At 45.7% G+C, this 71276-nt stretch overlaps 2 protein-coding genes across 2 annotated transcripts; one reads left to right on the forward strand and one right to left on the reverse strand.

Annotated features, from left to right (window-relative positions):
• Positions 1-4715: 4715 nt before the first annotated feature.
• NSDHL (NAD(P) dependent steroid dehydrogenase-like) lies at positions 4716-21096 on the reverse strand. Its single transcript, XM_040999796.1, has 8 exons — positions 20988-21096; positions 16235-16346; positions 14420-14578; positions 11557-11703; positions 9939-10067; positions 7059-7201; positions 5816-5918; positions 4716-5132 (listed from the first exon to the last, which is right to left on the reverse strand). Exons 2-8 carry the CDS (start codon positions 16304-16306, stop codon positions 4791-4793), a joined length of 1095 nt encoding a protein of 364 aa, XP_040855730.1. The 5' UTR covers positions 16307-16346; positions 20988-21096; the 3' UTR covers positions 4716-4790.
• A 207-nt stretch (positions 21097-21303) lies between these two features.
• CETN2 (centrin 2) lies at positions 21304-26193 on the forward strand. Its single transcript, XM_040999896.1, has 5 exons — positions 21304-21393; positions 22269-22427; positions 22745-22873; positions 25026-25163; positions 25588-26193. Exons 1-5 carry the CDS (start codon positions 21391-21393, stop codon positions 25675-25677), a joined length of 519 nt encoding a protein of 172 aa, XP_040855830.1. The 5' UTR covers positions 21304-21390; the 3' UTR covers positions 25678-26193.
• Positions 26194-71276: the final 45083 nt, after the last annotated feature.

Genomic DNA, 71276 nt, shown 5'->3' on the forward strand with positions numbered 1-71276 from the left:
CCACCATTACTTAGTCTCCCATAATCAATGAGCAGGCAATGCTGGTAAAATTCTATTTATTTTTATTTTTTATTTATTTTTATTTTTTTGAAATTCTATTTTGGAACGGAAGTTCCTAATGTCTTCCAACATGCCTCTCTCCTTTCTCAAACTTCCTAAGTATTTATTTTTTGAATCCCTCATTTTAGAATACCTCAGCTTGTAGCCTGCTTCTAACCAGATTGGTATCCTGGTGACTGCCTTGCTTCCCACAGGGGCCCTTTTGATACATTAGGATGCCAGAATGTGAATGGGTAATGTGGGAACTTGTGGGTCCAGCCCTCAGAACTGCTAAACTGACCTTGAGCATCCCCAGCCAAGGCTTCTTTTGCAGGAGCTCCCCCAGCTGACTGATTTTGGAGTTGCTGCCTTTCTCCTGTACAAGTTCTTCCCATCTCAGCTACTGGACACCTTCGCTGGAACTCAAGTCATTGGGCCTTGAGAAGTGCACACTGGCTCACAGATCTGGGCAGCTGAGCTGACAGTATCTCTAGGGTTCAGGAGGTACTTTCACAAACAAGTTGAAAGCCCAAGGAGACCTTTGTGGCAAAGCTGCAAAGATGCAATGGCATTGGAGATGGGACTTGAAAGAAGAGCAAAAGGCTGCTGGGTCCAGCAGGACTACAGACGCAGAGGGAGCTGGCGTAGGAGGAATCCTTCTGAGGAAGCGGGAGTTTCTGCTGGAGTTGGAGAGCTTGCTCTAGTTTAAGATGCATTTGATGGGCTTAGGTTGAGGGAGAGGAAGAAGGGCAAGGGAATTGTCATGTAGTGGTATGTATCTTTCACTTCAGCAGAAGGAACGATTTTCTACCTGCAAGGGCTGTCTCACATGGCAAGTCATGAACTTTTGAGGGGTGGGAAGCCTGGGGTTCTTTATCAGTGGTAGAAATATGTAGCCCCTGCTGGACTGTAGCCAGAGGCCTTAATCATGTCTATCTTGTCTGCTGAGCCTGTCCTAATGCCTCCGACTTTTGAGCCACAAACCTCACAGGAACAGATGTCTACAGATGCTCTCTTAGTCTGAATCCACACCCAGCTAGGGATGCTGATGAGGTCAAGGAGGCCTTGAGCTTGTCTCTCTTGAACTCTCCCCTCCAAAGAGTGCTTCTCCACAGCTGCTGGCCCCACCCACAAGGTTCACAGTCCTCTTTTCAAAACCTACTGTAAGCTATCAACCCTCTCCCACCGAAAGATGCACATGGACACCCTGAAGGCTATATCCAATTCATGGGGGTCACAGAGCTCCTGGGTCCACACAGGAATACTGGACCTGCAATCTCTGCTCCACCCCATCCCACTGGGTGCTCTCCACCCCATTCCTTGGGCTGCTGTTATTCTAAGATTCCAAGGCAGGGAGGTGATTGCCTGCTTTCCCAGTGCTCTGTGCAGTGGGAACCTGGTTGGCTCTGCCCTCAAGGAGAGCCTGGTCTGGTGAGGGTGGGAAAACACACAGAGCACAGAAAATGAGGTAGAGACCAAAGGCCACAGGCTTAAAATCCAGAGAGAGAGGAGGTGGCTTTTGATTGTAAGGATCACAGCAGGCTTTTTGGAGGATAGGAGCTGGCCTGTTCCTGGGCGCTCAGGGAAGACAGTGGGGAAAGGGATTCTGCAGGCACCAGGACAACTTGTATAATGGCATGCATGGCGGGACATGAGTAGCAAACTGTGGCTCAATTTGGCTGGGATGTAACAGGGGCAAAGCCTAGCGCAAGGAGATTAAGGTGGGCTGGGAAAGAGGTCCTGAAGGACTTTTGGCAGAAGAGGGGCAGGAACTACATCATCTTTTGGGCAGCACAGCCTGGATTAGCAGAAGCCTCATTGGAGGAGAGGCGAGAGAGGCAGACAGACCAACTTGACAGTTCCAGCACGTCTGACCAGTGCAGACCAGAGCAGACAGGAGCAGCTTAGCTCTGCTGGGAAAGGCAACTGAAATGGCAGCTTATCTGCACCAACATGCAGAACTTTGCAACGCACTTTGGCTGTCCCCAAGCTGGGGGAGAAAAATCCCTTTCCTGGGCCCTAATTCTCCATATGGAATATGCCATGGGGGAGGTCCAGGCAAATGTGCTCCAGGAAGCCATTAGCTGCCAGGAAGTCAGAAATGCAATGGGTGTAATAACATCCAGTACTTTGGCCTGCGAGCAGGGCAAGTTTCATCTTGCTGTGACCATGGTGAGGCTCAGGTGGCCTGGAACCATCCACAGGGTTTGTGAACAGAATGCCAGGCCTACTCCCAGTGTCTTGAGTCAGTAGGTCTGGGAAGAGGCCTAATAGTTTCCATTTCTGATGAGCTCTGAGGGGGAGGCTGCGGTTTTCTAGCAGTTGGGCTTTGTCCGAATGGAATGGGGTGGGAGGTGACGCAGGTCTAGGTCAGAAATGCAGGGACTAGACAGAGGGGTCTAAGCATCCTCCAGGCAGGGAGGGCATCTACCTGCTTGGTTCACTAGGACTCTGGAGGCTCCCCAGCCTTTGTCTAATGAACCAAGTCTCTTCTTTGGGACCTGAGTGGACACCGTTTCTGTGACTGTTCTGCTTGTCTACATGTACTAGGCCATAGTACTCTAAACCCTCCATTCTGGGAAGTTCTGGATGTTTTGATATTTGGGGTCCCATGAGCATGTCTGCATCAGGTGAGCAGGGGCTGTGTCTGAGTCACTGCTGAAGCTCAGGAGGTTACCCAGAAAGTACATGTGGATTGCATGAGCGAGCGAAATGGGACTGAAGAAGGAGAAGGCAGAAGGACAGGACAATCTGGAGTTCAACAAAAGAACACCTTTGGCCAAATAGCTGCTAGCAGTTTTTCCCTCGGAAAACCATAAGGACAGTCAAGGGACCAAACTGCCCTCAGCTCTTTCCAGCTTTCTTAGAAAAGTACTCTTGCCTAGTCCCTAAGCACACATCTTTCTGGGCTGAGATCTCTTTGCAGGTACTTTCATTTACAGCTTCATTTCTGTTCCACTGTTGTGTCACTGCTTGGGCCTCTGATACTTCCGGTCTGCTCTCCAAGGCTACAGGTAGGATGGCCAGGATTTCCTTGTCCTCCAGTACTTGAGTCATCACTCATTTCCCATGTCTACAAGAGAACTCTTAGGAGCTGGGCATTCATGCCTCCCATACCTTCATCCGTCTGCCTGACTTCCCATTCCTGCTTGCCGCTTTCCAGCACTCCAAATCAAGCAGGGTGCTCCTTTTTCCCACAAGCCTAGGCCCTAACAGTGGCTGTGAAGCATACCATTATTTTACATAGCAGTAAAAATGCAACACGTTACTGCCCAAGGTACTACAGGCAATTCACCAGGAGGCTGACTCCTGAGCTTGAACTGCCAACTAGGGGCCTGTGCTTCCTCAGTGTCACCTGTCCTCAAGAAGCCATGCCTCTTCCTTTTGACATGTATCATTTCTGCCTGCTACTTCAGGGACTTAAGGGCTAACTCCATTACCGAGTGCCTTTGGGACAAGGATCACCTCCTTCTCACCCCTCACGCAGAGGTAAGAGTGAGTACTACTTCAAAGTGTTTGTGAAAAATGAAATGCAAAGGTAAATTTAAAAAGAAAAGGTAAGTTTATTTCGGTGTAAGACATTTTGAGATTCATGAAATTTTTTTAGAACATGTATTTCCTAAAATATTTTTAAAAATTCCTCATACATGGGGCTGGTGTCATGGTATAGCAGCAGGTAAAGCTGCTGCCTTTGACACGAGTATCCCACGAGGTGCTAGTTCATGTCCTGGCTGCTCCACATCCAACCCAGCTCCCTGTGAATGGCCTGGCTAAAGCAGCAGATATTTTGGCCCTTGCTACCCCTGTGGAAGACCTGGATCAAATTCTTTGCTTCAGCCTGACTCAATGCTGGCCATTGCGGCTATCCAGGGAGCGAACCAATGGATGGAAGAGCTCTCTCTGCAACTCTGATTCTAATTCTTTAAAAAACAAAACAGGGCTCAGCTCAGTGGCCTAGCGGCTTAAGTGCTCACCTTGAACGTGCCGGGATCCCATATGGGTGCTGGTTCTAATCCCGGCAACTCCACTTCCCATCCACCTCCCTGCTTGTGGCCTGGGAAAGCAGTCGAGGATGGCCCAAAGCCTTGGGACCCTGCACCCGCGTGGGAGACCCAGAAGAAGCTCCTGGCTCCTGGCTTCGGATTGACATAGCTCCGGCCATTGCGGTCACTGTCAACCGGCTCGAGTTCCCACATTGGGGAGGGAACTAAATGTCTAACAGAGTATGTCACTGGGCCACATCCTTACCTTGTCACTGATAAAGGGAAACTGGTGTGGGGATGGGCATACCAACAGGAAAGTTTAGTATACTTTCAGGATCCAGTTCCTTCAATAGTCTAGTGGTTTCTAAGCTAGCACTGGTTCGCATGGAAATAAACTGGGTTACCTAACCTCAAATGGCATGAGTTGTCTCTACCCTATGTAGGGCTTCCTTGACTAGGTAAAAGACACTGAAATGAAATGGGTGACTTTACAGTGGTCTCTGTGCTAAGAAACCCAGAAAAGAGAAAGAATGAGAAGAAAACAGTAGGCTGTGAAACTGCCTGTTTAGGAAATTGAAAACCAGGAAGGAGGCATGTGTTTGGCTTTGGCCGCCCTCATAGTCAGTTTTTTCCCCCAGAAGGGGCTCATGGGCTTTTGTCAAACCACCGCAAGGAGTCACACACACGCAACACTGATTTGGAAGACGTTAGTTCATTGGCCTGCCTGGGAGAGTTACTGGGCAGGGGGCGCTATGTGAGAGCTCAGTCTTAGGCCCTTCCCTTGCTCCTGCGCAGGTGCTGGAAGCTCTCCACGGTCTTCTGCATAGCGTCGTCCATGGTGACCAAGGGCTGATAGCCCAGAGCCTTTTTGGCTTTCTCACAGCTGTAGTAGTGGAATGTGCCAGCCAGTGCAACACGCATCGGGGTGAATGTGGGCTGCAGTCGGACAATCGGACTGATGAGCATCACGAGCAGTGACATGAGTAGGGCCAAGTAGTAGGCCACCCAGTAGGGAATGTGGTACTTGGGGGCCTCATAATTGAGGCCTATCAGGATGCGGGACAGGAAAGTCCAGAAAGGGATGGGTTCGTCGTTGGTAATGTGAAAGGCCTGGTAAGAGAATAAGATGTTAGGAACACTTCACCAGCTGTGGGGTAGGGGTCGGGGTGTGGCGGGCATGTAGCACTCGGAACTTGGAACTCAACCCCAGGCAGCTTGTGCAGTGTAGGACTGGGGAAATCACTGGCCACTCTGTGCCTCCTTACCTACCAAAGCCAAGCTCTTTTGCAGGCCAGCCCAACCCAACCCTGAGGTGTACATTAAGCCCATGCAGACTACATCCTCACATGTTCAACTGTCACAGTGTTTCCTGGGATGTGATTCCAGCCCTGGCAAGTGAGCTGCATTAAGGGGCAGAGAGGGAGGGTGATGACAGCTGTACCCATGGGCCAGAGCTTTAAGTGAAGCTAACACTGCACTCAGGAAGTCGCATTTGTTAATTTATGAATTGACAATCATGACAGATAAAACTAATTTTATCTTGGATGCAATGGGGGTCTGGCAGAATAAAAGACAACCAAGCTAATCAGCTCCCCAATTTGGGTTGCTCAAATCATGTGATCTGGCATGATACATATTTGCTCCAAGAGGACATTAACCTCTGCCCAAGGAGGCCCTAAAGTGGACCTACCATGACACCAGGGCACCAGGACAAAAGCCAATCCCATGCCAGGGAGAAAAAAAACAAGATTATTAAGCAAACATGAAGGGGCTGGATGAGGCAGGCACCTTACCTGCCCACCAAGGGGCGCATCGTTCGAGAGCTGTTCTGCAGCCACAATGTGTCCATGGACCACATTCTCAACAAAGGTGAAGTCCACCAAGTTCTTCCCATTTCTGCACATGCACAAGGAATGGGTTAGTTTATGCTACAAGCCAATGAATGTTGGGCCAAGGGCACCCTCAAGCCTTTGTATCTGAGACTGCTCCCTGCATGGTGGTTACCACCTGCCTTGGCTGTGCCTCTGGCACACTTGGATGACTGCAATAGCTAAAAACATGCACTAGCTGCAACTCTTGGGGCATTCAAGGTAGTGGAGTACTTTAAGGACCAATGGATCTGAAGGCCTGGTGCTCTGGCCCACCCCTATCACGTGAGTGTGGCCCACAAGGACACAGATAGTTTCCCAGTTTAGCTGAGAGGGTGTAGTGTGGTTGACAGTGTCTTCCCCAAACTCCTGTGCCTTTGGAACTAATGAGTGTGACCATATTTGGAAATGGGATCATTGCAGGTGGAATTAAATTGGAATGTTACTGTAGTGGGTTGGGCCCTTAATGTAACCTGACTGGTATCCTTTCATAAATACAGTTTGTGAACCTAGAGGCAGAGATAGGAGCAATGCATCAATAAGCAACCCCAGAGGCATGGGACAGACTCTCCTTCACAGCCTAGAAGACACAAACACTGCCAACAGCTTCATTCTGGCTTCCTGAACAACTTGTTATTTTTAGGCACTAAGTTTGTGTTGAGTTTTTATGACAACCCTGGGAAATAAATTCAGAGGGCAGCAGAGGTCACTGCTATAGTTTACATTGTTTGTACCTCTCTGGCCTCCATTTGTACATTACAATCCTAATTCTTAATTTGTTGGAATTAAGAAGTAGGGGGCTTTGCATCATCAACAGGTGATTCATGAGCCCCTCAATAAGATTAACATCATTGTATCAGAGACTCGCAGGAATGTTTACCCCTTGCACTACTTGAGGACACATGCAGGCAGGATCTAAAAGGAGTGGGCCCTCACTAGACACCAAATGCACTGGCACCATGACCCAGAACTGTAAGAGATACATTTCTGTTGTTTATGAATGACCTCATCTCAGGTATTTCATTACAGTAGCTGGATGTACAAAATAGTCACGTAAGAAACAAGGAAAAACGCTGCTTGGCTGCTGACAAAGTGCTCCATGAATATGAATGATTCTGTTCTCCACCAATCAGGGAGGTATGGAGAAGAGCAGATGGGATGAACCTACCCAATCATAAACTTCATCTTGCCATTCCTGGCTGCATCAACGAGGATGGGGACCAACTGGGGATCCCTGGGGCCGAAAATGCCATGAGGGCGGATGGCTATGGTTAAGAAATTCCTCTCAGGATCATTGGCATCCAAAACTGCCTGTAGAAGAGAAACAGAAGGAGTGTGCTCAATGCAGATTCCTGGATCTGAGGCACGACATTCCCTCACTGGCAGCGTACCCCTCCTGGGGACAGAGTGATGCACTCTGTTGACTTGCAAGCCACTGGACAGCACAATGCTTTGGGCTGCAACTCACATTAGCCACTGGCATAATTCTGAGCCACCTCTTTATCTCACCCATCCTCCACAATCTGCAAATGCAGGAGACAGTTGGGTGAAAACCAGACAGCTCAAGTAGAAAGCCTAGAGCTTGGCTGCAAAAGCTAAATACGTAAGTGCAGCCAGAAGTTGTGCCTTGGCTGAAGTCTGTGTGAAAGAGGTGAAGTTCGCAAGCTGGTCAGTCATGAGCCTTCGGTGGGGCTGCCACTGCCAAAGTGTATGCCACAGTAGTACTCAGGAACTCCAAGCATAGCTACAAGCTGCACAACATGGACCACAGTGGTCCCATACGTAATGTTACATCACCAAGCTATGTTGTAGCTGCCTTGATTTGTGCAACAGTTCTCTATGATGTATGTATGGTGACAAAATTGCCAATGATGCATCTTTTAGAATGTCTCCTGATCAGTAAGTGACATGTAACTTTAAAGAAAAACAGTCATTGTCTCTACAGTAAAACAAAATAAACAAAAGCACAACTTCCTGAAGCACTGGTTATATTTTCACTAAAGACAAGAAACATAAATCAGAATGGTACCTAACCTGACAGTGTAATACACTGATTAGACAAGATGACTCAAGTTGACTGCTTCAGTACCTGTACATGGATCATTAACTACTGTATCATATGACCAGGGACTTCTTTTCCAGGGTGTCAAAATGCTTGTGCATGTTTCGTTCTAGCAATTTTTTTTTTAAAAGATTTATTTTTATTATTTTTTTCATTGGAAAGGCGGATATACAGAGAGGAGAGACAGAGAGGAAGATCTTCCATCCGATGATTCACTCCCCAAGTGAGCGCAATGGCCGATACTATGTCGATCCGAAGCCAGGAGCCTCTTCAGGGTCTCCCACGCGGGTGCAGGGTCCCAAAGCTTTGGGCTGTCCTCGACTGCTTTCCCGGGCCACAGGCAGGGAGCTGGAAGGGAAGCGGGGCTGCCGGGATTAGAACCGGCGCCCATATGGGATCCCGGGCGTGCAAGGCGAGGACCTTTAACCACTTGCGCCACCGCGCCGGGCCCTCGATCTAGCAATTTTAAGCTACTGGTCAATTCCTAGATCAGTGTCACCTTTGGCTCATTATCAGTAAGGATGTCAATGATCAGAATGAAGCCAAAAGCAGCTGCTGATCCTGGCTGAAAGGAGACTCCTGGTGAATTACTGTTGGAGTCTGCAGTCATTTATAGGCACTGTCAATTTCCAGTTGTGCACTTACAAGTCATTAAAACTGAGATACATATAGTCTGACTTCACCTGGAACCTCTGGGTCTAAGGGATTCACAGGCACCTTGGATGAGGTTGCACAGGGTCTTCAGGTGACAAAAATTCTTGCAGGGCCCAGAGAAGGCTCTCCTGTTCCTTGGGACTAATCTGAGTAAGTGGGAGCTCCGAGAAGTAGGATAGCATAGCAGGAAACTCAATTCTAGCTTGTAAAGGTCAGGCCTCCACTCCCTGGTATTCAGAGGCCCTCACGCCCTATGGAGCAGTTCTGCTGGACCTTCTGAGTTGAAGACACAGGCAACAACACAGGCAGCCAGTTGGGTGCTAAGCTCCAGTCTACTTTGAACTGGCCGAGACCTAAGTGGGCACAGTGTGCTGCAAACACCTGGGTGCGGAAAGCTCACAGCAGCCTAGGTAAGGCAAGTTGTCTGTAGCTCAGGTAGACCCTGGGGCATTAACAGTCTGTTCTTGGAGCCAGCAGCCAGCAGGGTCACCAGAACTCCGACAGCCTGGACGCACAGTGGCTACTACTCCACCCAGACTGCTGGTGAATCCAAAGCCACCCAAAACTCAGGTGCCCCTTGAGGATGCTGGTTTGCTAAGTGGAAAAGGATTTTTCCTTGAAGCAAAGCCAAATCCTTCTGTTGTTTATTTTTCAAAATTAGAGAAGGCAAGAATACTGTTAGGAAGGTATGTTCAGCCAGAGTAGTGTCTACATGCTGGGAACCATCAGAAATTGCCCCTAGTTTCTGATGTCCACAGCCTGCAAGTGAGTCCGTATGGCAGGCTGTTTAGACACACAGGCCATGAAGACAAACTTCAGTATCCTCATCTGCAGTAACTACTAGCGCCTACCTTCCAGGACCACTGTGAAGCTTAGACAGGGCAGTTCCTGGGAAACATTCAAAGTAGTATTTGGCCTCACTGAGTTCTTATTTTCTTACAAATAGTTTTCTTAAAAATATATACCCTAGGTAGGGCATGGTAGCCTAGTGGCTAAAGTCCTTGTCTTTCAACCACTGGGATCCCATACGGGCACCAGTTCATGTCCTGGCTGCTCCACTTGCCTTCCAGCTCCCTGTTTGTGGCCTGGGAAAGCAGCAGAGAAGAACCCAAAGCCTTGGGACCCTGCACCTGCATGGAAGACCTGGAAGAAGCTCCTGGCTCCTGGCTTCACCTACTTGGGGAGTAAACCAGCAGATGGAAGAGCTTTCTCTTTGTCTCTCCTTCTCTCTATAAATCTGACTTTCCAATGAAAATAAATTTTAAAAATATTTAAAAAAAGAATATATACCCTTAGGATGGCCACCCAATCGATTAGCTGTAAGATACGTACTCTCTCCTGTAAGATCTTAGTCTCGGTGTAGTAATCTATGGGTTTCATGGCATAAGGCAGGTCTTCAGTTCCATTCTTTATGTCGGTACCTTCAAAGACGACGCTGGCACTGCTGGTTAAGATGAGTTTCTGGTAGGGGAAGACAAAATCCGGAATTACTGCTATCCCAGTTGACCAACAATCATCGATGAAAGAGAATGAGACGGCATCTCGCCAGTAGCTTCCCATATAAGGCACTGTACAAATCACTTGGTGACACATCTTCTTAAAATAATCCCAAGATCACCACCTTCTGTAGCTATGCGACCTCCAGACACATTATATTCTCACATTCTAAAACACTTTAAAAATCTCATTACATTCAGGGGCAGGAGAACCTTTCACAGTATTTCACTATGGTGGTGATTCTCCAAGGAGAAAGAACAGCTCACATAGCATGTGCTGGCAGAGTATTTATGAGAGTAGAATAATTCTTCTTTTTAAGGATTTATTTCTTTTTATTGGAAAAGGAGATTTACAGAGAAAAGGAGAGACAGAGACAGTTTGCTGGTTCACTCCTCAAGTGGCCACAACAGCTGGAGCTGAGCCAATCTGAAGCCAGGAGCCAGAAACCTCTTCCGGGTCTCCCATGCAGGTGCAGGGGCCCAAGGCTTTGGGCCATCATCGACTGCCTTCCCAGGCCACAGGCAGGGAGCTGGATGGGAAGTGGAGCAGTTGGGACACAAACCAGCACCCATTTGAGATCCCAGTGCATGCAAGGTGAGGATTTAGCCACCGAGCCTTCACACTGGGCCCGTAGTAGAATAATTCTGAAGAAATGTTGTCCTCATGAAAGCAGTCAAATTCAATGAGATAGAGAGGGAAGGTGGGTACCAGGGGCAGAGGGAGGTTGTTTACTAGGGATAGAGTTTCAGTTTGGGATGAAGAAAAAGATCTTGACACAGGCGGTGGTGATGGCTGCAAAACGATGCGAATAGTTTAGTGTCACTGAGCCATACACTAGCAATGAGTAAATAGGGGCCTAGTGAGGTGGCCTAGTTGCTGGGGTCCTTGCCTTTCATATGCTGGGACCTCAAATGGGACCTGGTTCATGTCCTGGCAGCTCCACTTCCCATCCAGCTCCCTGCTTGTGGCCTGGGAAAGCAGAAGAAGACAGCTCAAAGCCTTGGGCCCCTGCACCTGTGCGGGAGACCCGGAAGAAGCTGCTAGCTCATGGCTTCAGATTGACTCAGCTCTGCTCATTGTGGCCATTTGGGGAGTGGATCAGCGGATGGAAGTTCTTCCTCTCTCCTCTCTATAAATCTGCTTTTCCAATAAAAATAAATAAATCTTTAAAAAATGAGTAAAATAGTAAATTTTGTGTGATATATAACTTTATCATAATAATAAACATAAGGAATATCTGAACCCTGCAACTTTTTAATCAGACTAATAAACCCTTCAGAGCCTCCTGTGATCCATGTGCACAGAGAACAGGACAAGCCCAGGGTCCCAGCAAGTGGCCCTTCAGGAACTCAGAGAAGCAACCCTAGCCACCCAGGAAGGCAAGAAGGAGCACCCCTGCCTGCTCCCCACCCGGCCATGTTCCTGACAGCACTCACTCCAGTTTTCTCCCTACCTGAACTCCAGCCTCTCTGCAAGCTTCAATGACATTTTTGGTGCCAAGGTAATTCACCATATAAAAGAGTTCCTTGTTGTTACTGGATGGCGGGGGTGATGCACAGTGGAAAACGGTGTTTACACCTTTCAGAGCCGGGTACAGGTCCTGGAAAAGCAAAGACAAAATAACCACTCTGGCTTTGAACAGGATGCTGGTCCTCTCACATTCTCACTTTCTGACAAAGTGTGGCTTGCAGGCCTGCTTGCCTTTCCATAATTCTTCAAGTGACATGGAAACACATTCCTGCAAAAGACGCAAGTAACACAGAGGTACACAGACTAGAAACTAAGTTGTTCCTTTAATTGCTGCCCCGCTCTCTTAATAAGTCCCCAATAAAAAGGGAGTTTGGGGGTCTGACAAATCTGTGGGATCTGGACAGACCGCTGGCCGTAGGTATTTGGGATACCTGGGGCAGGGATGAGGGTGAAATTCTCTGGCAAGCTTACAGATACAGGTTACAAATTGTGTGACCCAAGTGCCACAATCCTGAAAGACACTGGAAATGGCCAGGTAGAGCTGTATTCTCGCTATTAACTTAGGTATGGCACAGCAGCCTGAAGATTTAAGAACAGGCATATTTAACTTACTGCCAAAAGGAAGCGGACCTCCTGTCAAAATTGCGGACTGCAGTTTTTGGCCACAGAGGACGCAGGACCAGAGGAAGGAAGGAAGCTCCCCTAGACTACTGCGGTCCTGTTCAAGTGACTCAGTCAGCATAAGCAAGCTCCCACTGGAGAAAAAGGGAACACTTTGATCACGAGTGAGGACACAGAGCTTTTTAAAGAAACTGGTCAACAGAGAAAGAATCATATAAAATGTACATATGGTACAAACATTTGAGGTACTAAATGAAGAGAATGACAGCATGTCACCATTTTGCTAAATATTAATGCAGTAATAGGATCTAGTTATAATTCATGGTTGTCACTGGAAGTAAGACGACCATGACTGACTTGCCTAGATTTGCCAACTGACATCTCACCTGTGTCCCTGTCTCTCTCTCCACAGGTGATTCCGTTTAGAAGCCACTTTGGTTCTAAACTCTTTATCAGGCATTTCCTAAGAACAAATATATTATCATGAATAACCAGGAAACAATGTTCACACTCAAGAATTCTAAAAGAATAATTATTGGATGAGAGCATCCTATTTTCAAATTTCCTCAATTATCCACATTACATCATTTAGAGCCATTTTAAGTTTCAAATTTTTCTAAATTTTGTGAGGCAAAGAGGGATACAGGGTGGAATAGGGGAAGAGAGACTGACTCCCTAGATGCCTGCAAGCTTGGTTTGGTTCACTTCCCAGATGATGGCTGGAGCTAAACTGATCTGAAGCCATGAGCTAGGAGCTAGAAGCCAGGAGCCTGGAGTCTCTTCGGGTCCCACTGCTGATGTGAATGTAAGACTGACAGAGCAGTTGGGTCGAAAAATTTGGCAACATGTAATACAATTCCAAATAGTAAAACCTTTACAACATGCATGACACTTGCAAATGTTGTGCAAAGTGAAAGAAATTAGATTATGTGTAACCTATTATATGATTCTATTGTTACGAAATGTCACTAACAGGCAAATTCAGAGACAGAAAGCAGTTGAGTAGTTTCCAGGGCTTTGGGGTAAGAGGGACAGGGAATTGAAACAGGATTTCCTTTATAGGCAATGACAATCGTCTGGAATTAAACAATGTGGAATAATTATACAACTTTGAGGTTATCTGAACTGTACATTTTAAACATATGAAATGTATGGCACATGAATTCTGGCTCAATTAAGAAAAAAAAAAAAGAAGAGGGGCCCGGCGTGGTAGCTTAGTGGCTAAAGTGCTAGCCTTGCATGCGCCAGGATCCCATATGGGCACCAGTCTGTATCCTGGCTGCTCCACTTCCCACCCAGCTCCCTGCCTGTGGCCTGGGAAAGCAGTGGAGGACGGCCCAAAGCCTTGGGACTCTGCACCCACGTGGGAGACCTGGAGGCTTTGGATTGGCAGTCAGCCAGAGGACAGAAGAGCTCGCTCTCTCAGTGTCTCCTTCTCTCTCTCTTTAATTCTGCTTTTCAAATAAAAACAAATAAATCTTTTTAAAAACGAATGCCTTGTGGTCCAGCCCTTGTCTTTTTGAGTAAATGTCCTGGCACAGCAGTTGGAACACTGCATCCCCCAAAACCTGCTTGTTAAAACTTCTGTGGTAAGTTTGAGTGACATATAGCCGCATCTGTTCCTTTAAGCACTTACCATGGCTGCTTCTACATTACCGCAGCAGAACTGAGCAGCTGCAACACTGAACTTAAAGCTTTCCGAGGAGGAATGAGGATGTGGAGGCTGTTGTTCAGTTCTTTACCACAATGTCTTTAAAAAACATACTTTTTTAATCATTTGAAAGGCAGAGTTACAGAGAAGAGAGGGAGGGAGAGACAGAGAGCACTTTCATCTGTCAGCCTATTCACCAATGGCTGCAACAGCTGGGGATGAGCCAGGCTGAAGCCAGGAGCCAGGAGCCTCGTCCAGGTCTTCTGGATGGGTGCAAGACCCCAGGGACCTGGGCCATATACAGCTGCTTTCGTGGGCACAGCAGCTTGGAGCCAGAAAGAAAGAGTGGAACAGCTGGGTGTTACACTGGGGCCCGTATGTGATGCCAGCACAGCATGTAGATGCTCAAGCTGCTACATCACAATGCCAGTCCCGCTTTGCTATAACATTAAAAATTTTCAAGATAAAGCATTGTGTTTTTTTCAAACAACTTAGCTGACTTCTGAACATAAGAAGTATCATGGTTTCTCTTCTGGGGTCTTTCGGTAATCAGCAAGGCTGCACGATCCATTACCTGTTGGCTGCAGAGGTCACCCAGAAAAAATTGCACCTGGGGATTATCAAATCCTTGGCGGATATCAAAAACATTGACAGTGTAGCCCCTTGTCAGTAGCTGTTCCACCATGTGCTGCCCCAGGAATCCAGAGCCTCCAATCACTGTGCATTTCTTGGCCTGCAGAAAGAGAGGAATGGTGGACAAGACCAGAAACATGAGAACTGGAAGCTGTGAAGATCCCAGACTTAACATGTCAAGAGTCCCTGCACTGGCAGGCACTGATTTTTGCTGAAAACTTTCCGAGCCATGTTGGCAATATAACACTTCCATTTCTATAAAAGAATCCTAGTATTCAGTCACCAGTGCAACCTTCTTCCCTGGGATCAGGCTGGGAGAGAGAGAGCAAACTACCTTGGGATTGACTGATTGGATTCCAGGACAAGAGCCATGCTTTGAGTTATTTGGTGAAAGGAAATGAAATGGTCTGTGATCAAAACTGTCCAGTCTTCAAAAGCACAGGAATGTGGTGCTTTCCCACTTTCAACATCAACATCTAATTCTTGGGCACTTCTCTAAGTCAAAACAAAAACAGCACCATTTGAAAGCCCGTGCCTGACGTCACCAGCAGTCTCGGACTTACTGGACAATGTCAATGCTGTTTCCTCTCTGACATGATGGGACTGATGCCATGTATTCCGGGCTCACCAACAAAGCCCTTCTTGCCTCAACCTGGCCATCTAAGACTGTCTTGATGGAGTCAGTCTTCCTCATACCAGCCTCTTTCTAATGTACACCCTGGGAAACAGAAGGTAAGGGCCCAAATAGTTGGGTCTCTGCCATCTGTGTCGGAGATCCAGACTCACATCCCATCTCCTGCCTGGCCTGCACAGGCCCACTGTTGCTGGTACTTGGGGAAGAGAATAAAGGGATGGGAACTCTTTTCTTCCCTCCCTGTCTTTTGGTCACTATTTTTGTTCCCAACATTTGGCTTTGGTAATAAGTGCCTTTGTCAGGAGCATTCTTATGCAGAATGCAGATATGCAACTTAAGACAAAAGTATCCACTTACTTGAATAGCTTAAATTTAGTACTTCCTATAAAGTCAATCCTTGAGAAGAGCAACGGGCAATATTACCAGAGGAGTAAGGCTTTAGTGGCAGCCCTTAACATGTGTCTTGAAAAAAAATCCATAATACTGAATTCTTAGTTTGAAGAATCCAAAGTATAAAACTAGATGACAATGGCTGTTTGTTATAACCACTAGGATCTAGATTTGGGGGGAGGTGCTGTTGAGTGTCATTAAGAGCCTAATTTATAAAAATTGTGAACCACAGATGACAAGGAGCTTCAACCACAGAGCTCTACTCCTGAAACAGATGAGGTAACAGCCCATGGGAGCCTCTTGAGGGTCTTTATTAAGATTCCTTACAAACACATTTTGCCTTGTTATGATTATGGTTTTGAAGGGTGACGTTCATTAGCAGTGAATCAGAACCTTCTGGAGGCCTGACCGTGGCTGGGCGCAAGAATTCCTTCAAGTTCCCTTTGAGACTCACCACACTACGTAGGGCTCATGGGCGTTGCAGTTGCCACAATTACTCTCTGAGAGATTAGTGCCCTCTGGAAGCCACATGAGGGCAAAGCAAAGCCCCAGTAGACAGGTACTGCCAGATGGGTGAGTGAGGTGACCTATGGACATGCATCTCAGAGATCCCTTAATGACAGTAGCTGCATGTGCTAGAACATTAGGCTTTAGTGCACAGGTAAATGGCAGTGAGCAGCTGACACTGTCCTACCTGATTTTGGACAGACGTCTTTTTATGTCAGTACTTACTTGGGAAACATCCTCTGTCAACTGTGTCTGGGTGTCCAGGTCTTTCAAGGGGTCACTGGCTTCTTGCTCCATTTTAGCTGAAAATATGGTGGTGCTGGCAACCAAATTTTCTCTTGGGAAATACATGTATAGAGAGAAACATGAATGAGGTATAACCCAACACGTGTTTAGCTGGTAGCGATCTAGGTGGATGCCATTCCCCACTCAAACAGCACACAGCTACTTCAGTGATGTAGGCTGCTCCCTTAGAAAGAGGCACTGCTGGGCCTACAACTTACCAGATTCTTGGATTAGAGGTAGAAAGGGAAGTCAGGCAAATAACCTTATTCATCCATTTCAACATGTATACCCTTTGTTGCACTCCGTTATCCCCACTCTCTCAACTACTATCAATTTTTCTTGTGGTCCCACATACATGGTGGCAGGGCAGGCCTGTGAAGTCCTGAACTCCACTTCCAGTCACTTTCCTTTGCAGCAGTGAAATGCATGTGATGCTCATCCCCAGGATAATGATGTGGGATGAGCAGAGCATAACAGAACATAGCACTCCCCTGCTGAGTTAAGTGAGAGCCATCCTGCACTCCCTCTCCGACTACAGCTCTGATTTTAAAATAAATTCAATATAGACTTACCCTATAATCGAGCAATTTCACTTTCAGTTTTTGGGTATATATCTCTCTCTTCCCCCTCCAAATTGAAAGCAATTTCTTAAATAGATATTTGTGCATTCATGTACATAGCAGTTTCCTTTGCTTTAGCCAACAAGGTAATACAACCTAAATGCCCAATGATAGATGACTAGATAGATAAAAACAGGGTCCATTTGTACAGTGGAGTATTATTCAACTTAGGAAGAATATTTTGACATGTGTGACAATATGGATGACCCTTACAGATATTTGTAAAAAAAAATCTGTTATCACTTCATTTGAAAGTAAGAAATGCAGAGAAGAGAGAGAGAGAGAAATCAATCTTTCATGGTTCATTCTCTAAATGTCCACAACAGGCAGGGAAGGGCCAGGCTGAAGTCAGGAGCCTTGCACTCAATCCAAGTCTATCACAGAGGGGACATGGACCCAAGTATTTGAGCCATCACCCGTTGCCTCCCAGGGTGTGTGCACTGGCAAGAAGCTGCAACTGAGGGTGCAGTCAATGTTGGTGCTGTGGCTAAGTTTAGCCACTAACTGCGGTATAGGCAGCCCACAGGGGTACCAGTTCAACTCCCAGCTGCTGTGCGTTTGATCCAGCTCCCTGCTAATGACCCTGGGAGAGCAGTGCGAGATGATCCAATCCTCAGGCTCCTTCCTGCCACCCATGTGACGGATCCTAAAGAAGTTTCTGGTTCCTGGCTTCAGCTTGGCCCAGACCTGGCTTCTGTGATCACCTGAGGAGTGAATCAGCAGATTGAAAAACTCTGTCTCTCCTTCCCTATCTCTGTAACTCTACCTTTCAAATAAACAGATCTTTACAACAAAAGAAAGGAGTAGAGCCAGGACTCAAACGCAGGCACTGTGACACGGGATGTGGTTCTCTGCTGCACCAACCCCCTGCCCCTCCAGAGGGAGTTACATTCAGTGAAATAAACCAGGCACAGAGGGACTGAACTCACCACGGAGGCAAATTCATAGAAACAACTGAACGGTGGGTGTTATGGCTAGGCGAGGGGTGGGGAGTTACTGCTTCATGGGGACAGAGTTTCAGTTGGGAATGATGATGCTTTCTGGAGACAGATGGCTGTGAAACAGTGTCAATGTGCTTAATGCCACTGAACTACCCACCTAAAAAGAGTTAAGATGGTACATTTTCTAGTACAGAAGACTACCTTTGAACTACTGAAACGACGACTACAAAGAACAATACTGTAGGGGCTGGTGGACTGTTAAGATTCACACATCCAAAGCCTCTTCAAGTCATTTTCTTTTAGCATGATAAGCTGCAGTAAAAATTCATATCTGTACCTACTGTGTACACTGGAATATTATGCCATGCTCTACTGGTGAAACCCAAGCTCCTGTTCCATGCCTGATGGGAGGAAGAGGCTTGCTAACAGGATTTGATGAACAGAGAACTGGGTGAGCCCTGTTTCCTCTTTCTTTCACCTGGGGCAAGTTTGCACCTACTCAGTACCAGCGAACCAAAGCAGACCCTGAGGAACAAGGGCGCTCCCTCCTTCTTTATAGAGGAAGAGGTTGTGCAACCCCAGTTTCCATGTAGTGCTATGCTGGAAGCCAGGATGTAGCCATCAAAAGCTTATCATTTTGGGCTGTGAACAGACAACTTGGACCTAACCAGGGAAAAGCTGACAGATACCAAGCAAGATATGCTTCCCCCAAATCACCCAAGCTGTAGTGTTTGGCTAAGCATGGAAAGCAAAGTAACATTTCTCAGATGTTTTGTTGGGTTCCTGGTGTCAGGAACTAAGCCTGCAGAAGACGGGGGCTGGAAATCTAGTAGAAAGAGTAGGAATTGCCTGATACAGACACATAGTTCCATCATGGATACATTTCTTTGAGAAAACACTGCAAAGCAGGTGTCCTATAGAAACCTAAGTAAGCTATCTCTTTGAGAAGTCACAGATGCAATAATGGAGATAAAACACACAGGTTCGAATCACTGAGGCCTCAGTCTAGCCGTTACCATGCCAGGGCAATGCAGCTCCACCTTGTCCTTTCAGACCAGCCATGTGCTTGTGTGAACTGGCGGCAGGCCACCTGGAAGCTCCTCGGCATGCCTGTGAGGTTAGCACATACTGCTCCCTCCACCTGGCACACCTCCTGGCCCTTGTCCACAGTGAGCTCCTCCTCCCTCGAGGCCTGGCTCCCCTGTCCGTCAGTGAAGCCTTTTGCCTCTTCCCAGGAATGTTGAGCTGCTGCCCTAACACTGAGCACACGAGGATGCTTGTCCTCACTCCCAGCTTGGCCCACTAGGCCATGAGCCTGCAGATGCTCAGAACAGCATCCGTCCTGTGTCTCTGTCACAGCTGCTGCGAGGCTCAAACAAGTCACTGGGCCAGGGCAGGGGAAGGAAAATGGTAAAGGAACATCCGAGTGTCACCTCATTCATCCATTCATTTGCTCATTTCCTTGTTTAGCACCCCAGATTTCAGCCACTGCCAGGCAGAAGCTGCAGGAGATACAGCAGCGAGAAGCCAGCACGCATTTCGGTGTTCAAAAGGAGTCCTGAGCGCCAGTGCAGGCCGCCACGTCAGGTGAGTGAGACAGGGTGCAGGTGTGTGACACTCCACGGCAAGGGCTGGGGAGCAAGCAGCACCACAGAGCCAGCACGTTCTGCTAACTGTGACAAAACTGTGCTACAGCAAATCTGAAGCAAGACTGGAAGCAAAGTCCAAAACAGGCAGAGACTGTGTGCCACCGGAAGTGGTAGGCAGAAGTGGGCGTTCCGATCAAAAAGGTTGCTCGAGCTGAGATGTGGACAGCCTCTGCAGGTTTAAGGGCAGTGGTTGAGCTGATCAGAGCTGTTTATGGCAGCTTTTCACTTGGGGGCACAGGAGCCTTCTCACCAGTCACTCAAGCACGCTGCTCTGTGCTCCAGCTCTGAAGCAGGCCCTGAAGCACCCGCAGTGATGAGGACACCGACGCCTGCCCTCGGGAAGCATGCTTTCTAGTGAAGTGGCAACGAACATGGTAGATGAGAGCACAGTGTGTACTGAGAGGGCAGTACCAAATGGGGTGCTTCAGGTGGCCTCACCGGAAAAGCAGAACAAAGACTAGCAAGAGGAAGTGATGTAGGATCAGCAGAAAGAGGATACAGCAGGTGCAAAAGTTCGAGGCACATCCTGGTGGGAGCCAGGGGAAAGGGGAACATTTTGGGGAACAGAGAGGGCATACCATGGCAGGGTGTGAGACCATGGTGGGATGTCCTCCCAGGACTACACGGGAGGTGAATAATGAATGCCAGAATTGGAGGAGCAACTGGGCGGGCAAAGACAAAAGGAATGGTTTGTAATGGGCGGAACTGATCAGACTTGGAGGCTAGAGAGGGAGGCAGGGAAAGACTGAAATCTGAACATAAAGTTTTGAACCCAGTTCCCTACTTTCAAAGAGCAAGAGGGTAAAGGGCGGCTGTTCAACTTCAGGTGTCCTAGGGAGTTTCTGCCCTGTTCTCTGCCTCCTTAAACCAGTGTCAATGGTGGAGAAGAGGTGGGGAAGACTGAGCCACGCACAGTCCGCCAGGAGGGTCCATCTCGATCCTCCAGCTCTGCTCCCACACTTCCACTTCAGCCATCATCCTGGGAATCCTTCTTCCACAACTCCTGTGACTTTTCACACAAGGATGTTTTGGCTCGAAGTGCTCCTCTCTGGCTGCCTGGCTGTTTAGGTACCAAATAAGGAAAGAAGGCTATGAGACGAGTATCGCGTCTTTCAAAGTCCGTTGTCAAAGGACCCTGACTCACCGTCCCGGGCTGCTCCTGCGGTGTGCTGCATTCATCTGCTTCAAGCCCAGGGATACTCTCAAACAGCCAGTCTATGTGCCAGCTGTCACACGCTTTGTGACGTCCTTCAGCATGCCCCTGCCCTTGCCGTGGTCTCAACTATCCAATGAGTACAGTCCCTGCTGCCACAGGCAGGTCACACAGTCTCCTAGGGTCTCTGACAACGCTGTTCCTAGCCCAGTCCTAGGCTAGCTCAGAAACCGTCCCCACCCAGTCCTCCTGCTTTACTCTCTCGCTCACCCGCCCTGCCAGTCGCAGACATAGGTGGCTAGCCTCCAAAGGCAAGGCGACAATTCTTACCTTGCTTTCCGTTGGCGTCCCGCGGTCGACCTCTTAACCCACCACCAGCACCAAACTCAGCCTGAGAAAGTCCGCCCCCTCTTCCCCCCGCCTCTGTGAGCCGAGGATCAGCAGAGCTTCCTCCACCAAGGGGATTGGCTAGGCCTGGCGGCGCCTCAGCCAATAGGTGCTCGCGGTGTGATATCGCCCTATGAGGCGAGGTCTCATCCTTCAACGTACCGCGCGCGTCCAGGCCCGGGCTTGGCGAGGTTAGCCCTACCCACTCCAGCCCTAAGCCAATAGGGAGTGCCGGAGGCGAGCCGGCGGCCAACTGGGAGCAGGGCCGCGCGCGCGGGGAGGTGGGAATGGCGCCGAGTCTGAGTACGTAGGTTGCCGTAACAACGGGCAGCGGAGTGCGTCGGCTATGGTGAGTGCTGGCCACCCTGTCCCGCCTTGAGCCCCAGGACTAAGCCTTCGTGGGCCCCAACCCCGCTACGCCACCTCTCTTGCGCCTTGCTTAGCTTTTCTGACGCACTGCTCCTACCTTTATGTTCGTTCCCGAAAGGATAGGGCACACACGGCAGCCGCCCTGTCGGGCCTATGTTTTCTCGCTGCCTCCCCGACACCCACGGCGGGCCTCGACCCGTCACTGGAGCACTGCCTTTTTCTACTCCCCTTGAGGGCCCCGTAGGCAAAACAAAAACAAAACAAAACAAAACAAAAAACCCCAAAAAAACCCAAAAAACAAAAAAGCAAAGCAAAACAAAAAAAGTGTTCCAGCCCCTTCCAGGTCTTGGCTTTCTCGGATCCCGGTCTGGGAAGAGCTTTGCTGTTTTGATTATTAAGACGTGTTTTGCAATTTAAATATAGGGCATTCCAGAGATGCTTTGCGCATGTTGCAGAAGAAATAAATGTACCAAATATGTTTGAGTTTAATTATTTGATGCAGACAAGGTAGTTATCTAACCAAGCTAATAATCTTCATGCAAATTAGAAGCAAAGTGAGAGTCTGGTGGCTGTTGCTGCACTCAGGGAGGCTGCCTACCTGCAGTCAGTTACCTATCCAACGCGGGCTGCTGCGCGAGAACTGCAAGGGATCTCTGCTTGTAAAAACAGTACTAAAAGGAAGGGACAGTGTTTCATGGAAAGATTCTGTTCTTAAAAGCAATAAGCTCCATTATGTCTCTTGCTAAGCAGAAATTCGGGATAGGTTAGTACAGATTTGCTTTGAAGGAGATGCAGGTGGCTGTCACCGTGGGTATTACATAACAGTGTGTTCATGTATTCATATAATGTCTACAGGCCTCTAACTTTAAGAAGGCAAACGTAGCATCCAGTGCCCAGAGAAAAAGGATGAGTCCTAAGCCCGAGCTTACAGAAGAGCAGAAGCAGGAAATCCGGGAAGCTTTTGACCTCTTTGACGCTGATGGAACTGGGACCATAGACGTTAAAGAACTCAAGGTAAGGCTGCATGTTGTTGCCATGCTGCTTGGCCTCTGTCCTGCTTCTTTCTTGTTCTCCCATTGACACTGTTCTACCACTTTTGCTCTCCTTCCTGCAGAAAGTAACAGGGAAGGGTATTTTGTGATCTGTTGTCCTGTGTTTAGTTACACCACTATTACAAAATGAAACTGATTGTAAATATCAGCTAGATCAGTGTTTGTTCCCCAGTCATTTTACCATTATTGTAAACAGATGCTAGCTTAATTTTCTGAACACTTATTTTTGCTCCTGCCAGGTTTAAGTCTGCATATTGACACATTCCTGTTTCCTTGCAGGTGGCAATGAGGGCCCTGGGTTTTGAACCCAAGAAAGAAGAAATCAAGAAAATGATAAGTGAAATTGATAAAGAAGGCTCAGGAAAAATGAACTTCAGTGACTTTTTGACGGTGATGACGCAGAAAATGGTGAGATAGCAGGCAGCAGATTTTTTTTCTCCCAGTGATGAATCATGTCAGTATAGATGGAAAAGCGAAGTCTTTGGAGTCAAGTTAGTGAAAATAGGAGAGCTCGCCTGATAGAAGATAGCATTTTTGACTGAGATTTAGCCTATCTGAATTTTCTGTGGCTTTCTTCAAGGCCACAGACAAGTGCTATCACCGTTGTCATTTATTTTGCTACAGTCCTGTTCCAGCTGATAAGTCTTTGTCATAACCACAAGCAGGAAACACAAATGATTTTTAATTGCTTCTTATTCTGACAATACAAGGTCTGTATACTTTAAAGTTAGAAATGATTCTCTTCAGTTTTTATTCTGGGCAGCTCAACCTGAGGAGCAGTGCCTTCAGCCATGCTTTCTGCTGCAGTGTAGACATGGTTCTTTCGTGTTTGCAAGGTTGCATTGACCCATTTCCCTGTCGCTCAAGTGTTACCCTGGTAAAGGATCCAAAGAAGGAGAGAATCTAAGCTTGCACCCCGCCAAGCTAGCCAACAATACTTAAGCAAAGCTGTGAGCTTTCATTGGCCTCCTGGCTCATCAGTGTGGCTCATGTTCCTTCTTCCCCTCGCCCATAGCAACGGCAACCCATGAATGCCCTAGGTATGTTTCTCAGGACACAGGTCACTCCTCCATACCTCTGTCCCTGTTTTAAAATGATCTAAACGCAACGCACGGAGTTCTTTTGGAACTGATTTAAGAGATGAGGAGACTCAGCATTCTTTCACACCTGGTCAGGCTGTGCTACATTTGAAGTTGGTTCATACATTGTTTTAATTAAGCCTCTATCTTGTGCTATTGGCACATGTGTTTTAGGAATTCTTGGGATTTAATTGTTTCGGTTATGTTGCTCTTCTGTTAAAGTACTTGGGACCCCAGTAACTCCCTGTGAACTAATCACTAAAATAGTCCTGTCTTTTCTCTCATTGAGGATGCCTGTCACACCAGCTTAAGCATTTTGATAATTTTATCGATTGATTCAACTTATTTGAAAAGCAGAGAAAGAGGAAGAGAATGTGAGAATGAGAGAGAGAGACTGAGTATGTGCATTGCTTGGACAGTCTACAGCAGTTGTGGTGGAGCCATGTCAAAGTCCAGAGTCCAGAACTCCTCCTGGCTCTCTCACATGGGTAAAGAGGACAGAACTACTTGAGCCATCATCTTTTACATTCAGAATACACATCATCAAGAAGCTGAAATTGGGACCCGGCATGGTGGCCTAGTGGCTAAGGACCTCACCTTGAACATGCCGGGATCCCATATGGGCGCCGGTTCTAATCCCGGCAGCTCCACTTCCCATCCAGCTCCCTGCTTGTGGCCTAGGAAAGCAGCTGGGGATGGCCCAAGGCCTTGGGACCCTGCACCCATGCGGGAGACCTGGAGAAAGTTCCTGGCTCCTGGCTCCGGATCGGCACAGCACCGGCCGTTGCATTCACTTGGGGAGTGAATCATCGGACAGATTTCCTTCTCTGTCTCTCCTTCTCTCTGTATATCCGACTTTGTAATAAATAAATAAATAAATGAATCTTAAAAAAAAAAAAGAAGTTGAAATTGAAAGCAGAGCCATTACTAGAAACCAGGCGCTCGTTGCAGGATGCAAGCATGTCAAGTGGTGACTTTAAATGCTGCACCAAATGCTGCATCATTCTCTAATTTTAACTCTACCCATAGCTCCCATATTTTGAAGACTGATCAAGCTTCTCTATGGTTTGTGTAGAGTGTTTAGAGTGGGTTCCTTTCTATTTTCTTGTTTAAGTTTTTGTGTTTGTAATAACAATCTTACTCAATTTATCTTCTTTCTAACTTGAGTGATAGTTGACCTGTGGTATAAAGGTCATCACCCAGAAGAGGTGGGTACAGGATGGAGTGTTGAGTCCCCTGGTTTCTTTAGTGTTGGAACTGGGGGAAACTCTGAACAAAGCCACTCAGCAGTATCTTGGGTTAGTATTTCAATTTGCAGTGTCAGGTTCCTGGCTGTCTACAGCAGTTGCCACGAATTGTGTTCTTTCTCTTGTTGACTTGCACCATTGTAAGGGAAGGAGTGACTGGGCAGTGGTGCGGCTGTGAAACTCGAGTCACCATGGTGTTTCCCTGCTAATGAGTTTTGTGTTCTGCCTCTTCAGTCTGAGAAGGATAGCAAAGAAGAAATCCTGAAAGCTTTCAAGCTCTTTGATGATGATGAAACCGGGAAGATATCGTTCACAAATCTGAAACGTGTGGCCAGGGAGCTGGGTGAGAACCTGACTGATGAGGAGCTGCAGGTTTGTCATCTGTTACACTGGAACTCTGATTTTGCACTTTTGGTTCCTTTGTGACTTTTTCCGTATTTCATTTTCTCTGCTAGGAAAACTTCTTTTAAAGAAAGCTATTATACTCTTGTCCATTTGCTGGCGACATAGTATTTCCTTGATAGTCTGACAAACATATGACCTTGTTTCCAAGTTTTACTTACTGTTTTAGGGTTTGGGGTGGGGCCTCTTGCCAAGCTCTTGAAGCTTCCTTGTAGGTGACACATATGACAAAATATGACTTGGCTTTCAAATAACTTTGTGGGAGCTAAGTCATTGTAATGTTTTGGATGGACTGCAGTTGTCTGTTTGCTTAGCAGTGGTAAAATCCTATTATATAGTCTCCTTTTTGTGTATTTTATTAGTTGATGCTTTCTGAATCCTTCATGTCATGCAGGAAATGATTGATGAAGCTGATCGGGATGGAGATGGAGAAGTCAATGAGCAGGAGTTTCTTCGCATCATGAAGAAGACCAGTCTTTACTGAGCTACGTGGCGTCTTTTCTACTGCAAGCACACCTAACTGGTTTAGTGCCTGTCATTGTGTAAAATCTGGCTTTTGGAGAATGCAAACTATTTTCTCCCCACTGAACTCCATGTGTAGCTTTAGTTATGACCTCTAATCTGTTCCAGGCTTTGAAAGTGTTCTTTGATTTTCATACTCTTTACAAAGTGACCTGCTGATTTGTTTAGTTCTCAAAAGCAGAACAAGCGCACACTGCAGGGGAGAGAAGGGTCTTAAAGCATTGCCTGCCTGCCGTTTTTGACGTGCTCTGCTCTTGTCATGTATTTCACGTAGATGCACACCGCACAACTTCTTAGACAAGCACACGCTGCACCATGTTACCAGAAGCACTGGTCATTTTTTCAGTGGCTCTAGTTTCTACTTAATGCTGGAGAGTAGTTTTCTCTTTTATAAAACCCAGTGAAGTCTTGCATTGGCATTTGGATGTATGTTAATGCTACTTGTTTTGTCTTAAAAATAAAACCTTTCTTAGTCTGAGCTTTTGTTCTCTAAGGATGCATTCTTTAGCCTTGACTGTGAGTTCATCTTGTAAGGGATTATTAAAGATGGCCTGGTGCATACAAAAGTCCAGAATAACCCTTTGCTAATTTCCTGGCATGAATGGTTCTTGCTTGGGAAACCCAAGGGTTTATAAAACTGTTAGAATTCCTATTTCATGCCCTGCAGATAATTTTGGCAAAGTGTTAAGTCTGAAAAACAGTCTTGTTGGGGAGAGCCAGGCTGCTCTGACAGGAGGTCAGATGCAGGCAGCCAGCCGAGTTTCTTTGCTTGTGCCATCTCCTGGAGCTGGGTTCAGCTACGTGCCCTTATAGTTGTCCTCTTGCCAACTCAGGCTTTCCTGCAGGAGGAGCCTGTGGATGATGTTAAAGTCAGCTCTAGGTGGGGACCAAGAAGGAGAGTGGAAAACGATATGACTGATGAGGTGTTTAGTCATGCACATGTTGAAAGAGACAGAAAGGGTTTTCAAACCTGGGAGCATCTTAGTGTCCTGTGGATTTAACTAATGGAGTGAAAATACCTGTGCAAATCTGAATTTCAGATCAACATTTTTTTTAGTGTAAGTATGTTAAATTTGGGCTTTTTAAAAACGATTTATTTTAAAGATTTATTTATTTTTATTGCAAAGTCAGATATACAGAGAGGAGGAGAGACAGAGAGGATGATTTTCCATCCGATGATTCATTCCCCAAGTGACTGCAACGGCCGGTGCTGCGCCGATCTGAAGCCGGGAGCCAGGAGCCTCTTCCGGGTTTCCCATGTGGGTGCAGGAACCCAAGGCTTTGGGCCATCCTCCACTGCCTTGCCAGGCCACAAGCAGGGAGCTGGATGGGAAGTGGAGCTGCCAGGACTAGAACCGGCAGCAATATGGGATCCCAAGGTGAGGACCCTAGCCACTAGGCCACCATGCCATGCCCGGTTTATTTTTTTGTGGGAAAGGCAGATATACAGAAAGGAGGAGAGACAGAGAGGAAGATCTTCTGTCCTATGATTCACTTCCCGAGCAGCCGCAATGAGCTGATTCGGGTTCTCCCACTTAGGTGCAGGGTCCCAAGGCTTTGGGACATCCTCTACTGCTTTCCCAGGCCACAGGCAGGGAGCTGGATGGGAAGTGGGACCGCCAAGATTAGAACCAGCACCCATATGGGATCCGGGCGTGTGCAAGGCGAGGTATTTAGCCACTGTGCTACCATGCCAGGCCTGCATTTGGACTTTCTATTGTTTATTCATTGTTGATCTGAAATTGTGAATTACTTGAGGATGCTGTATGAATTTTAATTGCCAATTCTGCCTGGAGAGTACCCTTATGCCCTGGCATCCTGAGGCCTTAAAGGCCTGAGATTGTGGGCTTTGTCAAGTCTCCAGCAGAGGGTCTGTGCATTTACAAATACTTGGGGACGGAACCTAGACCAGACTCGCACGTGGATTCTACACAGAGTCCAGCATCTCCCGGAGGCTAGCCATTTGGACCCAACTACTTTCCTCGGTGCCGTGGAGAGAACTGTTGCTTGACTCAGAATCCCTGCAGTGTAGTAGAAGCTTCAGGGCCTGGCTGTAGAGTGGGTGATGAGTAGGTGTTGGAGAGGTGCCTTGTTGCTGGTGAAGACTGGTTTGCCCCTCATTTCGCTCTAAACAGCAACCTTGCAAAGCAATCTTTGAAACAATAGTCTTAATTTGCAAGCATAAATTGTGTAGGTTTATGGTATTCAACATGCTGTTTTACAATATGTGTGCATTGTGGGAAGTTAGGTGGAGTTAACTAGTCTGGAAACATTCTTACCTCCTCCTGTTTAATGTTCCCAGACTTGAAATAGAGTATCTTAGGAATTTCTTGAGGGAAGAGGGAGAGTGACAGGTGCCGTACTATCCTTAAGAACATGGCGCGATGGCGCAGTGGTTAAGGTCCTTGCCTTGCACGCCCCGGGATCCCATATGGGCGCCAGTTCTACCCCGTCAGCTCCACTTCCCATCCAGCTCCCTGCCTGTGGCCCGGGAAAGCAGTCGAGGACGGCCCAAAGCCTTGGGACCCTGCACCCGCGTGGGAGACCCGGAAGAGGCTCCTGGCTTCGGATCGGCATAGTATCGGCCTTTGCGCTCACTTGGGGAGTGAATCATCGGACGGAAGATCTTCCTCTCTGTCTCTCCTCTCTGTATATCCGCCTTTCCAATAAAAAAATAATAAAAATAATTCTTAAAAAAAAAGGAACAAGAAGGCACTCACCATGTCTGTGCCTGGCAGCCTTTCAGACATGGGCCTGCAGTTGTTCAGGGCGCGAGAATGGTGACAAGGATGGAGCTTGAGTCAGCGCACGTGGAGCTGGAGCAGAGAGTTATAAGCTAGATCAGAAAGAGAAGGCAGGGCAACAAAGCTACCAATATGTGGAGATGCAGAAAAGAGCACTGTTAACAGGGTGGGAGATGTGGCTCAAGTGAGGAAGACCAAGAGAGTTCAGTTGGAACTGGGGGTGGGGGAGTGGAGAGAAGGGATGCAACAGAGGTTTTTGCTTGTGGGCCTTGGAGGTGTGAGAGATGGTGATGAAGAGCACAGAAGTCAGTTTTATGCAAATGGACCAGTGAGCTGTGCTGGGAGAGCAGCTGAGAGAATGGAGAGAGAATGCAGGGCAGTTCTCATTGTGCTCTAGGTGAGAGTCACCAGGAAGCCAAGGGAGAACATGCGTTTTACCGTTTTTCTTGGTTAATAAACTCTTCAGGAAGCCTCATAGTTAGAACATGATGTTTCAGTATGGACACGGAGAACCGTATCCCGACTGCCTAGGAGATCACAGGGAATATGAATGCCCTCCGAGGCTGAGAACTCTGGAGTCAGGCATTTCCTATTGGATTTCCTACACAGTATGGTAGCAGCCCCAAATCCTCTTATAGGGTCTGGTGACATCAGAACTGCAGCCAGGAGCCCCGGGTGGTACTCAGAGATAAAAGGATTGTATATCTCCTATTGGGCTCAGGAGAGGAGCTTTCTCTGATTCTTATCTATTCTAGCCTTGGCTCCCAGGCCTCTCTTACACCGACCATCAGGGTTGCTTGTGAGCCCCAAAATTAGTTCAGATAGAGACTAATAAAGGTCAGCTAGTTGATAATCACGCAGCTTGGACCTCACTGATCAGGCTTCCCATCTGGCTTTTCAGATAGACAGAGACATAGATAAAGATATAGGAAGGCTGGAACAGCCAGGGAAAAGGCCAACTAGCCTATAAATGCTCAGCCTGTACTTACTGGTCAGGCTCCTTATTTGCCTCTGCTGGACTTTACTAGGAAAACCTTGACTTTACTAGGTAGGATGTAGAGTTAAATTCTTCCTCACTCACTGGGCTGTTGGGGACTTCCCTGCTCACCTGCCTAAAACTTTTCTATTCTTCAATTGTTAAAATGCAAAGTTCTGTAAAGCCATGCTTAATCACTATATACTGCAAAGTTTAAATTGTGGCTTAATTTTCTTCCCCCCTCAAAAATTCTATCAATTTATGACTATTAATGCTAAACAAGATGTAACAGTATAAAAACTTTGATGTTAAGTTTGTACTTAGCTGTTATATATATGATGGATGTTAATGTAGATGCTTGCACTGTTCTGTGCCACTCTGATTTAAGTTAAACTCAAAAACATGTTAGCTTGGGAGAAAAAAAATGGTTTATAGCAGCTGGTTGTGTATATACTAAAATTGAGATGTCAAGGAAGTAGTTACAGGATGTGGTTAAGAACTTGCATTTTCTAACATGTTAGTCACTCAATACCATGTTGATTGACTTCATGATGTGGTTAATTTCTATGTTTCTTCCTGTTGTTGAAGTTGTGTAGTGACATCTCATTGGAGGAGATGATATTCTACCAGCTCTACTTTCAGACCAGGGATGGCCTCCCAATAAAACTGTTGAATTTATCTGGACAATAAGATGCTAGTCTCTCTGCATGGTCCATGCCCACAATGAAGGAATCATGACAGGATATGATCTGTACCACTGTAACAATATGGAGGAATTCAACATGGGGTTGGGCTTGGAAAGGGGCTGGGGGAATCCCAGTGCCTATGAAACTCTGTCATAAAATGATATAAAATTAAAAAGTAATAATGTTAAAAAAAAAGAACATGATGTCATATCCAGGGCTTCCAGGGCTCTCAGCTGGGGTTATCGACCCTCCATGAGGAGAAAGTTCTCTAAATTTAAATCTGGCTCTTGAGAGCGCTAGCCTATAAAATGCTGAAACTTTGCAACCCTGAGTGTCAGAATCACTGACTCTTGACTAAGTTGAAAACTCAATCCAAAGTGAGCTCTTGCCTTCAGCTGGCTCCTGCTTGAGGGAACTGCTGCTATAAAGACATGTGTATGCCAGGGCTGCTCAGCCTCACGTTTTTACCAAATTTTCTTTTTTTCTTTTCCTCCCTCCCTTGCCTTCTTCCTTCCTTTCCTCTCTCCCACTCTGCCTCCTTCCCTCCCCCTCCCTTCTTTTTCCTTCCTTCCTTAAAGAAAATTATTTATTTTGAAAGGTGGGTTTACAGAGGGAAAGGGAGAGGCAGAGACACCTTCCATTTGCTGCTTCACCCCCCAGATGACAGCAATGGATGCACCTGAGCCCATCTGAAGCCACAAGCTTCTTCAGGGACTTCCACATAAGTGCAGGGTCCCAAGGCTTTGGACCATTTTCTGCTTTCCCAGGCCATAAACAGGGAGTTAGATTAGAAGTGGAGCAGCTGGGACTCAAACTAGCGCCCATATGAGATGCCAGCACTGAAGGTGGAGGCTTAATGTATTATGTTGTGGTGCTGGCCCCATTACTTTTTCAAATACTGAAAATTTGTCAGTATACTCAAAGAAGTACTATATTTAAAATGATAGTTTTACAACAACTTACTCAGCTATGCTGTACAAACAGCCTAGATGATGCCCTGACAGTTTTCCCACAGTCTAGAAAGCACCCTTTTGAGCCATCCATCATCACGAGGATAACTTACAGCAAGCTGCTCCCCGCTGCTTGCCAAGTCTCAGGTCTCCACTCAGTTCACCCTCCTAGATCCTGACCTGCATCTTCTTGTAGCAAGCTGATTGATCTTTCTGGATTGCAGAGATGCCATCCTCATGGGCCCTGCTGAGACATGATGGACTCGTCAACATCATAAGCAACAGCAGCTGCCACCTTCCCAGGGGCTCTGAGCCCATTTCTGAGAACATCAGCAGCAGCGCTTGCTGTGTTTGCAACTCAAGTCACCTTCTTTTTTAGCTTTTCCCCACTGACTCCACTCTGGCCTTTCTTATCTTCCAAGCATTTCACACTATCTTTTTCATGCTCCAGTTTTACAGTTTGATGCTATTTCATTTCATGCATCTTCTAGGGTGTCACCAAAACTTCCCCTCGGGTGCAAACTCTGATCTGTTTTCCTTTTACGTTTCTGAAGCCTATTGCCTCAGTCCCCCTACCTGACTTCCCTGTCCCAGCTTTCTCCCAAAAAACTGGTGTGTCATGTTTCTCACAGGGAAGGGGCATGGGCTCTGGACTCAGTCACACCTCACTCTACTCAGCAGCTGTGGAGCTTTGTGGGTGGGTGGGCTTTGTTGACTTTTTTTTTCTAATCTTGTTTTTGATAATGTTTACATAACTGAAAAGAATGCATGCCCTTGTGGACCCACTGATGAGGGTGGGAAGGGTCGAGGATTAAAGGAAAGTAGATGAGACCGTTGTTTCCAAGTTTCATTTTCTTTCTATAACTGGGGGAAGGGGAGATAAAAGGGGAGAAGCTATACCCAGCATTCTAACCACATCAGTACCTGAGGATGGGGAACGGCCACCTGGTGTCATCCCAGGGTCCCTGATGTAGAGTATGCTCCAGTGGTTCTGCTCAGGTAGTTTCCATAGTTCTGAAATGCTGTTGACTTTGTTGCCGCAAGGATGAGGAGATGCTTCCAAGGTCCATTGACTGATGTAGTCCACCTTAGAGTCCCCATTCACCCAGATATTTGCTGTCAAAGCTTATCTGAAGTAGTTGTCAAATTTATTCTGCCCTCTAACCTCTACTATGGTGCTAGGTGTATTCTGTAGGCCTCAATGGACTGCTATATCCTCCATGGGCATGCTGTCCATTGCTCCTTAGCATCTGAGGAGTCCCAGTTAAGACACATGCATTCCATGGTCAGACCACAAACCCTGCGATTCTCCTCATGGTTGGAGTTCTGAGTTCAGCAGTTCACTTGGGTGGGGGGATCCCCAAATAAGCCTGGTCTGAGGTGACCCCAGACCTGACTCTTGCATGTGCCAGCCATGGCAGAATTCAGCTCAGTCTACCACCCACATCAGCCTATGCACACATGGTGGTTGTAGCTGCTGGTCAGTTCTGTCCCCAGTCCCATCTCTTATGCAAACCAACGGATGCTGTGGCCAAGCACAAACCTGTCCACTGCACACTGAACCCTCACATACACCAACAGTAACTGTATCATAGTTGGAGAGACCCCAAATAACCCCTACCAGGCTCACCCAGAGCCTCAGTTCCTGTGCATGCTGGTATGAACAGCAGACTGGTCTAGGCTGTCCTGCATTCCATTCAACTCTCATAAATATCAATGGGCATTGTAGCCTAGCTCAGCCCAACTGACCCCACTGAACAGGCCACATTCATACTGGCAGGTGCTACTGCCTGTCCAGCCAGGCCCGCCTCCAGCTCTGGTTCTCATGCTCACCAGTGGGAGCTGCAGCGCATAAGAGAGGTGCTCACAGTTACCCTGTTATAAGGCCCACTCCCAGCCCTGGATCTTGCACTTTCCAGGTGGTTCTACAGTCTAGCTTGACAGAACTTGCCCCCAATCCCAGCACTTGCCAGCTGATGCTGCAGCAAAGCCCAACCAGCCTGCCCTTACTCTGGTTCATGCACGCACCAGAGTGGATATAATCACTTAGCCCAGCCTGGCTCTTCCCGTAAATCAGCTCACATACAGGCCAACAGGTGTTGTAGCCCTGCCTAGCCTGGTCTGCCCCAGCCCCAGTTCTCATGCTCATCAGCAGGACCAGTGGCCAGCAGGGGAACCTCCCATGGCTTCCCCTTTTAGGCTTGCCATCCATCCCAGGTCTTACTTGTGTTGGTGGGAGCTGCGGCTCAGTTTGGCATGACTTGTCTCACCTTGGTGTTCACCAGAAGGTGCTGCATCCCGGTCTGCCCCCAGTTCCAGCTCGCGCTGGTGGGTGCTACAGCCCAGCCCAGCCCAGCCCAGCCCAGCCCAGCTCAGCCCAGTCTAGCCCTTCCCAGCCCAGCCCAGCCTGTCCCCAGTCCTGGCCCTAATGTGAACTGGCTGGTGTTTTGGCCTAACCCAGCCTGACCTGGATCCCATCCTGGTTCTCAGATCTGCCAGTGGGTGCTGTGTACTGGCCTGGTCTGGTCTACTCCCAGATTCTTGTGCTCAACTTGCAGGGACTGTGTCCTGACAGGAGTTCCCAAAGCCCCTCTGTCAGGTCACCTCCCATGGCAGCTCTTGCGCACACAGGTGGGTGCTTTACTTAGCCTACCTCCTGTCCCGGCAGGAACAGTGGCCTTGCCCGACCAGCCTACACCCATTCTGGCTCTTATTGTTGGGTAGTATAGCACAGTCCTGGTCCATCCGCAGACCCAGCGCTGGCATGGCTCAGCAGGTGCCAAGACCTGACCCAGCCTGTCCTACATGCACTCTGCTCTTGTGAGCACCAGCAGGTGCTGAAGCCTAGCCCATTCTGTCACATCACAGATCCCGTTCCCACCCATGCCAAGGGATACTGTAGTCATGTCCAGCCCAGTTCACCACTCCCATTCTGGCTCTCATGCTCACCAATGGGAACCACAGCGCAGTTGGGATGTTCCCTTAGCACCCTGACCAGGCTTGCTCCCAGCCACAGATTTTGTGCATGCTGGTGGTTGCTCTGACCCAGCCTGGCATAGCCCATCCCCCATCTTGAATGTTACCATCAGATGCTGCGGTCTGACCTAACTTGGTCTTCCCTACTCCCAACTCTCTCTGGTGGGTGCTACAGCCTGGCCCTAGCAAACCTGCTCCCATCCCTGCCTTTCATGAAAACCAGTAGGTATGATAGCCTAGCCTGGCTGGTCTGCACTCCATCCTTGCTCCTGTGCATGTCAGTGTGCTACAATTTGGCCTGGCCTTGCCCAGTCTGTCCTCCCATCCAGAGCCAACAAAACACACCTGCTGGCCAAGGGAAGCAACCCTGCCAGGCCTGACCAACACCCAGCATTGACTCATGTGTTCACCAGCAGGAGCAACAGCCTATCAGGGGAGTTCCTTACATTCCCCCACCAGGCCCGTTCACCAGGCTCAGATCTCATATGTGGCAGTGAGTGCTAGTACTTTAACTGGCATGGTCTGCCCCCTCTGACTCAGCCTTTGCATGAGCTGGTAGATGTTGTAGTCTGGCCAGCCCCACACCCTATTCTTGAGTGTGGCTGTGGTACTGCATCCTGGACCATTCTGGTCTGTTTCCAAGCCCAGTACCCATGAGTGTCAGAAGGTTCCATGATTATGGCCAACTCAGTCCATCTCTATCACCAGCTTTTGAGCAAACCAGTAGATATTGCAGTTCCACAGTAGTGAGTTCACATATTCCCCACAGAATCTGTCCTCGGTCCTGGTGTTCTTGCATGCTGGTTAGTGTCATGGCCAAGCCTAACATTACTAATCCCCTGTTCCAACTCTCACTTGCAGGTACTATGATCTAGGCCTGCTAGCTAGGCCCCAGCCCTAGCTTTAGTGTGCACTGGTGAGTGGTGGTCAGAGGTGACCCATGCTAACTAGCCCAGCTTAGCTCTCTGACATGAGCAAGTGAATTGGTCTGAGCCAAAAAGGTCATAGCTTCCCCTCTTGAAACCGTTCAGTCAGCCCCCTCGCTTACATGCAAGTACAGTGGACTTGTCAATGGGAATGCCTCAGAAGTCATTCCTCACTTGCAATAAACTCCCTCAGTGGCCATCCCTCCTGTACTTCCCCTTGCTCCCTCCCTGAGCAATGTGCACCTTGGAGCACATGTGTTTCCCAGACACGCCTTACAAAGCCTGATCTGGTGGAGTGGTGTGCTGGCCTGGAGCTGAGCCTGCCCACTAGGGTCCCAAGCTCCTGACATGCATGCTGGCCTGAAACCTTACCCTTCTGCCCACCCAAGGTCCAAGGAAATTCAGAGTTCCCCCAGCCCGGTCCACCATCACATCATGTCAGCATGCTAACGTAGGATTCTCCCCTCCCTACCGGTCTCCTCTTCCCCACTCCGTGAAAGACCGTGCACTTGGGGAAATCCCTAGGCTTACTCTGCCTGGGTGTGAGCCCCAGGTCCCTGCATGGCTCCACCGGTGCCATCCTCCAGGCCATCTGCAAGCCTGTACCCCTAGGCTCCCATTAGCTCACCCATGCCTATGCAAGACAGGCGCTTATGCTGACCGACTTTCTAGAGTCTTAGTTTGTTCATCTAAGAAATGGGTACAAGAGCATTCAAAATTAGCTAAAAAATATTAGCCTAGGGTAAAGCATGGTACCTATTAGGTGCACTGATAATCACTGTACATTGATGAGCCTGTGTTTCTTCTTTCTTTTTCCCCCCGTACCTGGGCACATTGCTCTTTGATAAGTGCCTATGTGTGTTACCTTGGACATAGATTGGATTTTCGTATTAGGTTTGTTCACCATTGTCTCTCTTGAAATACTGTCTTCCTATCATTCCCCTAAACCGTTTTCCCCTTCTCAAGAAACGTCTCAGAGCTCTCTCTTTCCAGAAAACCTTTGTTGAAAGTAGAGGACTTCCCACCTGGAATACTGGGAGATGGCAGTTTTGTAGGTATGTATGAATGAATCTTTTAAAAAAAGATTTATTTGTTTTTATTGTAAATATTGACATACAGAAAGGAGATACAGAGAGAAAAAAGATCTATCCGCTGGTTTGCGCCTCAAGTGGCCACAATGGCCAGAGCTGAACCGATCTGAAGCCAAGAGCTGGGAGCTTCTTTCAGGTCTCCCATTGGGTGTAAGGGCCCAAGGACTTGAGCCATCCTGCATTGCTTTCCTAGGCCATTAACAGTGAGGTGGATGGGAAGTGGAACAGCTAAGACTTGAACTGGTGCCCAAATGGAATCCTGGCACTTGCAAGCGGAGGATTAGTCAATTGAGCCATTGCACCACACCTCTAAATAAATCTTTTCACTAGGTGGGGTTACTGTGAGTACAACAATACTTTTTCAAAAATTATTTTTTAAAATAAAGATTTATTTCCATATAGTTTTAATTTGAAAGTCTTATTTACAGAAAGAAGCAGACACAGAGGGAAAGATTTTCCACCTGCTGGTTCCTTGCTAAATAGCCTCAATGGCCAGGAATGAGCCAATCCCAAAGCCAGGAGCCAGGAGCCTCTTCCAGGTCTCCCACGCAGGTGCAGGGTCCCAAGGCTTTGGGCCGTCCTCCACTGCTTTCCCAGGCCACAGGCAGGGAGCTGGATGGGAAGTGGAATACTCAGGATTATAACCGGCATCCATATGGGATGCCTACACTGCAAACAGCGGATTAGTCTGATATACCACCATGCTGGCCCTTAGCAGTGGCTTAAAGCTTTATTTATTTGAAAGGCAGATTTACCGGGGGTGGGGTGGGGGGGTACGTCTTCTGTCCACTGGTTCACTCCCCAAGAGGCTGCAACAGTCAGTCATGGATTGTCCTCCAAAATCCCTAATTAGGAGTTCTAATCTCCTGTATCTCAGAATGTGCCTGCATTTGGAAACAGTCTTTAGAGAGTTGGTCAAGATAGAGTTAATTCAGACCAATATCTTTATAAAAAGGGAAAATCTGGACACAGAGACTGAAAACAAGAAGGAGGCTAGTATGAAAGCAATGAAAAAAAATGGCTATTGGGGTTGGTGACATGGCATAGTAGGTTAAGCCTTTGCCTACAGCACTGACATGCAATATGGGTTCAATTCCAGCTGTGGTACTTCCCATCCAGCTCCCTAACGGCCTGAGAAAGCATGGGGGACGGCCCAAAGTCTTGGGATCCTGCACCCATGTGAGAGACCCAGAAGCAGGTCCTTTCTCCTGGCTTTGAACTGGCCCGTCTCTGGTCCTCGTTGCTATTTGGGGAATGATTCAATAGGTGGTCGGTTTCTCTACCTCAATCCCTCTTCCTTTCCTTGTGCTTCTCCCTTTCTCTGTTGTAAGTCTGTCTTTCAAATAAAAATAAACAACTCCTAACTTTTTTAAGGTGAGGGCCTCAACAAGATATTTCTACCCTTGAAGCCTTCACTTCGGGGTGTGTTGTTACAGTAGCTCTAGGAAAGTGATACATTTCTTTTACAGAAAAACTTCCTTTGTTCCTACATGCGCCTGACCAGAAGTGCACACTGCAATGCCAAGGAAACAAAAATCTGAACTTGAAACTCACTGTTCTGTGGACACTGGACGTGACTTCTGGGAAATGAGCTGTCACATTTGGGAGCAGCTGTAGACACACCACACCAAGGCCTGAACACTTCTATTTCCCCCCCTCAATTTGGAGTCTGCACTTGACATGTGAGATGACACATCTTTCTGAGATGTTGGATGTTGGAAACCATAATGCCCTCACACAAACAGGTCCAGAAGGAATGCTGAAAGTAATGGAGTCATCAAATGTCGGAAAGCTGAAGGAGGAAATGGCCAGGGACACCCTCGGAGGAGGCAGCTGCTGTCTATCGCGCTAGATGTTGCAGGGTTGAAGAGACATGTTTTCAGGATGAGCCTGGCTGTGTGATGCATCTCATAGTGGCTGTAGCATGTCTCTGGACCAGATGTTTTGGAGTTTGCTACTGACTCCACCTGTAGTAGTAAGTGGCCTGCAGCGAGATACCCAAAGCCTGGGTGGCACGTCAAGGAAGAGAGGATGCTAAGGCAATCTATCTCATGAGCAATTGTGAGGATTAAGCAAACTTAGACAGGGTTGGTACATGAACGATAGTTATTCAATAGCTATTTGTTGAATGAATTCAGAATTTGGGCGCCATCTTCAAGGTTAAGGAGTGATATCATTAATTCCAGTATTGGAACTCTGGGGCTATGCCTTTAAAAGAGTGGTTTCAGACTCCATGAATCAACCTGAACAGGTTCTTAGAGTTCCTGAAACAGCATATACCATTTGTAGGTGGTATACACAAATATATATAGACAAGCATACACACATGCACATACAGCATCTACAGGTGGACATCTGTTTTTCAGAGTTGTCTGAAGAATTCATGAACCAAAAACTTCAAATTCATTGTCCCAGAATTGAACTTTGCCAATTGTGGCAAAGAGAGAAATATGCAAAGCTGTAGTATTATGCCATAGCAATGTGTGTACGTGTGTTTGTGCAAGTGCCTGTGCGCAGTGTTCCTGAGATTCTCTTGGTCTGGTCCTGCCCAGCTTGCTCCAGGAGCTCAGCGCTAGTACTATTTCCATGCTAAGTGTGGGGGCATAGCCCTGCTGCCTGCTTGCTACTCTGTGGCCTTGGTTCTCCATGGTGCCATCTCTGTCCCAACCCAGGCACTCCCTGTAACCACACATTACTTGGTGCCTTTGTTTACATTTTCTGTCGTCTCTCTTCCCTGCCTCCAAATTTCATTGCTTGAAAACCAGTCTTCTTGAAAATAAAATGCCAACAAAGGAGAATTTATTTTCTTCCAAGAAATTGCTCTCTTCTTTCCTTACTCTGAGGCACTTTACTCATCTGTCTTTACTTTGATTAATTTTCAGCCTTAGCCTTCCTGAATTTAATTATTCTTTAAGACTCACACTATTGTGCGTGTGTTTCTAAATCCAGCATTAGGTTTCTTCTTGCCTCCCATCTTTTGCCTACATTCATTTATTCTTTCACTCAGCAAGTGTTTGAGCATTATTCTGACACGGGCTCTGCAGTGAAAAAATTAAAGCCCCAGGCTTCACGACATTTACAGCCCAGTGAAGCAAGGAGAAAACCAGTTGAAGGGCAGTGAAGAGGCAGGAGACAACAGAGGGGTGCAGTTTCGGGTGTGATGAGCAGAAAAGGCCTTGCTATGGAGATGCCGTTTAAAGAAGGCCCTGAAGCCCTGTGGTGCTCTGCGGGAAAAGTGCCTGGGCAGTTCCGCATGGCAACCACAAGTGCGAAGACTCCGAGACGCTGCAGGGCTTGGCATGGTGAGCAACAATGGACAAGCCTATGTGAGAGTGGTCCACATCTGATATACCCCATACGCAAAGGTCATGTTTTGTGGCTGATAGGGATATGGGATTGAATGGGAAATTTATACATTTAGTCATTTCCGTTGCATTCTTTTCCTCTTCAACTTGTATGCCATGTTTTCTCATTTTCTTTTGCTTAAAAGTTTGAATGCCTATCACAGCAATTGCATTGCAGCCGGACAGGCACTGTAGTGGTTTCTTTTCTTTGTCAGCCTAACTGGGTCATAGGGTGACCATATATTTGCTCAAAAACTCCTGAGTGTATCTCTAAGAGTTCTTTTTTTCTGAGTCTAACACATCAGTAGGCTGAGTAAATTTGATTGCGTCCTTCAGTGTGGATGAGTCTCTTTCAATAAGCCGAAGGCTGATTCAGTGAAAAAAACTGACCCTGCCCTGAGTGACTGAGATTTTTGAACTTGCCTTCAAGACTGAGCCACAGCACCAGCTTTTCCCAGATCTCAAGTCTGCTAGGCTTCAGACTAGAACTAGACCTTTAACTTGCATGACTCTTAGGCCTTTTCAACTCTGACTCGAACGCTAGTGTTGGCTTTCATGGGTCTCTACCTTGCTGACTCACTCTGTGCGTCTTGGGACTTGTCAGGCTCCATAATTGTTTTAGTCAGTTCCTACTAACAAATCTCTTTTCGTATCTCTATAAAACTCTTCATATATTTATATAACATTATAGATGCATAATATATTTAGAGTCAAGTAATATGTGTATTTAAATATAATTTAAAAATAACTTGATTTTTTTTCTTTCTGAAGTGTTCTGACTGATTTGGACAGCAGGGGGCAGTGTCTAACCAAACACCACTCGCCTGTGTTTTCTCCAGAGAGGAGAAAATCTAGTTCTTTTGTATCTAGACAAAAGGAGGTAATTTCAGAAAAATAAAAGAGCATAATAAGTGGTTGGTATATGATAGGAGAAGGGAGATGTAGAACAAGCTTGAGACAACCAACTCAAAACAACTTCCTTTGCCTGACAATCGAAGGCCACATTGTAACCAGTAGGATAAGCAGAAGCTTTCAGAAATGGTACTTCTTCTAACAGAGACAACACAGGAATGGATAGAAAAAAGGAGGGAAACTAACATTATGTCCCTTACATTTGCATTTGTGTAAGAATACAGACACTGAGAGTTAAGGTCAGGAAAGAAGCACATGTAAGTTGTAACAGTGACTGTCTCTGAGGAGTGGAAAGGGTTTGGAGGTGGATATGCTAACATGGACTTTCTCCTTTGATTCTGTCCTGGTGTTGAGTGTTTTAGGACAAGGTTGTATTCACGGGGGCTTCTGCTATAGCATGGTAGCCTCTGCCTGTGTGACCGGAGTCCTATAAGGGCCTCAGAATGAGTCCCAGACGCTGCACTTACAATCCAGCTAGTTGTTAATGTGCCTGCGAAAGCGGCAGAGGACTGCCTAAGTGCCTGGGTTCCTAAACCTACATAGCAGACTTAGAAGAAGCTCTGGGGTCCTGGCTTTGCCTCTCCCCAGCCCTGGCTGACGTTATTTGGGAAATGAACTAGCAGATGGAAGATCACTGTCTCTCCCCGATTTTCAAATAAATAAAAATAAATCTTAAAAGATGATATTTATGTATGATTTTATTTATTAAAATTATTCCAAGATACTACTTTCTACATGCTAGGTTGGCTATACTTTTCAAAAGAATTATTGTTATTTTTTTTTTTTTTGAGAGGTAGAGTGACAGAGAGAGGAGGCAAGATACATTCACAGAGAGATCGATCTTCCTTCTGCTGCTTGACTCCCTACATGGCCACACCAGTTACAGCTGGGCCGGGCTGAAGCCAGGACCCAGGGCTCCATCCAGGAGTTTTATTTCGGTGACAGATGCTCAAACAGTTGAACCATCTTCTGCTGGCTTCTTGCAGGGAGCTGGAGCTGAAGCTCAACAGCCAAGACTCGAACTGGTGCTCTGAGATATGCTGGATGCATGCATAAGAAGTGGTTGCTCAACCCGTTGTGTGACAGCGCTGGTTGCAGTGTGGCTATATTTACTTTTTTTAAAAAAAAATTTAATTAATTACATATTGCATTATGTGACACAGTTTTGTAGGCACTGGGATTCCCCCCACCCCTCCCTTATATTCACTTTAAAGGAAAAGGCTGTGGAGTGCCGGTCTACTGATGATATAAGTGTGGCTGTTCCACGCTGGTTCTTCTGAAGCCACGCACCCAAAGAGTTGAAAGCAAGGATTTGAAAAAGATGTTTGTATATCAATGTTCATAGCAACATTTTTAACAGCCAAAATGTGGAAATCTAGGTGCTCACCAACCAATGAAAGGAGGAACAAAATGTGGCCTATGTGTACAAACAAAAGTTTTTCAGGGATTAATTATTTGAAAGGCAGAATGATAGGTGTGTGTGTGTGTGTGTGTATGAGAGAGAGAGAGAGAGAGAGAGAGAGAGAGAGAGAGTTTTTCCACCCACTGACTTATTTCCCAAATGGCTGTAATGGCCCTGTGTTGGTCCAGGCTGAAGCCAGAATTCTGCAAGCCCATCTGGGTCTCCCACATGCATGGCAGGGGATCAGACATTTGGGCCATTGTCTACTGCCTTTTCAGGCATATTAACAGGGAGCTGATAGGAAACAAGGCAGCTGGGACTCAAACTGCTGCTGGAATCACAGGTGCCAGCTTAACCAACTGTGCTTCAATACCAGTCCCTTATGCAGAATATATTATTTATTCATAAAATGTATGACATTCTGACACATACACTACAGCATGGATGGACCATGAAAGCAGTCTTAGTGAATAATGTCAGATACAGAGGCTAAATATTGTATGACTACTCATCTGACATATCTAAAACAGGCAAATGAAGAGAGATGAAAAAGGAGAGATTACCACGAACTAGGGAAACTGGAAAGGCAAGTTTCTAAAACTTGGAGACAATGAAAAGTTTTTGGAAATAGATGCAGTTATGATGTAACATTATACAACATCATGTAATGCTAGTAAGTGATACACTTGCAAGTGGTTAAAATGATAAAGGTTATGTATGATACATACAGAGAGAGACACACCCATAACCACAATAAAACGAACATGGAAAAAATCTTAAGAGAAAGGATTTTTCACCTTTAGAAAGGCAGTCTCAATTTTGTGGCTGATGTGTTCATATGAAGCAGCAACTGCTGTGGGAATTGACAGCAGTGAGAATGTAATAAAAAGACGTATCAGTTTGATGTAGTTTGCAGCCAGCCCTCTCTGCTTATCACTGTCAACATATGACTGGCACAGTGTCTGGTTAGACACTTAATGCAGCATTGTTGGATGGATAAATGAGTGAACAAATGAATCTGTGATTTCTAGTAAGCTACTTAATCAGTACCCTGTCATTTTTGGGCATCATTTTCAATTACTTGATGCCTAGTTAAACACAAAAGCCTGGAATCCAAATATTTGATTATCATTAGCAGAGGGATAATGTATTAGTTGAGCCAGGCTAATTGCTACATCAAACAGTTTCTGTATCACAGTGAGCTGACTCAACAAAGGATTATTTTTTACTCAGTTCAAAATCTGCAGGAGTGGGTTGGGGGAAGGCTTGTGCTCCATGCACACTGTTAGAGACCCAGTTTCCTCTTGTCCAGTAGCTCTAAGAATTTCTATAACTTACAGATCTCTGTTTTTTTCTTTTTCCCCACCTGTCTGCTATTGGCCTAGAAAAGCAGCAGAGGATAGCTCAAGTCCTTGGACCTCTGCACCCACATGGGAGACCTAGAAGAAGCTCTGGGCTCTAGGCCTTTAGCCTGGCCTAGCTCTGGTTATTGTTGCCATTTGGGGAGTAAGCAGCAGATGGAAGCAATGGAAATGTTTTCTCTCTCTGCATTTCAATAAACAAACAAACAAACAAGCAAATATGGAAAAAAGAAATGTGAAGAGGCTGGGAGGAAGAGAATGGAGAGACTGAATATAAAGAACATAACTTCAGGAGACCCAACAGACTGGAATATCACAGAATCAAAGGGAGAACGTGTCAAAAAGAGGAAAAGTGGTCAACTGCATCAGGTTAGCAAAAGCTGGAATTTTCCTTTGATTTACAAACATAAAGACCAAGCCCTAACTGTAGCAAGAGCTCTTTTGTGGCCTTGTTGGGGCCATAAATGATATTTCAGTATGGGACAGGTACTTGGCTCAGTGGTTAAGATTCTCTCATTGCACGCTGGAGTACCTGGATTTGAGTCTTGACTCTGGCTCTAAATTCCAGTTACCTGTTAATGAAGACCCTGAGAAGCAGCAGTCATAGCTCAAGGGGTTAGGTCTCTGCCACCTATATGGGGCACCTGGACTGGGTTCATTCTCAGCTTTGCTATGGCCCGCTGCCATCGGTGGCATCTATCTGGGGGGTGATCCAGCACATGAGACCTATCTGCTGTTGACTGTCTGGGTCTCAGAAGAAAAAAAGAAAGTGAAGATGGCAGGTGTTGTGGTGTAGTGGTTTGCAATGCTGTCACCTGTGATGCTGGCATCCTGTGTGGACATTGGTTCATGTTTAGGCTGCTCCAATCCAGCTTCCTGCTAATGCCCTGGGAAAAGGGTCCAGGGTCCAAAGGTTTGGACCCATACCAGTTACATGGGAGACTGGGAAGAAACTCCTAGATCCTGGCTTCAACATTGCCCAGGACTGGCCATCGCAACAATCTGGGGAGTGAATTGGTGGATGGAAGATCTCGATTTAATTCTGTTTTTTCAGTAAATAAATAATATTTTAAAAAGAGAAACCATTCTGGCCCAGGTGCGGTAGCCTAGAGGCTAAAGTCCTCTCCTTGCACACACTGGGAATCCATTGGGCGCTGGTTCTAATCCTGGTGGCCCCATTTCTGATCCAGCTCTCTGCTTGTGGCCTGGGAAATCAGTTGAGGACAGCCCAAAGTCCCCTGTACCTGCTTGGGAGACCCGGAAGAGACTCCTTGCTCCTGGCTTCAGATCTGACCGTTCAGGCCGCTTGGGGAGTGAATCAGTGGATGGAAGATCTTCCTTTCTGTTTCTCTACCTCTCTGTATATCTGACTTTCCAATAAAAATAAATAAATATTAAACAGAGAAGTATTTCTATATGACAGGATAAAGTAGTGTTTGAGGTAGAAATGACAGGTTGGGACAATGAAGTGAAAAATGCATTTAAATTTTATAACTTTGGGGCCTGGCGGCATGGGCTAGAGGCTAAAGTCCTCACCTTGAACGCCCCAGGATCCCATATGGGCGCCGGCTCTAATCCTGGAAGTTCCACTTCCCATCCAGCTCCCTGCTTGTGGCCTGGGAAAGCAGCTGGGGACGGCCCAAAGCTTTGGGACCCTGCACCTGTGTGGGAGACCCAGAAGAAGCTCCTGGCTCCTGGCTTCGGATCAGCATAGTACTGGCCGTTGTGCTCACTTGGGGAATGAGTCATCGGACGGAAGATCTTCCTCTCTGTTTCTCCTCCTCTCTGTATATCTGACTTTCCAATAAATAAATAAATCTTTTAAAAAAATTTTATAACTTTAAGTATCTGACACACACTAGCTGATTTATGTATCTTGATTAGTTACTTCTGATTCTGGTTATGTAATTCGCTTTGCAATGTCACTTCAGGCTGAGATTCGCATTTTTTTTCCTGGACATTAGTCTGAAACATCTTGTAATTTCTGCTCTTTGTTCTATGTATTGTGCAACAGCCTTTAACCGCAAGCAATAAAACCTGACATGAACATTAGGGCAGCAAGCACTGTTCTGGCTCAGAAAGCACTTCTAAGTCGGACAGCAAGCTCAGTTTTGTTTCTGTATAATTGTATCTTGTTCCTGACCCCCCGTGGCACCCTATGAGCTGTCCTTTGAAGGATTTAGTCAAACATCTCAGAAATGAGATGCTTGAATGCTCTAAAATGATGCCGCCTGATTTTCCCTCTCTTCTCGCAGACTCCTTATAGTACAGGATGTAGCCTAGGGGAGTCTTGCTGTACTCCCTTGGCCAGTTCTGCACTTCTCTTGTGTTACTCTAGCCTCCTTCTACTTTTGCTCCCGTCTTACTGGGTGAGAAGGTTCATGGAACCCTTGAAGCAGAGGACTGGGGCTTTCTATCTACGCATACAATTGCTAGACGGTAACATGGAGCACACCTTTGCAGTGTTCCCATTTAGGTGAGCATTTAAGATCCGTGACATTGTTTGTATATTACACCCTCATATAGCACGGCTAACCTAAAAAGCTTTAAAAAATGTTTCAGATTTGTTCTAATGTCCACATAATATTTGCACATGCATGTGGAGTATGGAGTGATATTCCAATACTTGTGTATACATTGTGTCATAGTCAAATCAAGATATTTAGCCTTTACATCACTTCATACATTCATCATTCCTTAAACCATCCTTTTAGAAAGAAAAAAAAGAAATGTGCATAGTTATCTGCAATTGCTTGTGCTTGCGCGCGCGTGTGTGTGTGGGTGTGTGAATGTTTTCTGGGTAAGCATTGCATAGAGTAAGACACCTGGCGGCCTGAGGGATGAAAGGGGTCCAAGGGAGAACTGAGTGGCTGCTCTTGTGAAGACAACAGGGTCTGGGATCTCGGCACAACTGCTCTGACACTGAAGGGAAGATAGTCCTTAGGTACTAGGAGTTGGGGATCCATGTAGCTGGCACTTTTCAAAGATCTCTAATATCATCTCTTTTAGTTGGTCTTCAGGGCAGGAAATACCAATGTGGTTCCATAGTCCTTCTGTCAAAGGCTGTAGCTGGGGCACTAATCTCAGCTTGGGTCATTTAGGCAAGCTTTGAGAAGCTAGAACTTGAGGCAGAAATGGATTAGTGGTGTGCTGGGGACCAGAGGCCTGTGCCAAGAAGTCCTTAAGTCCACAGGACAGCAGAGCAAGTGATGCTGGGAAAAGGCCCTGGGTGATTTGGGATGTAACCTCACCTAGACTGAGCAAGTTGTAAACTCAGGCTTAGGCATTAGAGCACGGTGGCTGCAGACTTTGCCATGGTTGCCTTCTGCGATTCTGAGCAAGAGCTCTACTCCCTCAGAGATTCAAACCTTTCCTCTGTAGATTTAGTCACCGTCCTTGCCTCATCTGAGTAGGCCTGAATGTTATTCTGCTTGTCTGCTATGGCTGCAGTAACAAAGTGCTGTAGACTGGGTGGCTTACATTGCAAAATGTCCGAAACGCAGGTGTGGGCAGCCCTGCTTCCCCTGGAGGCCTCTCTCCTTGATTTTCAGATGGCCCTCCTCCCTTGGTTCCTTGTACGGTATTCTCTGTGTGTCCATCTTCATCTCCCCTTTTCCTAGGACCACAGGTCCAAACTAACAGTCTCATTTTTAACTTAATGACCTTTTTAAAGGCCATGCCTCCAAACACAATCACATCCTGAAACACAGGATGTTAGGACTTACGTTTTTGGAGGAGTGCACAATCAGGTCATACCTGTTGTACTAGAGTTAGGAACTCATGCGGAACATTAGCAGTAACTGTGACTCGGACACCAAGAGAAATTCATTATATTTTCAGGCTGCACTAACTGTGGCAGCAGCTCTTCAAATATCCTCCACACTTGTCACTTTCTTTTCAAATTATAGTAGTTATTAGACCTGCCACTCAATTTTACTATTCAATGTGTTAGTGACGATACGTGTGTATTTCATATTATAATTGATTTATAAAATGTCTTGATAATTGTATTTCAATAAAATCCTCTTGGTAGTCCCATCTATTTTATTCCATGCATTCAAAAGTGTTATTTAAGGCAAAGCCACACAGATTTTCTCAGACAAGCAAGGCAAAGATTTAGAAGCCCTGCCCTGTTCTGAGCTCTGCGGACACAGCATTGCACGACACAGACTCAGCCCCTGACTTCAGCAAGATCCTAGTCGCTAGGGGGTGGGAAGCTGCACAGACGTGTAAACACAACACTGATTCGTTTGGCAGCAGTAGAAAGCACTGTGGAAACCCCAAACACTCCATATTGACTATTCATTGCCTAGAGGTTTTTTCTGAGGAGACCCTTAAGCTCCAGGCTCACTGTGCTCACCCTTCCCCTGCTGGTGCAGGTGATGAGATTTACCCATACCTTTTGGCAGCAACAAATCGGCTCCCTTCCCCCCTTCTGCTGACACCACGTATACTCAGCTGTGGAAGCAGAGATGCAGTGCGCTTTGGTAGCTATGGAAATCCCAGGGTTTCCCTAGCAACAGCTCTGAATGGGTCTTGTTGCTAGGGAACGCTGGGATTTCCCAGGCTGCCAGAAGCGCAAGTCGCTCTAGCTCCAGGGTAGCAGCTTGAGCTTAGCTGTCGGTCCAATTCTGGGGTATGGATGATTTCCACAGGCTCCCTAAATATTACGGAGTTTGTAGACTATGGATGAATGGATTCAATGTCCAGGGTCCCTGAGTGAGTGAGGGACTCAGAATGAAGAAGTGGTTATCTTTGCCATCCTCAATAACCCTGTTCTTTGTCACTTCTAAGAATTGAATTTCAACAAATATTGCTGAGACAACTGCATATGCACATGGGAAACAGCAGTGTCAGACCTTTATCTTGAACCACATGCAACAATTCACTCAAAGTGGTTCAAAGCCCTAGAAGTGAAGCCTAAAGTTATAAAGCATTTAAGAGAAAAACGGAATAAATCCTTATGATGTCGGATATGACAATGGTTTTTTTAATGTTGCACTGAAAATATGAGCAATAAAAGGACAAATAGTCAAACAGGGCTACATCAAATAAGCATTTATGCATATCAATGGAAACATTCTACAGAGTGAAAAAGTTAACCAAATGAATAGGAGAAACTATTCACAATTCATATACCAGACAGGTATCATACTGAATATGCATAAAACTTGTACAGTTTATTAAAAACACAACTATGAAAAATGAACAAGCAAGTAGATACTTCTCTAAAGAAAATATTCAAATAGACAACAGACATGTGAAGGAATGTGCAACATCACCAACTATTAGGGGAATAAAAATCAAAATTACTATAGGGGCCAGGCGGCATGGTGGCCTAGCGGCTAAAGTCCTCACCTTGAACGCCCTGGGATCCCATATGGGTGCCGGCTCTAATCCTGGCAGCTCCACTTCCCATGCAGCTCCCTGCTTGTGGCCTGGGAAAGCAGCTGGGGACGGCCCAAAGCTTTGGGACCCTGCACCTGTGTGGGATACCCGGAAGAGGTTCCTGGATCCTGGCTTCAGACCGGCATAGCATTGGCCGTTGTGCTCACTTGGGGAGTGAATCATCGGACGGAAGATCTTCCTCTCTGTTTCTCCTCCTCTCTGTATATCTGATTTTCTAATAAATAAATAAATCTTTTTAAAAAAACTACTATAAGATACTGCCTCACACTCATTAACATGGCCCTAATCAGAAACTGCAGCCCAGATGTACTGCTGGTGGAATTACAAGATGGTAAAAGAAGGAATGGAGGTCCTCCCAAAAAGTTAAACATAGAAGGAATGTATGATTCAGCATTCCCGTTTCTGGGTATTTATCCAAAGGAATTGAAAATAGAATGAAGAGGTATTTGCTTACTCATGTTCAGAATAGCATTATTCATTAAGTAGCTAAGAGTTGGAAATAATTTATATTGTAGCATGTGTCAGTAGTTACTCATGCTAAGAGGTCACAAGAGGAAGACTACACCATGGTCCTACTCATAGTGCTTCTTTTTAAAATACACTATCTGAGGTCCTTAGAGTAACCCAATTTACACGGACAGACTGTAGGATGGTAGTTGTCAAGGACTGGGCATGGGGTTGGGGTGTGGTTCAACGGGGAAGGATGGCTATGCATTATGGATTATTTAATCCACAGAACTGTACACAAGAAATGGTTCAAATAATAGATTTTATGTTATGTGTATGTTATCACACACGAGAAAACAAGGCGCAGGAAGACTTTTGGCTAAAAATGCGTGAGTGGAAATAAAATGAATGAATCTTTTAAAAAAATGCATTATCAGGGAACAAACTGCCCAAGACTCCTGGCAGGTGACTTGCTAGGAATCAACAGTCTGCCTGCTTGGTCCTGCAACTGGAGGATGAATTAGCTTGTATTTTTATGGCATTGTCCTATAGCCCCACAGTGGAGTCTGAGGGTATGGGGCTTGTCTGAGCTCCTGACAGAGCAACCCTCACAGGCCACAGGAGCGCCAGGGGGGATGAACTATCCACAAGAACCCTCACATTGTAAGGAGCAGGTGGAGGGTCCAGAGCCTCAGACTGGAAGCCTGGCAGGGACAGTGGCAGGTGGCAAGGCTGGATAGCAGGCCAAAATCCCTGTCATACAGTAACTTGTGGTACATGGAAAGGAATTTGGAGTTGATTCTAAGGAAAGTAGGAGTCATGGGAATGTTTGACAAGGAATTTCTTCTTAGCAAACATGAAGACCAAGAAACTGGCACAAGATCTTTCAGGCACAGAAAATGTTCTAAATATGTCAATTAAAAAAAAAAAACTATAGAGTGGGTCAGTATAGTGGATTATCAGGTTAATTCTCCACCTGTGGCACCAGCATCCGATATGAAGCCAGTTCGTGTCCTGGCTGCTCCACTTCTAATCCGTCTCTCTGCTAATGGCCTCTAACACATACCTGGTTCTCAACTTCAGAGCAGACCAGCCTTGCCCATGATGGCCGTTTGGAAAGTGAATCAGTGGGTGGAAGATATTTCTCTCTTTCTCCCTGTCCCACCCCCTGCAATTCTTTCAAGTAAAATAGTACATTAAAAAATAGAAGAGATTAAAAATACCACAACTATATGGTTTCCATAAGAAACTCACATTAGATATAAGTGCATTGAAAATAAATACAAATGTTCATAGCACTTTTATATTTAATAGCTAAAATTGGAAAATAAAATGTTTTATAAAAGTAAATGTAGGTTTCTGTTGTTACACTTATTTTAAAATATACTCTAAGCAATCCTTATTATAGAAGCAGCTAAAATGCTGAGCAAATAAATAAAATTTTTAGAAAAGGCACCACTCTAGGGTTGGCATTCTGGAACAATCAGTTAAGCTGCCACCTGCAATGCTGATATTCCATATGAATACCAAATTGAACCTTGGCTGTTCCACTTTGAATTCAGCTCCTTGCTAATGTGTCTAGGAAAAGCAGTGCAAAAAAAGATTCAAGTGCTTGGGCCCCTGCTTCCACATGTGAAAGCAGGATGGAGTACCTGGCTGCCAGCTTTGGCCTGTCCCTGCCTATGCTGGTAGCCATTTACAGAGGAAACTAGCATGTAGAAGATCTCTCTCACTCTGTCCCTGTCTCTACTTCTCTCAGTCACTCTTTTCAAATAAATGAAATACATCTTTTTAAAAATGCATTACCTGCTAGTGCTGAAGTACAGAATTCACAGGCTTCATGAATAAAATGATAGTGAGAATTCTGGGAAGTGAAAGTATATCGCTGTTATCTTTTATCCTTAGAGTTTCTGGAAAGGAGTGAAGAACTAAGCTTCCATTGTGATGAATTCCAGCAATACGGAGGACAGGAGACTAGGGTCTGCTCAAGGCGGAAAATACAATGGGAGATTAGAGAGATTTGAATCAGCATTTGCTCAAAGACGATATATGAATAGCCAATAGGCACAATCAAGTGAGTTCAACCTGGTTATTTATTAGAGAAATATGAATAAAAATTGTGGTGATATACCACTTCACATCCACTAAGATGGCTAGAATCTAAATGACAGATAAGAGCAGTTTGACAGCTATTCAAAAAGGTAAGCATTGAGTCATTATTTTACCGAGAAATTCCAGGTATAGATCCAAGAAAAATGCAAACATATGTCTACATAGGCACTTGCCTATAAATATTTATATCAGCACTGTTTATTGTTATCTAAATAGTGAAAACTACCAAAATGCCCATCAATGAATGAGAAGATAAATGATGTTTGGCATGTTTAAATAATAGAATGTTATTTGGCCCTAAAAATAAAGTTGCGCCACAAATTCATTTTTCATGCTACAGTATGGATAAAGCTTGAAAGTGGTTATGCTAAATGAAGGAAGTTATTCATGTAATAGCACATATGGTGTTGCAGTTATACAGCAAGTCTAGAATGGGCAAGCTTAGATAGACCTGAATTAGATAATTGATAGCTCAGGAGTGAGGACAGGAAACGGAAAGTGAATTTAGTTTCTCATAGGGATGTTAGAAATGAGAAATGGATGGTGAGGATGTCATACAATGATGTGGAGTACATTGTACAGTTCCAATGGATATTCAAATTATATCTTAATAAGGTCACTTTTTAAATCATAAACATTTTTATAACTCCAGGAATCACTGTGATTTAAAAACAATATACAATTTTATTATAATTCTTATAAGGGTGTGCAAATATATTGTCTCTATTACAAAATAAAACTGTCAAAAATTCACTCTGAAAGAAGACTTTATGGCTCGTGAATCCAAGAGAGAAGGTATTCTTTCACATTGTGTCAAAAGTACAGCTAAAAACTCAGTAACAATGTTTTAAAAAATTCAAGTTAAAGCATAAAATAAACGATAGGATACCGTTCATATGCATTCAATTAAATGATATTTTCCCCTATGGATAGCCTGATGTTGTGAGCAGATTTTCCTTTCTCCAAGATAGTAATGCAGAGACCTTGGACGTCCAGTGCTCAGGAAGCTGAGACTCAAAGAAGGGATGGCATTTACCACTTGGTAAGTTGGTGAAAGACAGGAATTACAGTGTGAATCTTCTAACCCCTTGTCCATGGAAGTCTCTTGCATGTTTTGATTCACATCTGTATGACCTCCTCTTTCCCCCTTATTCCCTTTGCATCTTTATCAAAATCAGGCTATTTCTTCGCATTGGATTGCTCCATGGTTGTTTTTTTTTTTTTTTGATTGTCTTCCTTTTCTCTTTCCTCCCTCTCTGTCTCATATCCTGTTGTTTACTCATATATATATATACATATATACATTTATTTATTTATTTAAATAGCAGACTGTAATAAGGGTCAGTCTTTTCCTTCAATCCACCATGATTATCCACAGTGTCAGACTCATCCTGTGGCAATTGCTTTAAGCAAGTTTCATGCTGTGAGCAACACAGATGTAGAAGAGGAGGGGAAGGTTGACACTCGGGTGTGCATGTGAGAGTGGGTTGCGGGAACTGTTATTCCACACAGGCCTGAGGCCCTGGCTGTGCATCTTCTAGCTGACGTTCTGGGCTTTTTAATATTCACTTTTCCTCATTTCCTCAGTGTCACTGAGTGTCTTTATGTGTTTACATCATTCCGTCTGATTCTTGGACCAGGGACTGTGAATTTTTTTCCTTTTTAATAACCTATCTTGTATTTGCAGCCCTTGTTTCTGATTATTTAGAAGGTGAAAAACATGTAGCTATTGGAACGAGGAAGGGAAGGGTACTGGGTATCCAGTGTGGGTTGAGGGACTAAAGAAACACCCTCATCGATGCCTGAATCATATCTCGCCGTTTGTACTGACTGTTCCAGGGAGGCAAATGCCTCGGATAGGGGTAAAATGTCTTCAGAAAGGGAGTTCTCCAACAGTAGCAGTTTCCATAGTTTTGGATTTGTGTAGCCTCTTCAGAGAAGCAGGCTTCGGTTAGCTGTCAGCTTCTGACTTTCATGCTTCTCTGAGATCTCTCTTTTTCAGTGCACTTCCAGAATACTACTGAATCAGCTTTCAATATTTGAAATAGAATCTCAGGAGAGACCAACAAATCCAAGAACTCTCATAAACCAAGGGATTGCTTTTCTTTTCTGTTTTCCCAATGCTTCTCTATTTCTGCTGTCTTGATGGACAGGGTAGAGATCGATCTTTCCTTCTCTCCCAGCTTTTTCTTTTTTTTTTTATTAATAAAATTTATTTTGACATTCTTTACATACTTAGTTAGAGTAGGAAGGTTCAAGGGCTACAGGAAAGTGGATAATACTAGTATGTTTTCCATATTGTTACCTTCATGTTTAAAAGGGGGGTATTAAGGGAGAAGGCCCACCCAATTTCCCACCCTCCCCAAGTCCCAGGTGTAGGGCATGCTCTGAGGTTCTTGCTCAAGTGGTTTTGATATTGCAACAGTTATGAATCGCTGTCAATCTTGCCACTCCAAGCACTATGAGGTCTTTGAAAAATCCACTGATTGACATAGTCCATCATAGCTGAGATGGTTGGTTGACCCGTTCTGTCTTCTCTCTTTTCTTCGGTAGGGTTCTGAGTCCAGCATTTAGATTAGGAAGATCTCCAAAGAAACTTCTTGTATGTGCTAACAAGTACAGGGCCTGGCACCGTCCATCGCTCCAATCAGCTGGTGGTTGCAATTGCTGGGTTGGTTCTATTTTCACTCCCGACTTCCACTGTCTCCCAGCTTTTTCACTTGGAGGCCGACCACAGTGAATCTGGCACACAGAAAGCACTGGGCACAATGTCCTTAGTGTCCCATCTGTCAGGCTTTCGGGACTTGGCTGAGCAGGAGACGTCACCTTGGGACTTGATGTCTGCCACAAAGACTGTAAGGTTGGGTACAAGGAGTCCAAGGTTATTTCCCTAAAAGATTGTGCAGAGAAGCCAAGCTGCCTTTGATAAAGTTGTGTGAAGAGGTTGCTTTCAAGATTGACCAAATAGCCAAATCTTTTTCCTAAAAGATCTGGAAGATGAAGCGTTGTGGCTGAGTAAACAAAACAGTAGTGGTTGTGGGGACTGTGAGAAATGGTACTGGGTTCAGGAGGGCCAGGGTATGATCCTTACCTTTCACAACTTGGCCTTAGATTCCTTTAAGGGATGTGGTTATATCCTGCTCTCTGATCTTTCCCAGGCACAAGAGGCTTACTGACATTTTCACAAGGCCCTGGGAACTTTGCAGAGCCACAAAAAACCCTATGTCCACTCCAAGAGCCAAAGGTTTGAATATGCCAGAGGCCAAGAGGCCAATTGTGGCTTATGAAATTACTGTGGTCCCCTTTCTGATTCTAGCTTCCTCACAAAGCAGATCCTGGGAAGCAGCAAATGATGTCCTTCAGTAACTGGGTCTCTAAGTTGAGTTACTGAGCTCTGGCCATTCAAGAGATTCGGGGAGTGATCCAGTGAACAGCAAATCTCTCAAATAAACAAAAAATATTTTGGACACTGAAAAGAATGAGAACTATCAGGATTCTAATCTCCACCTCTTAGGATCTAAGGCCACTCCAATCACACTGCAGCTTCCAACTGGTGAGAAAGACCCCCAGGTTTCCTAAGCTCGTTCCTGTGTTTTGTCCCTTCTGCTCTACTTCCTCTCCTCCTGTCCCTTCCCTACTGTGCAGAATTTGGGATTCAGAGCTTCAAGCACTGGGCATGCTAGGACACTGCATGCTTCATGTCTCGTGTATGTGGTCTCTCAGGGATGCTGGCCATTGCTCTCGCTGTACCCTCCAGATGCTCCTCACTTACCCACAGTGTCCTGTCTGCTCCCCACCTAGACTGCAGGCCCATCTGACCAAATCCTTCTCAAAGCAAAGGAGAAATGTTCTGTTGAAACTTCAAAACTTTCAGTAATATCCAGAGGCTTAGTGTTGCTCAGGATAGTGTTATGTAAACCCAGCTTCATATAATTGAGGAATAAAGTTATATTTAACCTAATTAGAAGATTGGAAGACACACATTGAAACATCTGTGAGGTAATACTTTTCACCCATATATATGATCAAACTCAATAATAAAATATATTTTTGAGAATGAATAACATATAAACTTACTTTTGAAGATTTTAAGATGTTTTTAAAATTAAATTTCTTTGTTTTATTATTTTATGATATAGTTCCATAAGCTCTGTGATTTCCCTTTACATCTCCCCCAATCCCCAGGCCCATTGATTTCCCCTATATTATTACAATAGTGTAATCTGTTATAACCAGTCATAAATACATTATTCTGCTATTTAAGTGTATCCTGACATTGTGGGCATAGGCAATGGCAGGGTCTAGCATCCTATTGTCAAGATATATCCAACACTTTCACTGGGAGTCTGTCCCGTCCAGCAGGACAGTCAACAGGGGTCGCAACCACCTAGGAGAGATTGGGGGACAAGAGACACGAAGAATGGACAGCAAGACAGGATGTCTGATCAAGCTGTCAGTTTATTGATTTTAATTGAGGGTTTTTATACTCTTCAGTAACTAAGGCTCAGGGAGGAAAGGAGAAACTAGGACGCAAGCCATGGTCTCCAGACCGATTGTTCTTGAGCAGCTACCATATCCACAATAGTAACCAGCATATCAACAATAGCATAGGTAATCAGTAACAAGATGTCGGCAGGTACAGCATAAATCACATTCTAAAACAGTTGCTAGAAACAATTGAAGCTAAGCATGTGATTAGTTTCATAACTTCTTTCCCAAGCATGTAGCCAGCCGGGGATTTTCCACTGGCCCATAGTTCTATATTCAAAATGGCTTCAGTGTGGCTACAGTACACGGCTCCTGACAGGAGTCCGTCTATCCACAACTCCTATGTGGATGTTAGGGACCCATGCACTTGTTACCTACTGTCTCCAAGATGCATTAGTGGGAAGTTGGGTCAGAAACATGCAATCAGAACTTGAACCGGCACTCTAATATGGTACATCCTTTTATGGGATTTGGGCATTTTAAGCAATGGTTTAACCTGCTGCCCCACACCACTGGAATTATAAACAAGTAAATATGTTAATATGCTAATTGTGGTTACTTCATAGTAGAAGGCTGAATTTTGGAGAAACTTTGCCAAGGGGCAATTATGTATTCTTATCTTTTTTGCAACAAGAGTATAAGTATTACTGATGTTAACAATTAACTTTAGATATGCCTTAAAACAGTAATATGACCTGTATCAGTTGCAGTAATTTCTAGATGATACAACAGAAAAACACTGGAATATGAAGGTTTACTACTTCTGCACTTACACTGTGTTAGGCAGAGCCTCTCTGTACTCAGGTGCCCCAGGGATCTAGATGGTGCTTTCACTCTGTGGTTCCACCATATCCACAACATTTGTTGTGGCAAGAAGGGAGAAAGCATGGAACTGAAATTGCCTAATGTGACAAGTATCTTCTTCTTATGGATGGGTGGATGGAAAAATCACAGGCCCCTTTCTTACTATGAGTGGACAATCCTGTTTCCATATGCCCAGGAGGGGAGGAGAACAAGCTTTCAGTGAGCATTTGCAGCCCTACCTTCAAACCGTTACACAGAAGGTACTTAACAAATAGCACCTGCTATCATTTATTATGATTAGTCTGTTCGTTCCTAGGAAGATTTCCATCAAAGCCAGCTTTGCCTTGAAATAGTCTTAATTTCCCCCATCTGTAGGCAACTGCCTAGGTTGCATTATATCTAGGCAAGTGTTACGTTGCTGAGAGAAAAGCAGCTAATAGCTGGTGGGCATCCTGGACCGGTTAATTCCAATTTTGTGTTAATTATACCAGCATGCCAGTGTAGTTGCCTCTTCTATTCTGTTTTTCTTTTTAATTTTAATACATAAGGGGGCAGAAGCTGGCACATCAGCAGAGAGAATCTGGGAAGCCTCATGTGAGCATGGATGTGCCCTGGGTGGGCATGCAGGGTCTCAGGCTGCCACAGAACACCGCCAGAGGACCAGGCTTGGGGATTTGTGAGGACTGTGGATTGCTTAGGGAATCAGGTCTACTAATCTGTAAGAGGGAGGATGGCTGAGGGAGAATGTGGCAGGGAACGAGTGACTTTGGGGGGACTTCTACCAACCAGGCTACTACATTTGGAGATAAATGAAGGGGCGGAGACCAGGTGGTTTAGATGAGGGAAACCAGAGGACATTTTGAGGTCAAACCAATACACCTGCCCACATAGGAGACCTGAGCTGAGCTGGTTGATATTAATTACCAATATATAAGACAGACATAGCTAAGGTGTCTGTCTGGCAGAGTTCGATCACAGTACCTGCCAGTGAGTGTCAAGGTGGAGTGTGAACATTGTTAGGCCGGGCCCTGACACTAACCAGCTCATGAGAGAACTGAGTCTGGGAACAGCTTCTGTGGGGGATTGTGGGCTCACACCTGTGCTACTGCCATACCAGCTGGTTTGCTCAAGGGCTGGGATGGTGATGGGCTGAGCTAGGCACAACCATGGAACTCACTAATATTTGTAGGCAATGAGGTTGGGAAAAGGTTGGGCTGGTACAGGCTGTAGCACTTATAGGCACACCCAGGAATAGGGTGTGTGGTGGACCAGACCACATCTATCAGCACACATAAAGGCCGACACTGAGGGCAGGCTATGCACCTGCTGCCATGTGTGAGATTGGGGTCTGGTGGGGGAATGTAAGGAACTCCTTCAGAGTCAGCAAGAAGAGATCTGGAAATTACTCCCCCAATGAACACGATATTGACCAAGAACACAAGGTGTATTCCAGACAAAAGTCAGAGGGTGGGAAGCAAGTTTCTAATAACTGTGATTTTCCCGTGTGGCAAATTCCCATGTGGGGGAATTTCTAAGACCCTGATTCATTTCTACTACTTTTGTTACACCTTGAAAAAACTACAAATAGCTATACATATTCTTTTTTATTTTTTAATATATGGGTACTGTGTGTCTGTGTGTGTATATCCATGTGTGTATAATTTTTTTCCTGAATTTCTTTGCCTTATTTTATTTTTTAAGATTTATTTTTACTGAAAAGGCATATTTACAGAGAGGAGAGACAAAGATTTTCCATCGGCTGGTTCACTCCTCAAGTGCCCCAAATGGCTGGAGCTGAGCTGATCTGAAGCGAGGAGTCAGGAATGTCTTCCAGGTCTCCCACGAGGGGCAGGGTCCCAAGGCTTTTGACTATCCTCTACTGCTTTCCCAGGCCATAAGCAAAAGCTGAATGGGAAGTGCAGCAGCCGGGATATGAACTAGTACTCATTTAGGATCCCAGTGCATACAAGGTGAGGGCTTTAGCCATTAGGCTACTGCGCTGGGCCCTGCTTTATTTTTTTCAATTTATTTATTTTATTATTTTATGATACAATTTTGTAGGCTCTGAGATATCCCCTCGCCCTCCTCAAATTCACACACCCTCCTCAAAATCATTCCCCCTCACTGATTTTCTCTATATTATTTCTATAGTATAGTCCTTCATGAGTAGTCATAAGTCCATCATTTTTCTATTTAAGTGTATCCTGACATTGTAGGTGTGGATAATGACAGACAGTCCAGCATCCTATTGTCAAGATATAGTTAACAGTTTCATTGGGAGTCCATCTTTGGAAGTAGAAATGCATACTGCATTTTATCTTCACATCTGGATATGATAGTCTCTATTACACAGTTACTATACATCCCTTTAAATGAAAAGCCACAATACAAAATCAACAACAGGAAGAAAAAAAAAAGAAATTAACAGCACCATGAAGTTAAATAACATGTTACCGAATGACTAATGTGTCACTGAAGAAATGAAAAAGAAAATCAAGAATCTTCTTGAAGAAAATGATGCTACGGTATGATCTATGAGTTATTGAAGAATTTAGTCAGAAGAGTGTTTTGCAGAGATGAAACTAACAAAAAAAAATCAAAATCCATAAGATTATAGTTTCAGAGCCCAATGGCATGGCCTAGCAGCTAAAGTCCTCGCCTTGAAAGGGCCTGGAGCCCATATGGGCACCGGTTCTACTCTCGGCAGCTCCACTTCCCATCCAGCTCCCTGCTTGTGGCCTGGGAAAGCAGTTGAGGACGGCCCAAGGCCTTGGGACCCTGCACCCACATGGGAGACCTAGAAGAGCTCCTGGATCCTGGCTTCGGATCGGCACAACACTGACCGTAGCGCTCACTTGGGGAGTAAATCATCGGATGGAAGATCTTCCTTTCTGTTTCTCCTCCTCTCTGTATATCTGACTTTCCAATAAAAATAAAAATAAATCTTCAGAAAAAGAAAGGATATAGTTTCCGCTGATATTTGTTGGTAAAATGTGTCTCCTTTAGGCAACAAGCTGATGGGTTTTGTTTTTAATCCTTTCTACTAACCTATGAAGTTTGATTGATGAATTTAAGCCATTTACATTCAGGGTTAATATGAATAGTTGGTCATTTGGTTCTGTCATTTTAACAATGGGCTGTTTATTGATTTAGTCTTCTGTTGTCATTTTATTGCGTTGTTCTTCACATTTGCCTTTGGTGGGTGCTATTCCTCTTCTCTGTCAAGAGAACATCTTTAAGTATCCTTTGTAGGGCAGGTCTGGAAGAGGCATAGTCTTTTAACTTTACTGTGGAATTCCATTTTCTTTTTTTAAAATATATTTTTATTTTGAATTTTGAATTATGTGGTACAATTTCGTATAGACTGGGATTTCCCCCCAAACTCCCACCCCCCAACAGATTTTCCTCGTGTTACTACAATGGTGTAGTCCTGCTTAAGAATTCATCGTTCTATCAGTCTCTTTTTTAAGTGTACCCCAACATTGTTGGCACAGACAATGTCAGACAGTCCAGCATCCCATTGTCTACACATGTCCAATAGTTTCATTGGGAATCCATCTTTCATCTGGATGCAGGGATGCATGTTCCATTGTACCCCCATGTCTGCATATGATAGACCCCAGTACTCCATCACTATACCATAAGTGAGAAGCCATGAAACAAGGTCAACAACTGGTATGAGTTAGAACAACCACAGCAGCAACAATAACAACATCAACAACAAATTAAAGCCCCATGAAAAAATGCACCACTGAATAACCAACACATGAGTGGCAAAAAGGAAACACAAAAGTCTCTTGGGAAAAATGATGCCACCGTGTAATCCATGAGCCAGTGATGAATTCGACAAGAGAAAAGGAATTATTTGGAATAAACAAAACAGAAATAAAAACCATGGAAACACATGGGATACAGCCAAAAAAGCAAACAACCAACCAAAAAATGGATCGGATTATTGAAGTTATACTTTCCACGTTGGTTTGCTTATATAAGAGAGAACATATGGTATTCCTTATATAAGAAAAAAAAAATATGGTGACAAAGACAAAGGAAAGTTTTGCTGGGTACGTTATCCTGGGCCAACAATTTTTTTGCTTTTAGAATCTGGAATATGTCACTCCATCCTCTTCTTGCCTGTAGAGTTTCCTGTGAGAGGTCTCCTGTGAGTTTAATTGGCATTTCTTTATGTGTCAGTTGATTTTTTTCAAGTGCACATTTAAGGATGTTTTCCTTATGTTTGATTGAAGAGAGCTTGATGATCATGTGTGGTAGTGAAGATTGCCTCTGGTCAATCCTCTTGGGAGTTCTGTGCCCATCCTGGATGTTGTTTTCCAATTCTTTCTGTAGGTTAGGGAAATTTTCCCTTAATATTTCATTAAATACACCTTTAATCCCAGCTTCTCTTTCTGCACCTTCTGGGACTCCCATAACTCTTATACTTGGCCTTTTAATAGCGTCTTTCAATTCTTGAATATTTTTTTTGGCCTAATCCAGCTCTGCTTCCAGCTTTTTGTTTGCTTCCCCTGATGACAGGAAATATCTTCTTCCATTAACCTGGAATATCTTTTCCCATCCTTTCATGTTCAGTTTCTGCACATCTTTCTTGGTGTGATGTATCTCCTGCAGGCAATAGATGGGTTTTGTTTTTTGAATCAGTCAGCTAATCTATAATGATTGATGGATGAATTTAAGACATTTACATTCAGGGATAGTATTGATAGGTAGTGATTTGGTTCTGTCATTTTAGCAGTGGGCTATTCATTGTTTGATTTAGTCTTCCTTTGTTTTTCATTGCGGTGTTTTCCACGTTTGCCTTTGGTTTTGGTGGGTGCTATTCCCTTTCTCTGTCAATAGAACATCTACTGTAAATATCCCTTTTAGGCCAGGTCTGGAAGAGAGGCATATTCTTTGAGCTTTTCTTTACTGTGGAAGAATTTTCTTTTATTTTCAAATACAAAGGAAAGCTTTGCTGGGTAAGTATTCTGGGCTGACCATTTTTTTCCTCTTAGTATCTGGAGTATGTCACTCCATTCTCTTCTGGCCTGTAGAGTTTCCTCTGAGAGGTCAGCTGTGAGTCTGATTAGGGTTACTCTAGAGGTCAATTGACTTTTTACATGTACATTTAAGGATCTTTTCCCTGAATTCAACTGAAGAGAGCTTGATTATCATGTGTTGTGGTGAAGATTGTTTTTGGCCAACACTATTGGGAGTTCTGTGCCTCTCCTGTATTTTATTTTCCAGTTCTTTCTCCAAATTAGATAAGTTTTGCTTTATTATTTTATTGAATACATTGATTTTTATTGGATAGTCAGATATTGAGAGAAGAGGAGAGACAGAGAGGAAGATCTTCTGTCCGATGATTCATTCCCCAAACAGCTGCAATGACTTGAGCTAAGCCAATCCAAAGCCAGGAGCCAAGAGCCTGTTCCAGGTCTCCCATGCTGGTGCAGGACCCCAAGGCTTTGGGCCGTCCTCAACTGCCTTCCCAGGCCACAAGCAGGGAGCTGGATGGGAATCGGGGCTGCCAGGATTAGAATCAGCACCCATATGGGATCCAGGTGCATATGAGGCAAGGATTTAGCCGCTAAGCTATCTGTGCCAGGCCCTACTGAGTACATTTTTAAGCCAAGCTTCTCTTTCTTCGCTGTATGGAACTCTTAAAACTCATACATTTGGCCTTTTAATAGTGTTCCTTAATTCTTAAAAACTTTTCTTTGTTTGATTCAATTCCATTTCCAGGTTTTTGATTTTTCCTCCATTGTTGAAGGAAATTCCGAGACTCTTTCTTCTGCATTGCCCATTCTATTATTAAGACTTTCCACTGAATTTTTAATTTGCTCTGTTGTGTCCTTCATCTCCAATAATTCGACTTGGTTTTGTTTCAGGGTTTATTGCCATTTCCTGTGTGACATATCCCTTACATTCCTGCATGTGCTTGCTTCTTGTTAACAGGAGGCTTTATAACAAGTTTTTAAACTTCTTTATCCCCCATTTCCTCTTTTCTAAGTTAACTCTGAGGTTGGCAAAGGTTTTTGCTGCTTTGCAGGGGATTCTTTACTAATATTCATTGTGTTTCTGTTGCTTCTTTGCTCTTGGTTCCTGCTATTCTGGTTAGCACAGTCTTCTCCTTTGGGCCAGTTTCAAGCTGTGTTGCCCACTGGTCTACAAGTCAATTTTACTGATTGCATTTAGTACCCAGTACCCACTTCTTCATTTGCAGTCACTTGTGTCACTCCCTGCAGTGAGTTTTAGTCTCGGGCTCTCTTGTTAGGCTTCCACCATGGTTTCTGTAGTCTCAGCTCCTGGCTCACCACTTTTCATCCCCTGTGATCCTCTGCCATGGCCACACTATTGCCTGTACTGCACAGCCTTTTTTTTTTCACTCCAGGTTCGAGCAGTGCCTGGGATTAGGGAGACGCTAGCTGTCCTAAATCACTGTGTTGTCAGTGGTGCTGGTCTTGCTGGAACTGCTTTTTTTTTTCTGAGTGGAATCTATAAGGATACCAAGTTGGTACTCTTTCCCTGTGGTACCAGTGCAATGCGTTGTGCCAGACTTGGGTTCTCTGCCAGTTCAGCACATGTGGAGCTCACTGTTGTTTCTCTAGCCACTCCACCCACCCATTTTCCTCAGTACAGAAGATGGCGCCTGATGTGGCACTGGTGGGGTCTGGAACTGCTGACCTTTAGTTCTGGGGGCCACTTGGCTTTATCTTGGGTGGAACCTGTAGGATACCAAGTCGGTACTATTTACCCATCAGATCAGTGTAATGCGTTGAGCCAGAAGTGACTTCTCTCTTGGCTCAGTACCTGCACAGTTTACCGTTCTTTTAGCTCCACAGCCTTTTCTTCAATACTTAAAATGACATCCAATGGAGCGCTGGTGGAGGTCCGAGCTGTTAAATCCACACTGTTCCCTCACCTGCCTTCTTGGGCTCTGCCGCTCTGCTTATGCTCATGGTCCAATCAAGCAAATCAGCAGGACGGGCACTTCTATGCTTGGATTCACCTCCCGAACTCCTGAACAGCTCCATTTTCCACCTGACTGCTGACAGAACTCTAATCACTGACCACTGCTTGGGTTTCTGGTCACTGCAACTCTGCTCTGCTATCTCTACTGTTTCCAAGTATTCATGAATTTCCAAGTGTTCATGGATTGTCCGTCTGCCATTGGCCTGTCCTCTCCTATTTCCTAGGAGCGTGGTCTCTCTGCTTCACCATAGCTAATGATTGTCCATCTGTTTAATCGTGTCCTTATCCTATTTCTCCCTGCATATGTGTACAGTTTAAAAAGTGTGGATGCTATAGAATTTGCCATATAAATATTTATGATTGGTGTCTTTACTGAATTATATCCCATACATAATAATATACCTATTTATTCCTCATAAAAACAACATAACACCTGCTCCATTGGAAGTAGTATTTCTTTATTAATATTTTTCTTCCTCTTCTTTTTTTAAAGATTTATTTATTTTTATTGCAAAGTTAGATATACAGAGAGGAGGAGAGGCAGAGAGGAAGATCTTTTGTCTGATGATTCATTCCCCAAGTGACTGCAATGGCTGGGTGCTGTGCCAATCAGAAGCCAGGATCCAGGAACTTCCTCCAGGTCTCCCATGCAGGTGCAGGGTCCCAAGGCCTTGGGCTGTCCTCGACTGTTTTCCCAGGTCACAAACAGGGAGCTGGATGGGAAGTGGAGCAGCCGGGACATGAACTGGTGCCCATAAGGGATCTGGGCGCATTCAAGGCTAAGACCCTAGCCGCTAGGTCATCACGCCTGGCCTTGCTTGTTTTTAATGTTTCATTTAGAATTTTGTTTGAACCAAAGTAGAGACAAATGCCAGGAGAGGGCAATATAGGTGAAGAAATTAAGGAACCTAGAGGTGAGGTGTCGCGCCCACGTGTCTTATTGTCCCGCAATAAGACGCAGACGCGAGTGGAGTCTTCTGCGGTAAAATTTATTGCGCGCACAAAGATGAGGAAGAGGAAAAGGGGGCGGACCCCGGCAGTCTTTCTGCTCTTATGTGCTGACTGGCCCCGCCTCCGCCGATGATAGGTCGGCGTCATGATCACGCAGGGTCCTGGGCGACTGGATTCGTCAGTCCCCAGTGTTCACGTGCCGGCCACGCCGCAGCTCACTGCGCATGCGCTAGGCTACGTGACACGCACGAAGGTGTGGCTTCTCCGGCCGGCGCCATTTTAGGCACAGCATGTGGCCAGTGCATACAGATGCGGCTTGCAACATCTCTCCCCTTCTTACACAATAGAAAAAATAAGCTGGTATGGGCCTGTCTTAGGTTGTAGACTCAAGGCGCACGATCCGTCATAGGGAGGCTGCGTAGCTTGACGTAGTCCCTGTCTTAGACCGATAATTGTCTGGGTCTATCTTACCCGTCATGGGCTACAACCACGGCGGTTGTAAAGAGCAATGTCTCGACAAGGCAGTTATAAGAGTGACTACCCTCTCGCGTGCAATGGATAAGTCCTGCGAGGTGCAAGGGCTAGTCGGGCGCATCATGCTCAAACTCAGTGCAATGCCATAATGGCCTGAGGTGCAGGAGCCATGATGTCCATGCTCTTAACTAAACCCGTTGAAGCATGCTCAACCATACCATGGGGGAGTCACCATACTGCATGGCTAGTAGGGCTTGATGTATTGCCACACAATCTCGCTGAGCGCGGTGTCTCAGATGACACAGGCAAAAAAGGCATAAGGCACAGCCTGCACACAAGAGCAGAATCAGCACAACCACTCCCACCCATTCCTTAATATGGGAAGTGATGTTCCAAATCCAAGTGGCCAGGGTTTCAGCAACAACAGGATCCACCCGTGTAGAATTAATCTGGACAATGGCAATTCTCAACTCCGACTGTAAAGTATCAAATTCTCTCGTCCAATTTCCTAAAAGATAAGAAGAAAGCTGGCAAGAAAGATTAGCAGCCGTTGAAACATTCTGAAAAGGAATGGAAGTAACACATAAACCTTGACACTAAAATTCTCAGGAGACGCTTGAAAACAAAGCGCGTCCTGTAGGGGGAATAAAAAATTACTCACATTCTCCTTAATATCATCATAAGGGAGAAAAGGCAAATCCAAAGAAGAAAAAATCAAGGAAACACTCGGGCTGAGTGGGCGACCGGTAAGGGTCGTGGAAAAACACTCAAAACTCCTCATCGTGGCTCAGCAATCACGGTCTTCACAAGCGCCATACAGACCATTAGTTGCACCATCAGCTGTGTTTGCACTGGGCGGGGCACCATTGTCCTGTGGGATTGTAGGAGGAGTTTCTGATTGCGGGGTTGCATGAATCTTCCCCAAGTCAGATCCTCGTGCAAGCGCTCCAGCGGTTGCGGAAATGTCAGAAGGCGGTGATGGACACGAACGAGTCAATCGAGCTGGAACCCAAACCGGAACTGGGGCGTCCTGTGGAAACACACAAATGGCTCCTCGAGCCTGCCTAATAACTGGGTCTGGGCCCTTCCATTTGGACTCCAGAACATCCTTCCACTTGACCCAAGATTGCTCTTGCGCCGTGTTAAGGGAATGACGATCTGCAGCACTAAGGCCTTGCTCATCCAGCTGTAAAAAATTGATGGTGAAGAGAGCCAGGGCTAGGGTGGCCCGAGGGCTCTGACTGGCGAGGCCAAGTGATTCCCAGGTGGTTTTTTGTTTTTGCAACAATTCCTTAATAGAGCGGTGAGCACGTTCGATTATCCCCTGACCTTGTGGATTATAAGGGATGCCAGTCACTAATTTGACACTCATTTTCTGCATTACACGTGCCACAAAATCAGCAAAGGGCTCATCCGGCTCCTGTTTAACCTGTGTGATGCCCAATTTCTCTTGCCCTTTAAGTGAAAGGGCCTTCCATGCCTTTATAGCTGCAGTAGAAATTTGGGTATATACTGGCCATGGATATCTATCCAAAAGCTCCTGCCATAATCCCTTCCAATTTAGATATGATCCCATATTAGGGAGAACAGCCTTCACCACAAATTGCCAATCAGAGGGAGTCATATTCATTCCCCCCATACGTTCTAACAGGGACAAAGTGTAATTGGCATGAAGACCATATTGCTTTACAGACATGGCCAATTCTCGCACTAATGCTGCATCTACCTGTCTGTAAACTCTTTCCCTTTCTTCTTCTAAGACGGGGAACATATTTTGAAGTTCCCGGCGTGTGGCTGGATCGATGAAGGAGGAGCCGGCACCACAACTCATGGGCGGGGCAGATGGCTTCACAGCAGGAGGAGCCATTAGTGTAATGGCTCCAGAGCCCTGAGGCCATGGGCCGCGCGTGGCCGGCGCAGTAGCACCGCCATTCTCTTTCTTCTCCTTTTCTGATCCTCCTCTGTCTCCTGCGGGTTTGCGTTCTAAGCGCCTATGCCGCCTATCCCGCTTGTACCCTTCCTCCGCGTCGGACGTCTCCGAATTTGATGAGGAAGATACTGCTTTCAATTTCACCTCTATTTTTTGCTTCAAACCGGTTCTCCTCTCCCGCTCTGTTTCTGAGAGACTATCCTGGGCAGACTGAAGGGCTTTGTCACTCTCTCTGACCGCTCCCTTACGGAGGGCATAAACCCTCTGCAAAAATTTCACCAGAGAGATCCGTGCGCCCATGTCTATAACCAGAAGCGGTGGTTCCTATACCTCCGATTTATGCTCCTAGTCACCCGAAAGTTCTCCCTCTCAGAGCTCCTTACCTGTCTTTTGGCCGCAGTTCTGACTTCCACCCGTTCGAAACGGGAGGCCCCCTCCAGGTCCCGGGTTTCCGGCACCAGTTGTCGCGCCCACGTGTCTTACCGCCCAGCAGTAAGAGGCAGACGCGAGTGAAGCCTTCTGCGGTAAAGTTTATTGCGCGCACAAAGATGAGGAAGAGGAAAAGGGGGCGGACCCCGGCAGTCTTTCTGCTCTTATGTGCTGACTGGCCCCGCCTCCGCCGATGATAGGTCGGCGTCATGATCACGCAGGGTCCTGGGCGACTGGATTCGTCAGTCCCCAGTGTTCACGTGCCGGCCACGCCGCAGCTCACTGCGCATGCGCTAGGCTACGTGACACGCACGAAGGTGTGGCTTCTCCGGCCGGCGCCATTTTAGGCACAGCATGTGGCCAGTGCATACAGATGCGGCTTGCAACAGTGAGGATGCAGAACTGAATCATGTTGCAAGAAGTCTTAGCTTTGCCATTGGGACAATTCATGTTCAGATTCAGAAACTGACACTCCATGCGATTAATTGCTCAGGGTATTTCCAGACCAACAGGCAGAGACTTGTTGGAGTCTCAAGGCAAATATGTTTTTACCTCTTATATCTACTTTCAAATTTGAGAGGGAGGGAAGGGAACAGAGAGAGAAGAGAGCAGAGAGATTCAGAGGGAGGAAGGGAAGGGGGAAGGGGGAGGAGAGAGGGAGAGAGACAGAGAGAGACACAGAGACACAGAGAGAGACTCACATCCACTGTGTTATGGAGTGCAGCCATTGATTGCTCCTTCACTTCTCCTCCTATACTCTTCCCCCGCCCCCCCCCCCATATCCTAATTCAGCCGGGATGTTGGATGCAGATGAGTCCAATTAGTCTTTTTAGCTACAAGCCCAGTTACTGTTCCTGCCTATCCCAATGAGCACTAATTAACTCCTTAACTCACAACACTTAGGTATTCGCTCCTGCCCACCTGTGACTCACCAATCAACTGAGAGGGGACGGTATTGCATTGTCTGTAACCACTCCCCTCACAAGCCCCTTTAAAAGGCCCAGGAAGCGGGGGCTCTCACTCTCTACCTGGTCAGGTGCTTCTGTTACTCTGGTACCTCGACACTTGGCTGACCCAGGACAGGTAATCCCCTGAGCACGGTCCCTGTGTACTGCTTAGATGGGACAATGGATATAATAATGTTGTTTCTGGTGTGTGTGCTGTCAGGAGTTCCAGGAGAGATGAGGCCTAGCAGTAGTGGAATGAGGGCAGGGAAGCCAGGGAAAGGTGAATGTTTGCAGCTTTTAAGTGTGTCCAGGTTAATCGTTGCATGTCTCTTAGGATAACTTATATTGTGAAAGCTGGGACATAGGACATAGGTCTTCAGCTTAATGGATGGACTTAAGGGTAATGACCATTTGTTTCTTTTGGGGTTATGTTTGGTTGGATTATGATTGATTGGAGTGCCATATGGACCTCTTATCTGCTATTTCTAGTATGCTCTGTTATCACCAAACTTGGTTACTAAAGACTCCTCAATAAAGCATTAGACATATCTGGTGTGATCTCGTTCACACCCCATAACAACTACTTCACTCCCCAAATGTCCAGCACAAATACTGCACGCCGGTCAGGAGTCAGAAATTGCTGTCTCCTAAATCAGTGGTAAGAGCCCAATTACTTGAGACATCACTGTTGCATCCCAAGGCTTGCAATAAGTAGAAGGTAGAGTCAGGAACTAGAGATGGGTATTAAACCATCTCAAACTAGGGACATGAGTGCTTTTTTGTGGAAGATTTTATTTATTTGAAAGGTAGGGAAAGGCAGAGTTACAGAGAAGGCGAGAGAGAGAGAGAGAGAGAGAGAGAGAGAGAGAGAGAGAGAGATCTTTCTTTCACTGATTCACTCCCCAAATGGCCACAATGACTAGGGCTGGGCCAGGTGGAAAACAGGAGCCAGAAGCTTCCTCCTGGTCTCCCATGTGGGTGCAGGGGCCAAGAACCTGGGCCATCTTCTGCTGCTATCCTGGGCACATTAGCAGGGAGCTAAATCAGAAGTGGAGAAGCTAGATCTTGAAGCAGTGCCTATATGTGATGCTATTGCCACAAGCAGCAGCTTAACTCACTATACTCTAGTGCTGGTCCAACATGAGTGTTTTAACTGGCATTTTTACTGCTATGCTAAATACCTGTTCCTCCTAGCATTTTAAAAAAGTATCGTTGTGAAAATGATCTCATGATAGGTGTTTGATGCAGCAGTTGAGATGCTGCTGGGACACCCACATTCCATATTTGAGGGCCTGGGTTCAAATCCTGGCTCTGCCTCTGATTCCAATTTTCCACTAATGCATAACCAAAGAGGCATCAGATGACAACCCAAATAGTTAGTTCCTTGCCAGTCAAATGGCAGATCTGCCCTGAGTTTCAGGCTCCTGGCTTTTGTCTGTCACAGTCCCAGATGTTGTATGCATTTGAGAAGTGGAACACTAGATGGGAAAACTTTTTTTTTGCCTTCCAAATAATTACTACATAAACACAAATTTTTAAAGAACTTGCTCAAAGTTACTAAAGTTACCTTAGTCCTGCATACTTTACTGATTCATTTGCTGTCTTACCCTTGAGATTCTGTGGTTGAGATGAGAGCTTAGAGAGACCTAAATTGGGTAAGGAGCGCTGTCGTAGAAGCAAGTGACCCCAATGGGGCAAACATTGTGGTGCAGGAAGCCAAGATTCCACCTGCAATGCCAGCATCCCATATTGGAGCAGTGGTTTGTATCTCAGCTGCTCTGCTTCTGATCCAGATCCCTGCTAATGTACCTAGGAAGGCAACAGAGAACACACCAAATATTTGAGCTCCTGTTACCTTTGTGGGAGATCCAGATAGGAATACTGGCTCCTGGCCTCTGCCTGAAGCAGCCTCAGCAGCCATTCGGGGAGTGTACCAGTACATGGAAGATATTTATATGTTACCCTCCCCACTTTCCACTCTGCCATCCAAATCAATCGATTTTTTTGTTTTAATCCAGCCTCTCCCAGGTGACCATGCTAGGTCTCAGAAGGAGTTTGGCAGCTTGGCTAAGATGAGAGGCTATGAAGGGAGGCCTTGCTGAGGCCTTTGCTGTGGTTTGAATATGGTATGTTCCCTGACCCTTAAACATTGAAATTTCATCGCCATTGTAGTAGCTCTGGGATGTGGAGTTTTCAAGAGGGTAATTAGGTTATTAAAGGGGAATTAATGCCTTTTTAAAAAAAGATTTATTTATTTTTGTTGGAGAGAAGCAGGGATAGATGGAGAGTTCTTCAATGACTAAAGTTAGGCCGATCTGAAACCAGGAGTCAGGAGCTACTTTTGTATCTCCCATGCGGGTGCAGGGTCCTAAGGTCCTAATCCTCTATTGTCCCCCCCACCCCAGGCCACAAATAGAGAGTTGCTGGGACACAAATAGGTGACAGGGATGCTGGTGCTTGCCAATTGAGCTATCGTGCCAGGCCCAAGTTAACACCTTTCTCATAGGAACGAGTTCTTGCTCCAGAGGGACTGGGTTAATGACTGAGTTGTTCCAAAGAGGCCAGTCCTCATGTTTTGTCTTTTCCTCACACTGCCTCTCGCCCTTCTGCTTTTTCAACATGTTGTGAAGCTGTACAAAGTCCTTACCATATGTGGCTGCTTGATTCTGAGCTTCTAAGCTCAAGAATGTTGAATTCATACATTTCTGTCCTTTACATGTTACCCAGCCAGGTATTCTGTCATAGTAACATGAAATAAGCTAAAACTGGCTCTTTCATCCTGCAGCTTGTGAAACCTGGAAGAAACAAGGATATCCCCTGCTTTTCCTCTCCCTCTATTCCTTAGGACAGCTAGTGACTGTACAGTTGGTAGTGTCAGGCCCATCCAAGGAGCTCTCGTTGTGCTTCTGGGTCCCTTTCAGGGACTGGATTATCACTGAGTATTGAGCCAATGGAAGAATATACATCCGCTCAAGACAGGCTCTGACTGTACTGGAAAAACTCCTCCCTGTCTCCCTGTCTTCTTTCCCCAGCTGCATTTCCTTCCTTTGCATGGATCTCTGGCATATAGGAAGACTGCTGGGAGTTGAAAGGGAGACTTTTGCCTCTCAGAAAGTTCCCATGGAATCTGGAGGAATATTGTATGGAGCTGACCACACTGCAAAGGCTGGTCCAGCAAGGGCTAGCAGTCAAATGGTTGGTAAAGGACAATGCTTGTGCAGCTAGTGAGGTAT

The sequence above is a fragment of the Ochotona curzoniae genome, unplaced genomic scaffold, assembly GCF_017591425.1.
Source record: "Ochotona curzoniae isolate NIBS_2020 unplaced genomic scaffold, NIBS_Ocur_1.0 scaffold_1852, whole genome shotgun sequence".
Lineage (NCBI taxonomy): Eukaryota > Metazoa > Chordata > Mammalia > Lagomorpha > Ochotonidae > Ochotona > Ochotona curzoniae.

What these genes read in the sequence shown, in the direction of transcription:
- NSDHL (XM_040999796.1), bottom strand. Translation starts at nt 16,306, where the DNA reads ATGGAGCAAGAAGCCAGTGACCCCTTGAAAGACCTGGACACCCAGACA. An exon ending in TGACAGAGGATGTTTCCCAA is followed by an intron (nt 14,579 to 16,234) that starts GTAAGTACTGAC and finishes CTCTTTCTGCAG; the next exon opens with GCCAAGAAATGCACAGTGAT. An exon ending in ATGCGCCCCTTGGTGGGCAG is followed by an intron (nt 5,133 to 5,815) that starts GTAAGGTGCCTG and finishes TTCTCTTACCAG; the next exon opens with GCCTTTCACATTACCAACGA.
- CETN2 (XM_040999896.1), top strand. An exon ending in TAGACGTTAAAGAACTCAAG is followed by an intron (nt 22,428 to 22,744) that starts GTAAGGCTGCAT and finishes GTTTCCTTGCAG; the next exon opens with GTGGCAATGAGGGCCCTGGG. An exon ending in CGGTGATGACGCAGAAAATG is followed by an intron (nt 22,874 to 25,025) that starts GTGAGATAGCAG and finishes CTGCCTCTTCAG; the next exon opens with TCTGAGAAGGATAGCAAAGA.